General features: G+C 45.3%; 1 protein-coding gene and 2 pseudogenes across 1 annotated transcript; all 3 read right to left on the bottom strand.

The window, feature by feature from the left end:
• Positions 1-33,107: 33,107 nt before the first annotated feature.
• On the bottom strand, positions 33,108-34,960 carry LOC124660326 (galactoside 2-alpha-L-fucosyltransferase-like). The gene is made up of 2 exons (XM_047198136.1): positions 34,702-34,960; positions 33,108-34,579 (listed from the first exon to the last, which is right to left on the bottom strand). Exons 1-2 carry the CDS (start codon positions 34,958-34,960, stop codon positions 33,108-33,110), a joined length of 1,731 nt encoding a protein of 576 aa, XP_047054092.1.
• An 11,946-nt stretch (positions 34,961-46,906) lies between these two features.
• LOC124660316 lies at positions 46,907-47,988 on the bottom strand (annotated as a pseudogene).
• Positions 47,989-50,035: 2,047 nt separating this feature from the next.
• On the bottom strand, positions 50,036-59,781 carry LOC124660306 (annotated as a pseudogene).
• Between the last annotated feature and the right edge of the window lie 12,308 nt (positions 59,782-72,089).

The raw sequence follows: 72,089 nt of genomic DNA, 5'->3' as shown, positions 1-72,089 counted from the left end.
CAATGTTTCTGTTGGGACCGGCAAGAATATGGCTGAACAACTTGCCGGTAGGAAGCATAAACGGTTGGTTGGACTTTGAGGAAGCTTTTGTGAGCAACTTCATTAGCACCTACCGGAGGCCCAACAGGCCTCAGCAGCTCGCTTTGTGCGTGCAATCCCCGCAGGAAACAGACCGGGATTACCTGACCCGGTGGAACTCCATTAGAAACTCTTGTGATGGGGTGATAGAAGCGCAAGCCATAGCTTGGTTTTGCAATGGATGCCGCAGAGGTTCGCCGTTGTGGCAAAAGCTACAGCGGAACATGCCGGTAACTTTGGCAGAGATGATACATGTGGCGGATAACTACGCATTGGGAGACCCAATGCAACCGGCGGTGCAAGCCGAGCCGTAACAATCGAACCCGCCTCAGCAGCGCCAAGAGCAATACCGGGACAACCGGAACAACAAGAGGAGGGAGGATTTCCCGGATCGAAGGTACGGTCTGCAGCAAGTTGCTGTTGTACAAGAAAACTCTGATGCCAGCGGCAGCCAGAGGCAGAAAACCGGATCGCAGCCGTGGGCGGGTCCTAAGAAACAATGTGTCGAAAAGAAACCTTGGGGCCAGAAAAAGAATTGGCAGGAATTCGGTAAATACACCATGGAAGCCGCCATGGATCAACCTTGCCAGTGGCACACTCCAAATCCGGCTCACCCGTCAAACCATTTGACGAAGGACTGTTCTTGGACCAAGTACTTGATGCTCAAGGGAGCAAGTAAAGATGCGCGAGCACAAGGGTGCGCCACGATGCTACCACCATCTCAAGATATGCTACATCAGCATCAACTACCACCACCACCACCACTCACCGGAGCAAATGCTCTACCGGTACAGCCTCAGCCAAACAGCAAGCAAGCATCAGCAAGTCAATCAGTGGGGGAAGGCCACGGCCAACCGCCTCCACCTGGCACCTTTAGGCCGGAATGTTTATGAGGATCCGGATGTGTGCCGTGTTGTGTTCGTCAGCGCAGCCAACCGACAGTGCGAGCCTACGTCGCCGCTCCATGGAGGTGAACGTCGTGATGCCGTAGCAGTACCAAAATACATGCTCGTGGTCGATCAAGAGATCTCCTGGTCGTTCAAGGATCACCCTAAGATAATGCCTAATCCGGGTGGTTATGCTCTTGTGGTAGACCCAATCATGCATGGGCCAACTACTCGAGTCAAGTTCAGCAAGGTGCCGGTAGACAATGGGAGCAAGCATAAACATAATGTACCGAGCACACCATGAACACGCCGGGCATAACAGAAAACATGCTACGCCCAACGCGTACGACTTTACACGGGATCGTTCCGGCCTGTCCCGCGCGCCAGTAGGAAAAGTCCGGGTGGATGTGTCGTTTGGAGGACGTGACAATTGCCGGGTTGAGAACATTGAGTTTGAGGTGGTGCACTTAGATAGTCCTTACCATGCATTGCTGGGGAGACCGGCACTGGCAGCTTTCATGGCCTCAACTCACACGGCTTATCTCAAGATGAAGATGCCGACACCTCGTGGACCCTTGACTGTGGTGGGAAACTACAAGATCTCGCCGCAAACCGCCTCCGCCGGATCGAATCTGGCTGAGTCGCTGGTGATTGCAGAGGAAAAAAGGAGGATGCAAACTGCGGGTGCGCTGGCTCAGTCTTCACAGTTGAGCTTAGCGGCAATGAGTGCAAGCTTGAGCGCACCGGCATTTAAGCCGACAAAAGAAACAAAGGACATCGTGCTGGATCCGGCTTACCCTGAGCGCACCGTTCGTATCGGTGCCGGCCTTAGTGAGGCATAGGAAAGCGCGCTCGTCAGCTTCCTCCGTGAGAATCAGAATATCTTTGCCTGGTCTACAGAGGACTTGGTAGGTGTTCTGAGGGAGCTGGCTGAGCACTCTTTGAATGTCCGGAAAGATGTGAAGCCGGTGAGACAACCTTTACGCCGGTTTGCTGAGGATAGGAGAAAAATCATTGGAGAAGAAGTAACAAAGCTGTTGGTGGCACGTTTCATCGTGGAAGTGACGCATACCGAGTGGCTAGCCAATCCGGTGCTGGTTGAAAAGAAGAAAGAGGAGAATCTGGAGGCAAAAGCTCCAAAGGTGTGGCGCATGTGCATCGACTACACCAACCTGAACAAGGCTTGCCCAAAAGACCCTTTCCCTTACCCCGGATCGATCAGGTGATTGATTCCACTGCTGGGTGTGAGTTGTTGTCCTTCCTCGATGCTTACTCCGGTTTCCATCAAATCCCCCGAAAAGGAAGATCAAATAAAAACTGCGTTCATTACCCCGCACGGGCTTATTGCTATGTCACTATGCCTTTTGGTTTGCGCAACGCTCGGTGCAACGTACCAGCCGTATGCAAAAATGCTTGTTTGATCAAATTGGAAAAAATGTGCAAGTTTATGTGGATGATGTCGTGATAAAAACGAAGGTAAAAGATACCTTAATAGACGATATCTGGCAAACATTCAATAACTTAAGAAGGTTCCGGATGAAACTTAATCCGGCGAAATGCACTTTCGTGTCCCCGCCGGTAAGTTGCTTGGCTTCCTTGTATCAAGCCGGGGCATTGAGGTGAATCCGGTAAAGATCCGGGCAATAGAAAGAATGACCATACCGCATGATCTCAAGGACGTGCAAAAATTTACAGGAAGCTTGGCGTCGCTAAGCCGGTTCATAAGCTGCATTGGGAGAAAAAGCCTCTACCACTCTATGCTCTCATGAAAAAATCCGATACGTTTGTCCGGACCCCTCGTGCGTACGCGGCATTTAAGGAGCTAAAAACAATGTTAGCCACAAGCGCCAATACTCGGCTTCACCTTTGGAAAGAGAGCCCATGTTGTTGTACATAGCAAGCAACTAACCGGGTCGTAAGTGTTGTTGTGGTAGTAGAAAGAGAAGAGGAAGGAAAAACCGTCCGCAGGCCGGTATACTACCTGAGCGAGGTGCTCTCCCTCTCAAAGCAAAACTACCCGCACTTCCATAAAATGACCTATGGCGTGTTCATGGCCGCCACAAAGCTTAAGCACTACTTTGAGGAGCACCCCATGAAGGTGGTGAGTGAGGCACCCATCTCCGATATCATGTGCAACAAAGATGCTAGCGGTAGGATCGCCAAATGGGCAATCCAGATATCACCATATGTGCCAATGTACGAAAGGAGAGATGCCATAAAATCACAAGCTTTAGCTGATTTCTTGGTTGATTGGGCGGAGATGCAATACAAGCCGCTGATACGTCTCCAACGTATCTATAATTTCCGATGTTCCATGCTTGTTTTATGACAATACCAACATGTTTTGTTTACACTTTATATCATTTTTATGCTTTTTCCGGAACTAACCTATTAACAAGATGCCGAAGTGCCGCTCATGTTTTCTCGCTCGTTTTTGGTTTCGTAAATCCTAGTAACGAAATATTCTCGAATCGGACGAAATCAACGCCCAGGGTTCCTATTTTTCCCGAACCATCCGGAACACACGAGAACTGCCAGAGAAGGGGGACAGGGCCACCAAACCACATCCCGGCGCGCCGTGGGGGCGCCCCCCTATGGTTTGGGCAGCCCGTGGCCCCTCCGACTCCGACTCTTCGCCTATTTAAGCCGTCGTGACCTAAAAACATCGACAGAAACGAAAAACCACGATACGGAAAACCTTCCAGAGCCGCCGCCATCGCGAAGCCAAGATCTGGGGGACAGGAGTCTCTGTTCCGGCACCCTGCCGGAGCGAGGAAGTGCCCCCAGAAGGCTTCTCCATCTCCACCGCTGCCATCTCCACCGCCATCTTCATCACCGCCGCTGCTCCCATGAGGAGGGAGTAGTTCTCCATCGAGGCTCCTGGGCTGTACCTGTAGCTATGTGGTTCATCTCTCTCCTATGTGCTTCAATACAATAATCTCATGAGCTGCCTTACATGATTGAGATTCATATGATGATGCTTGTAATCTAGATGTCATTATGCTAGTCAAGTGAGTTTTACTTATGTGATCTCCTGGAGACTCCTTGTCCCACGTGTGTAAAGGTGACAGTGTGTGCACCGTGTGGGTCTCTTAGGCTAGATTTCACGAATACTTATTCACCGTTGAATGGCATAGTGAGGTGCTTATTTATATCTCTTTATGATTGCAATGTCTTTGTATCACAATTTATCTATGTGCTACTCTAGTGATGTGTTATTAAAGTAGTTTTATTCCTCCCGCACGTGTGCAAAGGTGACAGATGTGTGCACCGTGTTAGTACTTGGTTTATGCTATGATCATGATCTCTTGTAGATTGCGAAGTTAACTATTGCTATGATAATATTGATGTGATCTATTCCTCCTACATATGCATGAAGGTGACAAGTGTGCATGCTATGCTAGTACTTGGTTTAGTCTTTTGATCTATCTTACACTAAAGGTTACTAAAATATGAGCATTATTGTGGAGCTTGTTAACTCCGGCATTGAGGGTACGTGTAATCCTACGCAATGTGTTCATCATCCAACAAAAGTGTAGAGTATGCATTTATCTATTCTGTTATGTGATCAATGTTGAGAGTGTCCACTAGTGAAAGTCTAATCCCTAGGCCTTGTTCCTAAATATCGCTATCGCTGCTTGTTTACTCGTTTTATCGCGTTACTACTGCTGCGTTACTACCGCTGCGTTACTACTCGTTTGTTTACTCGTCCCGGGCAAAGCACTTTTCTCGGTGCCGTTGCTACTACTTATTCATACCACCCGTATTTCACTATCTCTTCGCCGAACTAGTGCACCTATTAGGTGTGTTGGGGACACAAGAGACTTCTTGCTTTGTGGTTGCGGTGGTTGCATGAGAGGGATATCTTTGACCTCTTCCTCCCCGAGTTCGATAAACCTTGGGTGATCCACTTAAGGGAAAACTTGCCGCCGTTCTACAAACCTCTCGCTCTTGGAGGCCCAACACTGTCTACAGAGAAAGGAGGGGGAACGTAGACATCAAGCTATTTTCTCGGCGCCGTTGTCGGGAGGAAAGGTAAAAAGGCACTCATACTCCGGTCTCGTGTAAACTATTTTTCTCGGCGCCGTTGTGTGTGTGCTCGAAGCTATTTCCTTTAGATCCCGCAATTGCATCTTTTTGTTTCTTGTTTACACTAGTTTGGCATAATGGACAACAATGAGCTTCTTATTCTATTTCCTGATTTAAAACATGGATTGTTTGATGCGAAAATTAAAAAACCTATGAAATCTTATTTGCATGTCGGTAGTAATATTAGTATGAACGCTTTGAACACCATTGTTGATAATAATATAGAAAGTTCTAAGCTTGGGGAAGCTGGTTTTCATGATCTTTTTAGTCCCCCAAGCATTGAGGAGAAAATTTTCTTTGATGATACTTTGCCTCCTAATTATGATAGTGGTCCTTTGATACAACCTACTATGGAGAGTAAATTTTATTGTGATTATACTATGCCTCCTACACATGATGAGAATAATAATGATAGCTACTTTGTTGAATTTGCTCCCACTACAACTAATAAATTTGATTATGCCTATGTGGAGAGTAATAATTTTATGCATGAGACTCATGATAAGAATGCTTTATGTGATAGTTATATTGTTGAGTTTGCTCATGATGCTACTAAAAGTTATTATGAGAGAGGAAAATATGGTTGTAGAAATTTTCATGTTACTAAAATGCCTCTCTATGTGCTGAAATTTTTGAAGCTACACTTGTTTTATCTTCCTATGCTTGTCACTTTGCTCTTCATGAACTTGTTTATTTACAAGATTCCTATGCATAGGAAGCATGTTAGACTTAAATATGTTTTGAATTTGCCTCTCGGATGCTCTCTTTTGCTTCACATACTATCTCTTGCGAGTGCATCATTAAAACTGCTTGAGCCCATCTTAACGGCTATAAAGAAAGAACTTCTTGGGAGATAACCCATGTGTTATTTTGCTACAGTACTTTGTTTTGTATTTGTGTCTTGGAAGTTGTTTACTACTGTAGCAACCTCTCCTTATCTTAGTTTTATGTTTTGTTGTGCCAAGTAAAGTCTTTGATAGTAAAGTAAATACTAGATTTGGATTATCGCGCAGCTTCAGCATTTCTTTGCTGTCACGAATTTGGGTCTAATTCTCCGTAGGTAACTCAGAAAATTATGCCAATTTACGTGAGTGATCCTCGATATGTACGCAACTTTCATTCAATTTGGGCATTTTCATTTGAGCAAGTCTGGTGCCCTTTTAAAATTCGTCTTTACGGACCGTTCCGTTTTGACAGATTCTGCCTTTTATTTCGCATTGCTTCTTTTGCCGTGTTGGGTGGATTTCTTTGTTCCATTACCTTCCAAAGTAGCTTTGAGCAATGTCCGAAGTGTTAAAAATGATTGTGTCACCTCTGAACATGTGAGTTTTTGATTATGCACTAACCCTCTAATGAGTTTGTTTCGAGTTTGGTGTGGAGGAAGTTTTCAAGGGTCAAGAGAGGAGGATGATATACTATGATCAAGGAGAGTGAAAGCTCTAAGCTTGGGGATGCCCCGGTGGTTCACCCCTGCATATATCAAGAAGACTCAAGCATCTAAGCTTGGGGATGCCCAAGGCATCCCCTTCTTCATCGATAAATTATCAGGTTCCTTCTCTTGAAACTATATTTTTATTCAATCACATCTTATGTACTTTACTTGGAGCATCTGTCTGTTTGCTTTTGTTTTTGTTTTTGTTTGAATAAATGCTTTTGTGGGAGAGAGACACGCTCCGCTGGCTCATATGAACACATGTGTTCTTAGCTCATAATATTCATGGCGAAGTTTCCTCTTCGTTAAATTGTTATACGGTTGGAATTGGAAAATGCTACATGTAGTAATTGCTATAATGTCTTGGGTAATGTGATACTTGGCAATTGTTGTGCTCATGTTTGAGCTCTTGCATCATATACTTTGTACCCATTAATGAAGAAATACATAGAGCTTGTTAAAATTTGGTTTGCATGAGTGGTTTCTCTAGAGTCTAGATATTTTCTAGTGAGGTGTTTGAACAACAAGGAAGACGATGTATAGCCTTATAATGCTTGTAATATGTCTTTTATGTGAGTTTTTTCTGTACTAGTTCGTGCTTGTATTTGCTTCAAACAACCTTGCTAACCTAAGCCCTGTATCGAGAGGGAATACTTCTCATGCATCCAAAATACTTGAGCCAACCACTATGCCATTTGTGTCCACCATACCTACCTACTACATGGTATTTTTCCGCCATTCCAAAGTAAATTGCTTGAGTGCTACCTTTAAAATTCCATCATTCGCCTTACAATGTATAGCTCATGGGACAAATAGCTTAAAAACTATTGTGGTATTGAATATGTAGTTATGCACTTTATCTCTTATTAAGTTGCTTGTTGTGCGATAACAATGTTTCTGGGGACGCCATCAACTACTCTTTGTTGAATTTCATGTGAGTTGCTATGCATGTTCGTCTTGTCTGAAGTAAGAGCGATCTACCACCTTATGGTTAAGCATGCATATTGTTAGAGAACAACATTGGGCCGCTAACTAAAGCCATGATCCATGGTGGAAGTTTCAGTTTTGGACATATATCCTCAATCTCAAATGAGAAAATTATTAATTGTTGTTACATGCTTATGCATAAAAGAGGAGTCCATTATCTGTTGTCTATGTTGTCCCGGTATGGATGTCTAAGTTGAAGAATAATCAATAGCGAGAAATCCAATGCGAGCTTTCTCCTTAGACCTTTGTACAAAGCGGCATAGAAGTACCCCATTGTGACACTTGGTTAAAACATGTGCATTGTGATGATCCGGTAGTCCAAGCTGATTAGGACAAGGTGCGGACACTATTAGTATACTATGCATGAGGCTTGCAACTTGTAAGATATAATTTACATGATACATATGCTTTATTACTACCGTTGACAAAATTGTTTCATGTTTTCAAAATAAAAGCACTAGCACAAATATAGCAATCGATGCTTTCCTCTTTGAAGGACCATTCTTTTACTTTTATGTCGAGTCAGTTCACCTATTTCTCTCCACCTCAAGAAGCAAACACTTGTGTGAACTTTGCATTGATTCTTACATATTTGCATATTGCATTTGTTATATTGCTTTGCATTGACAATTATCCATGAGATATACATGTTACGAGTTGAAAGTAACCGCTGAAACTTAATCTTCCATTATGTTGCTTCAATACCTTTTACTAAGAATTTATTGCTTTATGAGTAACTCTTATGCAAGACTTATTGATGCTTGTCTTGAAAGTACTATTCATGAAAAGTCTTTGCTATATGATTCAATTGTTTACTCATTGCATTTACATTGTTTCTAATCGCTGCATTCATCTCATATGCTTTACAATAGTATGATTAAGATTATGTTGGTAGCATGTCACCTCGTAAATTATCTTTTATCGTTTACCTACTCGAGGACGAGTAGGAACTAAGCTTGGGGATGCTGATACGTCTCCAACGTATATATAATTTCCGATGTTCCATGCTTGTTTTATGACAATACCAACATGTTTTGTTTACACTTTATATCATTTTTATGCATTTTCCGGAACTAACCTATTAACAAGATGCCGAAGTGCCAGTTCCTGTTTTCTGCTGTTTTTGGTTTCAGAAATCCTAGTAACGAAATATTCTCGGAATCGGACGAAATCAACGCCAGGGTTCCTATTTTTCCCGGAACCATCCAGAACACACGAGAACTGCCAGAGAAGGGGGACAGGGCCACCAAACCACACCCCGGCGCGGCCAGGGGGGGCGCCCCCCTATGGTTTGGGCAGCCCGTGGCCCCTCCGACTCCGACTCTTCGCCTATTTAAGCCGTCGTGACCTAAAAACATCGACAGAAACGAAAAACCACGATACGGAAAACCTTCCAGAGCCGCCGCCATCGCGAAGCCAAGATCTGGGGACAGGAGTCTCCGTTCCGCACCCTGCCGGAGCGGGGAAGTGCCCCCGGAAGGCTTCTCCATCGACACCGCTGCCATCTCCACCGCCATCTTCATCACCGCCGTCTGCTCCCATTAGGAGGGAGTAGTTCTCCATCGAGGCTCGGGGCTGCACCGGTAGCTATGTGGTTCATCTCTCTCCTATGTGCTTCAATACAATAATCTCATGAGCTGCCTTACATGATTGAGATTCATATGATGATGCTTGTAATCTAGATGTCATTATGCTAGTCAAGTGAGTTTTACTTATGTGATCTCCGGAGACTCCTTGTCCCACGTGTGTAAAGGTGACGAGTGTGTGCACCGTGTGGGTCTCTTAGGCTAGATTTCACAGAATACTTATTCACCGTTGAATGGCATAGTGAGGTGCTTATTTATATCTCTTTATGATTGCAATGTCTTTGTATCACAATTTATCTATGTGCTACTCTAGTGATGTGTTATTAAAGTAGTTTTATTCCTCCCGCACGTGTGCAAAGGTGACAGATGTGTGCACCGTGTTAGTACTTGGTTTATGATATGATCATGATCTCTTGTAGATTGCGAAGTTAACTATTGCTATGATAATATTGATGTGATCTATTCCTCCTACATATGCATGAAGGTGACAAAGTGTGCATGCTATGCTAGTACTTGGTTTAGTCTTTTGATCTATCTTACACTAAAGGTTACTAAAATATGAGCATTATTGTGGAGCTTGTTAACTCCGGCATTGAGGGTTCGTGTAATCCTACGCAATGTGTTCATCATCCAACAAAAGTGTAGAGTATGCATTTATCTATTCTCGTTATGTGATCAATGTTGAGAGTGTCCACTAGTGAAAGTCTAATCCCTAGGCCTTGTTCCTAAATATCGCTATCGCCGCTTGTTTATCGTTTTATCGCGTTACTATCGCTGCGTTACTACCGCTGCGTTACTACCGTTTGTTTACCGTCCCGGGCAAAGCACTTTTCCGGTGCCGTTGCTACTACTTATTCATACCACCCGTATTTCACTATCTCTTCGCCGAACTAGTGCACCTATTAGGTGTGTTGGGGACACAAGAGACTTCTTGCTTTGTGGTTGCAGTGGTTGCATGAGAGGGATATCTTTGACCTCTTCCTCCCTGAGTTCGATAAACCTTGGGTGATCCACTTAAGGGAAAACTTGCTGCTGTTCTACAAACCTCTGCTCTTGGAGGCCCAACACTGTCTACAGGAAAGGAGGGGGAACGTAGACATCAGCCGCCGGAGCACAAAATAGAGTACTGGAAGGTGCACTTTGATGAATCCAAACTTAAAGAGGGCCTAGGTGCCGGTGTGGTGCTTACCTCACCAAAGGGAGATCATCTCCGGTATGTTTTACAAGTACATTTCAGGGCATCGAACAATGTCGCTGAATACGAGGCTCTGATCCATGGGCTTAAGGTCGCAAAAGAAATCGGTGCACACCGGATCATTTGCTACGGAGATTCAGATCTTGTGGTACAACAATGTTCCGGAGATTGGGACGCAAAAGATGCCAACATGGCCTCATACAGGTTTCACGTGCAAAAGATTGCCGGATTTTTCGAAGGGTGTGAGTTTCACCATGTGCCGCGTGCGGAAAATGAAGCCGCGGATGCTTTATCCAAGCTGGGCTCATCTAGGCAAGAAATTCCTCCCGGAATAGCCTTGGCACACTTAAGAGTACCATCGATCAAACCAAGCCCGGAGTCGGAATCAATTTTCGTACCGGAATCACATGTTGTGCCAATGGATATCGATGAAGGAAACCCGGGGACCTGTTCCGGCAAACTCGGGGACTATGCCGGCAAACTCGGGACTAGCTGCGTCCGTACCGAAGGAAGCAATGCTGGTGGATAGCATGGACATAGACGTACCGGTGTTCCTAGTTCGGGAGGCACCATCTTGGGTTAAACCTATTAAGGAATTCCTGTTCAACGGCACCTTGCCGGTTGACGAAAATGAATCCAGAAGAATCGAGAGGAGGTCCAAGGCATACACCATCATCAACGGCGAAGTGTACAAGAGAAGTGTTACCGGTGTCCTTCAAAGGTGTGTGGAACCGGAAGAAGGGAAAGAAATGCTAGCGGAAATTCACCAAGGGGAGTGTGGGCACCACGCTTCGTCAAGAGCGCTGGTGGCAAAAGTGTTCCGGCACGGGTTCTATTGGCCCACTGCCTTGGAAAATGCTGAGGATTTGGTAAGAAAATGCAACGGGTGCCAGAGGTACGCCAAGAAAAATCATACCCCAGCCTCCGGCCTAAAGACCATACCACTAACTTGGCCATTTGCTGTTTGGTGCCTTGACATGGTCGGCCCATTCAAAACTGCAAGGAGAAGCATGACCCACATTCTAGTAATGGTGGACAAATTCACTAAGTGGCTTGAGGTGAAACCTATCGCAAAGTGTGATGGGCATACGGTTGTGAAGTTCCTAAAAGATGTCATCTTGCGGTATGGCTACCCGCATAGCATTATCACAGACAATGGCACAAACTTTGCTCAAGGTGAGTTCAAAAGATTTTGTGAGGACAACAATATCCGGTTGGATTTGTGCTCAGTAGCACACCCACAAGGCAATGACCAAGTTGAAAGAACAAATGCTTTGGTACTTTCCGGTATCAAACCAAGACTCATTGATGCGGTGGAAAAGTCACCGGGGTGTTGGCTCGATGAGCTACCATCAGTGCTGTGGAGCATAAGAACAACTCCAAACCGGTCTACCGGATACACTCCATTCTTTATGGTTTATGGAGCGAAGCGGTCATACCAACCGACATTCTCCATGATTCACCAAGGGTGCAACTCTATACCGAAGAGGAGGTAAAAGAGGCCCGAGAAAACGATGTGGACTTGCTAGAAGAAGCAAGAGAATTGGCATTGGCAAGAACAGCCATTTACCAGCAAAACCTCAGACGCTATCATAGCCGGAAGGTTAACCCGAGGGTGTTCCGGGAAGGAGATCTGGTGTTACGCCTGGTGCAACGCACTGAAGGCCGGCACAAGCTTTCACCCCCGTGGGAGGGACCTTTCATTGTGAGCAAGGCTCTCCACAATGATGCCTACTACCTAATTGATGCACAGGAATGGAGGAAAGGAAAGGCGGACAAATCCGGAGATGAGACCAAGCGACCATGGAACGTAGCACTGTTGCGTCCTTTCTACTCATGAAGTTGTGGTGTAAGAAGTCCCTTTTTGTACCTTATTTGCTATAAATAAAAGATGTCGGAACCTCGAATGAATCTCGGGGACTACCCCTATTGCATGCAATATGTTTATTTTTTTCAGTTTACCGGTTGCTTATTGAACGTTTTTTCTTTCCGGTTTAGTAGTGTGCTAAACCCTACCGGAGTCTTCGACTCTGCTGATGTCCGCAACCCGGCTTCATGGCAAGCAAGATAAACCGGTAGGGGACAAGCACATGAACTGCGAAGAGAGAGAGCGGGAAAGAACAATCCGGAAAAATTTAACTAACCCCGGTTGTACCGGCTTTTTGCAAAAATATCGAGTTATTTCTAAGTTCAAGAAAGTGCTTGCTTGGTAAAAAGAACTTTGTGCTCATACGCCAAAACGCCCAGAGAAGGTAGGCAGAGCCAAAGCAAAAGAGCCAAGTGTGCATCGAATTGGTTGCGGAAACAATTTCGGAATCGTTGCAGTGCAAGACAAAATCGGAATGATAAGCAAAATGCTAAGTTAACAAACCAACATAGCTTAATAAGTTACCGGTATGCAAGACACCGGCATAAAGTTGTACCACAACCAAAAGGATAAGTTTTATCTTACATCATAAACCCCGGCATACCGGGGTAGAATTTAATCAACATTGTTTTGAGACAGACAGGGGCAACCAAGCATATCATAGCAAGTGTTCAGGCAGCAGGAGCTTCGGGAGGCACAACATCAGCTTCTGGAGCTTTCGGAGGCTGCTCACCGGCACCGGCATCTTCCTCTCCCTCGTCCTCTTCTTCCTCTTCGTCACTGAGGTAGTCGCGGACGTCAGGAGGAGGGGGGATGAAGGTGCGGACTCGGGCGTACTCGAGCAAGCCGGTAGGCCCGATCCTGCCGCTTCGCGGTAAGGACCGGGTCCACATCAGTTGGAGCATTTTCGCGCACGCCGAGGAGCGCATCCAGATCCAAGTCTTCGTACCAGGAGCAGGCGACGTGCAGCGCCGTATCCGCTCCGGCACGAGCCGCAGAGCACTGCCACTCGCGGATCCTCCGCCCGGCATCTTTCAGCCGCTCGGAGGTGAGCGTCAGGGTGGCCGGCAGCGCTTCTCCAGGCCACAAAACCTTGTACAGCTGGATCGCCACGTCAGGCAGGTCGGAGAGATGCCGGTCCACAGCGCGCATATGCTGGACGCGGGCAGAAAGGGCAACCAAGTGATAAGGATCCCAAGGCGCGGCCAGATCCTGGAATTGCTGCGCAACCCGGCGATCGGAAACTTTCTTTTCCGCGTGCACCTAGGAGTCCGGAAACAGTTCTGCAAAATAGAGGAAAGATATAAGGGAAATGCTACCGGAACATATAAGCTTATAAGCAAACGCCGGAAAGGAAAGAAGAAACACTTACTGAAGGCGAGCGCGTCGGTTCGCGTGACCAGCTCATCGTACTCCTTCTGCTCCGCGGTTAAGCGGGCGACCTGGTCTTCGGCAGCCTTCCGAACTTGCCCATTTCCTCCAGCTCTGCCCTCAGCACCGCAGTGGAGTTGGCGGAATCATCCACAACCTCCGCCAGCCTGGCCTCGGCTGCTGCCTTGGCATCCTTCAGCTCTTGGTCATGCTGGAGCGCGACCTGGATAGCCTGTTCCTTGAGCTCCCTGGAGGCGGTCTTCTGGGCATCCAGGGCCTTCTGGTGATCCCGGATGAGCTGCTCCTTTTCAGCTATAATCCGGAAAAAAGGAAATTCAAACAAGAGTATAACCGGTAAAGCACGGAAAAAAGATGCAACCGGAGAAAAACAGTACCTTGAAGGTTGCTAAGCTGGGTCTTGAGGGCCCCAATGGAGGCCTCCGGAATGGCTGTTGTGCGAAAATCCGTAAGTTCTAAGAAGGAAAATCTGTGCATAAGAAAGAAGACAGATCCACAAAGGAAACAAACCTTGGCAGTGGCTGTGGGCTTCGGCAAGGTCCCGATGCTCCCAGAGAAGCTCCTCGAAGAGCTGCTTCCGAGCATCCGCCGTGCTCTGTTCAAAGGAGAACAATTGTGAGAAAGAAGTCGGTTTCTGCTTGCTTTTACCTAAGTTTCACGCTAAGATCTGCGTTCTTAACCCGAAACTCGGGGACTGGCTATACCGGTTTTTCAAGTTTTTGCTTAAGTTTCGCGCTAAGAGCTGCGCTCTCAACCCAAAACTCGGGGACTGGGAGGATATATATGAATCCGGAAAGAGCAAAACCGACATCTACAGAAAAGTTGCAAAAAAGATTGGTAAAACATACCACCACGTTGTTGGTGGCGTCGTGCCACGCGTTGTCGAAATCCTTCACTGCGCGCTTGAGCCGCATGAAGTGTTCCTCTGTGCACCGGGGTCCAGCGGGGTCTGGCGCCGGGAGCCGGTCCGTCCCCAGGCCGCGGGTGGATTCGGATATATCCGCATCGTTCCACTTCTGTGCGTAGGGGAGAAGGTGCCCCAGGTCGCGGCCTTCGCGCTTCAACTCAACGATCCGGCCCAAGAGGCCGGAAGGTTTTTCCCCAACGACAGCAGCAGCGGGGCTGACGTGCAGCGCCAAAGGCTGCGGGCCAGTGGCCGAGGTGCTGCCCTCCATAGCCTTTCCCCTGGAAGCCCCCGGCTTGAGGAACTTCGTGATCTTGAGGGTCTCGGGAGGCGGCGTCGGCTTGGCCGCGGAGGGCTTTTGGCTTAGCGGCGGCGTTGGGTTGGCCCCAGTAGGCTCAAGGATAGGAGTTTCTGGCGGCGGTGTAGAGGAGGCCGGCGTGGAAGTATCCGGCGCGGCCTTGGAGGGGGGAGAGCTAGTGTGCTTCTTCTTCTTTTTCTTCGGGGCGTGAGGAACCGGTGTTGCTGGCGCCGGTGTCTTGGTTTTTTGGAGGGGAGGTGAGATCCTCCTCCGCGCGGTGATCAGGAGGTGTAGGGGCCGCGCGCCCCGCACTTGTGGTGCCTCCCAGAGGGGAGGCAGAAAGGTCGCCGGTACCAGATGGTACCGGGCTTGACTGAGGAGGAGGAGTTGTGGTCCTGGCGGTTCCCTCGGAGGTTTCCGGCTTCGAGCCGCTGGCGCTCTTGGAGAGCTTGAGCGCAGGGCTGAACAAGAGAGAGAGAGAAAAGATCAAAAACGGCAAAAGAAACGAAAAGTGTGGAAAACGAAGCAAATATAAGAACAAAGATCTTACCCTGAAGAGACCGGCATCTGCTTGTTCTTGTAGCGCCTCTTGCCAGTCTCTTTCCCCCCAAGGACTTCCATCCGGAAGCGTTTGGCGGGGGGAGCTTGGCTGGAGCCAGCGTCAGGTGCAGGCGCCTTGTTCTTCCTGCTCTGAGGCACGAGCTTCTCCAGGAACTCGTGGCCGACCTCGGCCTGCAGGGGAGCCACGTGCTCGTGGACCTGTGGTTCGGGGCCAGCTGAGGGAGCGTCTACAGAAGGAAAGTAGCAACAGTATGTAAGAGACCGGAAGAGGAAACTACCTCAAGCATGGTGAGCTCATCGTCGGAACCGGAAGCCGCAGAAGAAAAGTTACCAGGGCGCTGAGTGGGGATGCGGCCCATCTTGAGATCGTGCCAAGGGACGAAGGGATCTGGATCAACCTTGTCCAAAGGACGCTTCCGGCAAGGGCCTCGCCGATCTGATTCGATGCGCGGGAAGCGGTCCTTGGCCTAAAAACAAAAAGAAAATCAGTTAGCCACAGCATAAAAGTTACCGGTAGAACAGCCCGGGTGGTGCAATCTCTTACTTCCTTGGTTGGAGGGTTGAGGGAGCTGAGAGGCAGAAAGCCCCACTCCCAGTCATCCGGCATGTCCGTTTGGCATATTTGATTAGCCTTGCGGACTACATCCGCTTTGCTTAAGGGAAGGCCGGTGATCTTGGTGGGATCGCCAGGACCGTACATCTCGCTTATCTTGTGCGCCCGGCGCTTAAGGGGAAGCACCCGGCGGCAGATGAAGGTGCGGATAATATCGTCGGAGCAGATGTTGGTCTCCTTCATCAGCTTCTCCATGAAGCGTACGACCCGGTTCGTCTCAATGTGATCCGTACCGGGGAAGTAGCCCCAGTTGACTTTGGTGGGCGGCGCCGGATTGAAAGCCGGCAGGTTAATGATATCCGCGGCGCCGTTGTTCTTCACGTAGAAGAATGTCGTCTGCCACAACCGGCAAGACTCGAGGCCGTTGAACTTAAAAAAGGGGCTCCCTTGACGGGAGCCGATGATACAAGACCCGCATGGAACGGGGGGTTTGGGCTTGGGAATATCCTTGCCCTGGACCGAATTGATCCGGAGAGAGAAAAAGCGAGCAAAGGTCTCGCGAGCGGGGCGGATGCCGATGTAGCCTTCCATGAAGGAAACAAAGCAAGAGAGATAGAAAACGGCGTTGCCGGGAAGGTGGTGAGGCTGGAGTCGATAAAAATCAAGAAATTGGCGGAAGAAGTCAGAGGCAGGAAGGCCGAAGCCACGCTCAAAGTGAGCAAGAAAGACAACGACCTCACCGGGTTCAAGCACCGGTTCGATCTCGTCGCCTGGAAGCCGGCAGGGGACTCCCTCCGGTATCCTCCGAGACCGGTAAAGCCAGTCAATCTCGTGTTGTGTCACATCGGAACCTCTCCAGGCTCCGCGTGTGATACCGGAAAGATCTTTTCCGGGGGCCCGGCTGGAGCTGCCGACCTCTTGGTCCTTGCCGGATTCAGTCTCCATCCGGGCAAGATCTGCGGTTAGCCCGTCGGAAGTCCTACTTCCTTGGCTACTAGAAGATGAGGCGAGAAGAGATTCTTCGCTAGACATGTGGATCTGGAGGACGCCGGTATCTACCCGCAAAACAGTTTTCCCAAAAACTACCCTCGCGCGAAGATCTACGAGTAAGAGGAAAAGCAAAATAAAAAGGAAGTAAATACTCTACCGGCCCAAGATCTGGAAAGCAAAGAGAAAAGAGGTAAATGCGTATTGAGCCTAACCTGAGGCGTCGGAGGCGCCTAGGAAGAAGTTCACCGGAGAAATGGCGAGCCCCTGGCCGTCGACGAAGGCTGGCGACGGAGAAGGGCGAAGTCCGCCGGAGGAAGCTCGAATCAGCGGCGAAGAGGGAACGCAGCAGGAACTCCGCGCGATGAAGAGCCTCAGCGCAGCGAGAGCAGCGTCGCAATGTCGACGGGAGCAGCGCTCTGGCAGCGACCGGCGGTGGCGAGGAAGCTGGGGGCGAAGGGCTCGAAGTACTCTGGAAATGGGGGCAAATGCGAAGAAGAAGATGAAGTGGAACCGCTCCGCCCTTATATAGAAAGGAAAGGAAGTGGGCCGAAAACTGCTGGGCCGCGGCGGTTCGCATCGTGAGCCACCACGTGGCGCGAAGATACACGCGCAGAAAACATAAATGCCACAGGGAGGCCACACGGATCCGGAACAGCTACGAGGATCCGGTGTGGCGTCATAAATGCTGGCGCAGAAGTCGAAGGGAAGTGACCCCTGACACTGGCGCGTCAGACACAGTGCGCATGTCACTGACAGGCACTGTACCCGAGAAATTCTCGACTTCGTCGAGGATAGAGTTAATGACAAAGATGCCGGGGAAAAAGATATCGGAGGCCCCTTGAAAAGAGAGAAAGAAGTAAGTCCGGCGAAGATGACGGAAGACCTAAGCTCACCACCGGAAAGATTAAACCGGTACCTTAAAGTATGAGAACCTGGCATGGTCCGTCGGATAGGATCCACCGGACTATACCAGCTTCGGGGACTAATGTTGGGGGGATGACCCCCGGTCTACCAAAGGCATGCCAAAACCGGATGGTTTAGGCCATCAAGATACCGGTTTAATGTTTATACCGGAGCACGAGGTTGAGAGTTTGGCTAAGTGAACTTAAGCCGGTATCCCCAGGAGGGGTATACCGGAACCGGATAGATAAAGACACCGGGCACCGGTAAGAAATGCACTGTAGCACGTCGGCAAGACTTGTCAAAGATTCTCTCCAGAGCTAGAAGACAAAGATGAGCTAAGCAAAGTAGCTTTAAACGAAGCCCTGACGATAAAGAAGAGGATGACGCTGAAAGAAGCCGGAGGACGTCAGCCTCCTTGATTAAAGAAGACCCCGGTGTCATCTATTATTAAAGTAACTTTGTAAAGTAGTTTGTCTAGTCAAAGATGCCATTAGGGTTTCTTCTCCTGTAAGCCACCTTCTCCCCTATATAAGGAGAAGGGGCAGCCCTCTTCACGGGCATGGATGCATGCATGTGCGTACGTACGCATGTGAGTCCTTGTATTCAGAAACCTGTAACCTTGTTGTTCATGGAATAGACAAGATCTAGAACGGGGTTCATCCTTGTGTCCTTCTTATTCTACCTCTGGCCTTGGCCAAGTTCTTGAGGAAAGCACCCGGAAGTTCATCCTACCTAATCACAAACCCTCCCCCGAATCCTCTAGCGTCCATTTGGCCCCAACTTAAGCCATCCTATGGCATCTGTCTGTTCACCACGACGACAATAAGCAACTTAATTTTGCAAATAGACACTCCTTCATGGTATGTGATTGTTGGAAGGCACCCGAGGATTCGGTTAGCCACGGCTTGAGAAAGCAAAGGTTGGGAGGAGTGTCATCTAAAAAAATAAAAAAATATAAACTAAACTAAAGTACATGTGTAAACAAAAGAGAAGAGGGATGATCTACCTTGCTGGTAGAGATAACGTCCTTCATGGGAGCCGCTCTTGAAAGTCCGGTTGATAAGGTAGTTAGAGTACCCGCTACCATTCGTTGACAACAACAAACACCTCTCAAAACTTTACTTTTATGCTCTCTATATGATTTCAAAACTTAAAAAGCTCTAGCACATGATTTAATCCCTGCTTCCTCTCGTGAAGGGCCTTTCTTTTACTTTATGTTGAGTCAGTTTACCCACTTCTTTCTATCTTAGAAGCAAACACTTGTGTCAACTGTGTGCATTGATTCTTACATGTTTACCTATTGCACTTGTTATATTGCTTTATGTTGACAACTATCCATGAGAAATACATGTTACAAGTTGAAAGCAATTGCTGAAACTTAATCATCCTTTGTGTTGCTTCAATGCCTTCTACTTTGAATCTATTGCTTTATGAGTAACTCTTATGCAAGTCTTATTGATGCTTGTCTTGAAAGTATTATTCATGAAAAGTCTTTGCTATATGATTCAGTTGTTTAGCCATCATCTTTACCATTGCTTTGAATCGCTGCATTCAAATCATATGCTTTACAATAATGTTGATCAAGATTATGTTGGTAGCATGTCACTTAAGAAATTATCATTGTTATCGTTTACCTACTCGAGGGCGAGTAGGAACTAAGCTTGGGGATGCTTGATACGTCTCCAACGTATCTATAATTTCTTATGTTCCATGCTAGTTTTATGACAATACCTACATGTTTTGTTCACACTTTATATCGTTTTGATGCGTTTTCCGGAACTAACCTATTGACGAGATGCCGAAGTGCCAGTTCCTGTTTTCTTCTGTTTTTGGTTTCAGAAATCCTAGTAAGGAAATATTCTCGGAATTGGACGAAATCAACGCCCAGCATCTTATAATTCCACGAAGCTTCCAGAACACCCGAGAGCCACCAGAGGAGAGCCACAAGGGGCCCACACATGGGGCTGGCGCGGCCAGGCTAGGGCCCGCGCCACCCTGTTGTGTGGCGGCTCCGTACCCCCTCCGACTCCGCCTCTTCTCCTATATAAAGGTCCCTGACCTAAATCTTCAATACGGAAAAACCACGGTACGAGAAACCTTCCAGAGCCGCCGCCAGCGCAAAGCCAAGATCTGGGGGACAGGAGTCTCTGTTCCGGCACGCTGCCGGGACGGGGAAGTGCCCCCGGAAGGCTTCTCCATCGACACCACCGCCACCTCCATCAACGCTGCTGTCTCCCATGAGGAGGGAGTAGTTCTCCCTCGAGGCTAAGGGCTGTACCGGTAGCTATGTGGTTAATCTCTCTCCTATGTACTTCAATACAATGATCTCATGAGCTGCCTTACATGATTGAGATTCATATGAGCTTTGTATCACTATTAGTCTATGTGCTACTCTTGTGATGTTATTAAAGTAGTCTATTCCTCCTTCACGGTGTAATGGTGACAGTGTGTGCATCGTGTAGTACTTGGCGTAGCTTATGATCATAATCTCTTGTAGGTTATGGAGTTAATTATTACTATGATAGTATTGATGTGATTTATTCCCCCTTCATAGTGTAAAGGTGACAGTGTGTATGCTATGTTAGTAATCGGTTTAAATTGCAAAGATCTATTATGCTCTAAGGTTACTTAAACATGAATACCGAATGTTGTGGAGCTTGTTAACTCCGGCATTGAGGTGCTCTTGTAGCCCTACACAACGAAAGGTGTTCATTATCAAACAAGAGTATATGTAGCACAAAGGAAGATAACTTATTTATTTATGTGATCAATGTTGAGAGTGTCCGCTAGTGAAAGTATGATCCCTAGGCCTTGTTTCCAAATACTGCAATCATCGCTTGTTTACTGTTTTATTGCATCTTTACTTCCTGCAATATTACTACCATCAACTGCACGCCAGCAAGCACTTTTCTGGCGCCGTTACTACTGCTCATATTCATTCATACCACTTGTATTTCACTATCTCTTCGCCGAACTAGTGCACCTGTACATCTGACAAGTGTATTAGGTGTGTTGGGGACACAAGAGACTTCTTGTATCGTGATTGCAGGGTTGCTTGAGAGGGATATCTTTGACCTCTTCCTCCCTGAGTTCGATAGACCTTGGGTGATCCACTTAAGGGAAACTTGCTGCTGTTCTACAAACCTCTGCTCTTGGAGGCCCAACACTGTCTACAAGAATAGAAGCACCCGTAGACATCATTTATCAGTAGCAACAGTTTTATAGCAGTAGCAGTAGTGAAATATAAGCAGAAGTGTAATAAGGACAACAGTAGTGATTATAGTAAACAGTAGGATTAAAATACTGTAGGCATAAAGATGGATGAACGGGCGATGCATGGATAAGATAACTCATGTAATAATCAAGACTAGGCATTTGCAAATAATAATAAAACAGTATCCAAGTACTAAACAACCATAGGCATGTGTTCCGTATATAGTCGTATGTGTTCGCAATAAGAAACTTGCACAACATCTTTTGTCCTACCAGCCGGTGGCAGCCGGGCCTCTAGGGAAACTACTGGTAATTAAGGTACTCCTTTTAATAGAGTACCGGAGCAAACCATTAACACTCCGTGAACACATGCGATCCTCATATCACAGCCTTCCCCTCCGGTTGTCCCAATTTCTGTCACTTTGGGGCCTCGGGTTCCGGACAGCAATATGTGTATACAACTTGCAGGTAAGATCATAAAACAATGAATATCATCATGAATCAATAACATGTTCAGATCTGAAATCATGGCACTCGGGCCCTAGTGACAAGCATTAAGCATAACAAGTTGCAACAATATCATAAAAGTACCAACAACGGATACTAGGCACTATGCCCTAACAATCTTATGGCTATTACATGAACAATCTCATCCAATCTCTACCATCCCCTTCAGCCTACAGCGGAGGATTTACTCACACGTGGATGGGGGAAGCATGGATGGTCGATGGAGAGGCATCGGTGGTGATGATGGCGATGATCTCCTCCAATTCCCCATCCCGGCAGGGTGCCAGAACGGAGTTTCTGATCCCGAGATTGGGTTTCGCGATGGTGGCGGAGTTCTGGATGTCTTCTGGAAAATTGGTCGAACCCCCGTGCATTTTTAGGTCAAGGGCTTTAAGTAGTCCATAGGGGGTGTCGGGGGCTGGCCGAGGCGGCCTCACCATATGGCGGCGCGGCCATGGGCCCACCGCGCTGCCACGTGGTGTGCGCACCTCGTTGCCCCCCTCCGTCACATCTTCTGGCTCCGTGTGTCTTCTGTAAAAATACGCCCATTGCAATTATTTCCGGGGATTTTCCTGAAAGTTGATTTTCTGCACAAAAATAAGACACCAGGGCAATTCTGCTGAAAACAGCGTTAGTCCGTGTTAGTTGTATCCAAAATACACAAATTAGAGGCAAAACAATAGCAAAAGTGTTCTGGAAAGTAGATACGTTTTGGACGTATCAACTCCCCCAAGCTTAGCTTATTACTTGTCCTCAAGCAATTCAGTTAACAACTGAGTGCGATAAAAGAACTTTCATGAACACATTTGCTCATATGATGTAAATATTCTCATTATATGGACGAATACTTAAGCAATTCATAATAAGATAAATGCAAATAAAGTCATCTAATAGTTGTGTCAATCATGAAAAAGATACCAACAAACTAATAATAAGCATCATGAAACATATCTATAAGAAGTATTTCAATGCTCATAAAAAGATATGATAAAGTGGTATCTCGCTTGGCCGTATTTGTACAGCAAAACATAAATGCCCAGGCACCTCTGAAGTTCATGGAGAGACTAGAAGTAAAGATTACCAAAGATAAAGCATCAAAATTATACCACAGTTAACCATATTCTGGGACAAACATATTACACTAAGAATGACAATTATGCTCTCAAGAAGGTGCTCAAAGAAAGGATGGTGACTCAACATAAAAGTAAAAGATTGACCCTTCGCAGAGGGAAGCAGGGATTAACATGTGCTAGAGCTTTTCATTTTTTAAACAGAAGTAAAATTGTTTTGAGAGGTGTTTGTTGTTGTCAATGAATGGTAGTGGGCACTCTAACTACCTTGTCAACCAGACTTTCAAGAGCGGTTCCCATGAAGGACGTTATCTCAACCAGCAAGGTAGATCATCCCTCTTCTCTTTTGTTTACACATGTATTTTAGTTTCATTATGGATGACACTCCCCCCAACCTTTGCTTACACAAGCCATGGCTAACCGAATCCTCGGGTTCCTTCCAACGTTCTCATACCATGGAGGAGTGTCTATTTACAAATTAAGTTGCTTACTGATAAATCAGGGCAAAACATGTGAAGAGAATTATTTATGAAAGTTGTAATTAATTGGGGCTGGGCACCCCGTTGCCAGCTCTTTTTACAAAATTATTGGATAAGCGGATGTATATGCCACTAGTCCATTGGTGAAAGTCTGACCGACAAGATTGAAAGATAAAACACCACATACTTCCTCATGAGCTATAAAACATTGACACAAATTGAGAAATACTTTGAAGGTTTTAAAGGTAGCACATGAAAATTTACTTGGAATGGTTTGAAATGCCATGCATACGTATTTATGGTGGACACTTTGGAATAACTTGGTTTTCAGGGATTTGGAAGCACGAGCAGCATTCCCGCTCAGTACAAGTGAAGGCTAGCAATAGACTGGGAAGCGACAATCAAGAGAGCAATAACTGTCATAATCATGCTTGCGACAGAATAAAATTAACGGAGGCATAAAAGTGATACAAGAACTCTGAAGCAAAGTAAATCATCGAGGCTTAATTGACTTTTTGTTTTTTCAGTCATATGCATGCGTGAGCATGTGCCAAGTCAATCCAAATGAATTATTCAGAGGAGGATACCACAATGTCATACCTATCTATGAATAAAACAATGCAAGCAGATATGTATGACATGCTACTCATAATAATAAATTGGAGCTAAACATGAGAGATCATGAACTACTAGACTTCCATTAAATGACATATACCTCACATGAACCAACTAAGCATGCTCACATGGATGAGTATATGTACAAAAATGAAAACAAATAGAGTTCATACCAGCCTCTCACCACAGTTGAGTTGTCGTAGATCGTCATTATTGCCTTTCACTTGTGTAGCTTGAATAATATGAAATGAAAACCAAGCTCCAACCACCGGAGACCGCTGAACTCCATAATAAACTTTACAAAACCGAAGAAGAACAACAAATATTTTTGGCGTTTTCGATATTAGAGTCACCGAACGAAAGTAAAATCTTTTTGGATTTTCTCATAGCAAACCAACGATAGTAAATAAAGCAAAATAGGAACAAGAAACCAAATAAACAAATGATAAAGAGAAAACAACAGAAATATTTTTGGTCTTTTTGTGTTTTAGAAAATAAACAAAGCAAAAACAAGAGAATGAAAACTAAAAGAATCACAGAAAAGCAAAGTGGCAGAAATCTGCCAAAACTTGACAGCAGATACAATAATTATTTTTTTCGAAAATCTTCTGCTGTTCAACTCGAAAAGTGCTCAACTAATGAAAGTTAGATAATAACCTGGGGAGCATGCACAAAAATTGGCAGCTCAAAATAACGTTCTGGCTACGCATAGGAATTTTTTCAGTATCAGTCCAGAATCTGTTTTTTAGACAGCACTTCCCCAAATATCATCTTCCTCATATTAGAGGCAACCATCGGCACACAAATGAAATAAAAAGTAAAAGTAGAGGTTACTACAGTAGTAACAACCTTCAAAAACTAAAAATAAAAGCCTATTGAAATAAAAATAACCAAAATAGAAACAACCAAAAGAGGTGAAACAAGTATATACAAATGACCGGCAATTGTAATATGCAATGAATGAGTAATGCCGGCGTACATCCCCCAAACTTAGGCTTTTGGCCTAAGTGGAGGTCAATCCCACGTTGCCCATGAGGTGGCGCCCCCGTAATATGATGAAGGAGGATCCTGTCCTTGGTACAAGCTGGAGGACGCACCAGGATACGTGACAGTGTACCCATCAGAGGGCTCGGCGTCCTCGGAGTCGTGCTGCTGGTGAAAGCCAAGTATCCTCAGCTGCTCATCCACCTCCTCCTTGGAGCGCGACCACGGCCTCCTGCGAACACTGAACAAATCGGCCTGCGGCAAAGAGATTTCCCTCTCATCCCCGTCAATAAACAACATTCTATAGACAATATTTTCTAAATTAGAGTCAGTTGTGACAAATTGGTGACTCTTCATAGCAGCAATATCAAGCTTAACAGGAGTTAATTTCTCATCATTAAGATCAACAGAAAGACCTAGATATGCAACAATACGTGAAGCAACAATTCCTCCATAAATGGGTCCCTTATTAGATAAGCGACGAGCAATGAGAGAACCAAGATGATAAGATGTACTTCCAGTCAGTGCAGCAACCAGAAAAGCAAGATGATAACTAGAAATGTTGCTAGTGTTCTCCTTACCAAGAATGCTAGTAGCAAGATAGTAAGTGAAATATCTAATGGCAGGGAGCTGAATGTTCCTTCTGTTGCCGCGCTGAATGGTACGGTCATCATCATTGGTAACTTCTCGATAGAGTTCCGTCAAAGCTTTGGGGCGGTTCTCGATCTTCTTCGCTGTACCTATAGGAGTAATGTCCAATGCAGCACTAAAATCACCCAATTTCATAGTAATAGGCATATCATAAATCTTAAATTTAACTGATGGTGTGAAAGGTGTGTTGTTGAATTTAAATCTTTCAACAAAGATTTTAGTTAGCATATAAAATTGATCAATTTCATCTTCCATATAGGTAGACAAGCCCACCCTATTAATGAGAAACAAGAAGTCATCAAGAAGCCCTGCATTACGCAAAAAATCAATGCACGGAAAGGATGAAGCATTAGGAATCCCATTATCCTCTTCAGCTTCAAAGCTAGGTGCAATGACATCCTCATCATAGGATCGCCTAACTCGAGTGGCTGCCCTTGAAGGCCTTGCCGCTCTTGGCGTATCCCTCTCAAACACTTCACCAAAGGTGTGGTTATGCATTTTCCTTTTCTGAAATTTTTCAACAAACATTATAAAAGTTGATCTTGAGACATATAAATGAGGGAGACTACTATAGGAACTTGATAGAGTACTAAACATGCATCAAAACTAATTTTTACAACTTGAATCAAGCATGCAAACTCACTTAACATGTCACCTACATCAGCAAATGACTCAACATATACTCAACTATACAAAATTATATTTGGATAATCGTAGGAGTCACATACCGGAGAACAAATGCTCCAAATCTCAGCAGCAAAGATGGGCTGAGCAAGGAGATCGAAAATTTCGAGAAAGAACAGCAAGACACTCGGGTTTGAACAATGGTGTCGTGTTTTCCCGTGGAAGAGAGTGGAGTGGTAGGTGGATGAGTGAGTGGAGGGCCAGGTGGGGCCCGCACCACAGGGCGGTGCGCCCCCCTTGCTGGCCGCGCTAGCACATGGGGTGCAGCCCTGGGGTGCCCCACTGGTCAGCCTCAGGCACTCCCAGGTTGCATTTTAAAAATAGGACTAGTGGTATAATTTTTATAAATTTTTGAAAACTTTGAAAAATGCACATTTCTGGGTGTTAAAATAACTGTTTCAGGGCAGAAAAAGATTTCCAAAATTTCAAACAACTAAAGCATCTTGCAAAACAAGTAGTACTACAGCAAGTAAAACAAGTGGAGAAAGAATGAAATGTTGTTTAGCTCTTCTATGCATTTAAAATGTACTTGTTAACAAGGTTGATCAAGTCTTGCCACCAAATAAATTTTACATGACATAAGAAGAAATAAACCTCAAATCAATCATGTTACCTTATATTGTATTGATATGGATCCAATCATAATATTTTGATATCATTCTTTAGGCTCATATATAGGACAATCAATAACTCCCACTTTGATAGACCTCAAATTAGAGATTGTATTAACTCCATATACTTTATCAATCTTCTTGGGAAAATAAACAGTATGCTCCTTGTCATCAACATTGAAAGTAACTTTTCCTTTATTGCAATCAATAACAGCCCCTGCAGTGTTAAGAAAAGGTCTTCCAAGAATAATAGACATATTATCATCTTCAGGCATTTCCAACACAACAAAATCAGTTAATATTAAGTAATTATTAGCAACTTGAACAGGAACATCCTCACATATACCAACAGGAACAACAATAGATTTATCAGCCATTTGCAAAGATATATCAGTTGGTATCAACTTATCTAAATAAAGTCTCTTGTAAAGAGAAAAAGGCATAACACTAACTCCTGCTCCCAAATCACATAGAGCAGTTCTAACATAATTATTCTTGATGGAACAAGGGATAGTCGGTACACCTGGGTCTCCCAGCTTCTTTGGAACCTTGCCATTGAAAGAGTAATTAGCAAGCATAGCGGAAATCTCCTCATTAGGAATTTTCCTTTTGTTAGAGACAATATCTTTCATATACTTTGAATAAGGAGGCAATTTAATAGAATCAGTCAAAGGGATTTGCAAAAACAAAGGTTTCATCCAATCACAAAATTTATTATAGTGTTCTTCCTGTTTTGATTTTAGTTTCTTAACAGGAAAAGGCATTTGCTTTTGAACCCAAGGTTCTCTTTCATTACCATGTTTCTTAGCAATAAAATCTTCTTTAGTGTACTTTTTATTAATTTTTAACATGCTTTTCAGGTTCATTTTCAATCTCTTCTTTATCAGAAACATCATGCTTATCATTATCTTTATCATGTTCATTACCACTTTCAGTTTCAGCATCAGAAATAGAAATACTATTAGGATCATTAACAGGTTCAGAAGATTCTACAACAGTTTTATGTATCTTCTTCTTTTTCTTAGAAGAGGCACTAGTTTCTTTAGTTCGTTGAGAATCTTGTTCAACTCTTTTGGGATGCCCCTCAAGATATAGAGGATCCTGAGTAGAAACACCTCCTCTAGTTGTTACTTCATAAGCATGTTTTTCTTTATGAGTATTTTTTGACAAGTCATTTTGCACTTTAGTGAGTTGATCAATTTGAAATTGAACCATATGAAAATGTTTAACAAGCATCTTAACATCATTGGAGATTCTCTCCACAATATCATGCAATTTACTAATAGCTTGAGAATTTTCCATTAGATGATTCTCTACTCTCAAATTAAAGTTGTCTTGCTTAACAACATAATTATCAAATTCATCTAAACATTGATCAGGAGGTTTTGAGTAAGGAATGTCTCCTTTATCAAAGCGTTGAAGAGAATGTACCTCAATCGTGGATGAAGGGGGAGTTATCTTACATAAATCTTCTATGGGAGGTAAATTCTTCGCATCTTCAGATTTAATACCTTTCTCTTTAAGAGATTTCTTGGCTTCCCTCATATCTTCATTATTTAATTCAATCATACCCCTCTTCTTCAATATTGGTGTTGGGGTTGGTTCAGGTGTAGTCCAATCATCATGATTTTGGCCTATTCTAGCCAATAATTCTTCGGCTTCGTCTAGAGTTCTTTTCCTGAAAACACAACCAAGCACAACTATCCAGGTATGCCCTAGACTCAATGGTTAGTCCACTATAAAATATATCAAGTAAGTCATGCTTTTCCAAATCATGTCCAGGCCAAGCTCTAAGAAGAGAGCAAAACCTTGTCCAAGCTTCAGGCAATTTCTCCCCATCTTCCTAGTCAAAATTATAAATTTTCTGCAAAGCAATATGTTGAGCACTAGCAGGAAAATATTTTCGAAAGAAAACATCAAGCAAACAACTTGGACTATCGATAGAATCAGGAGGCAAACTATTATACCAAATTTTAGCATCATCCTTTAATGAGAAAGGAAAAAATTTAGCAACAAAATAAGTACGCTTCTTAATATCATCAGAAAACAAGCTACTCAAAGTAGAAAGCTCATTCATGTGTTCTACAGCACTTTCTTTTTAGTACCACAAAAAGGTGTTCTCTCAACAATAGATATATGAGATAAATCAAGAGAAAAATCATAATCCTTATCCTTAATGTTTATAGGAGATGTGGCAAATTTAGGATCAGGAGACAGTTTATATCTAACAGCATGTTGTGCAAGAAGCTTTTAATGTTACTTACACTAGTAGTAGCATTATATTTATCAATAAAATCATCATCAAGTTTCACATAATCTTCATCAGGATTATCACTAGAGTGTTCAACAGACTCAGGTGAATTAACAGGTGTAACAGTATTTTCATTAGGAATTTCAGTATTTTCAATTTGTCTGGACCTAGCAATTGTAGCATCTAGAAAAGGACCTAATGAACCATTATCATCAAGCACAGTAGAAGCATCATCAAAATTATTAGAGGAATTTTCAGATTCAGCAGAAGTACCAAGACGTGAAGCTTGTGGTGGTGAAACAAGTTGACTTATCACAGATGGTGAATCAAGAGCAGCAGAGGTACTCAGAGTTGTACCTTTTCTTGTAGTGGATGGTAATATGGCGACTTTAGCATCGCGAGGTTTACCCATGATGGAGGATTTGCAGCGAACAATATCAATTCAGGTGAACTTGCAAATAAAGCTATGCTCCCCGGCAACGGCGCCAGAAAATAGTCTTGATGACCCACAAGTATAGGGGATCACAACAGTCTTCGAGGGAAGTAAAACCCAATTTATTGATTCGACACAAGGGGAGCCAAAAAATATTTGTAAGCCTTGACAACGGAGTTGTCAATTCAGCTGCACCTGGAAACAGACTTGCTCGCAATAGTTTATCAGTAGCAACAGTTTTATAGCAGTAGCAGTAGTGAAATATAAGCAGCAGTGTAATAAGGACAGCAGTAGTGATTATAGTAAACGGCAGGATTAAAATATTGTAGGCATAGGGATGGATGAACGGGCGCTGCATGGATAAGATAACTCATGTAATAATCAAGACTAGGCATTTGCAAATAATAATAAAACAGTATCCAAGTACTAAACAACCATAGGCATGTGTTCCGTATATAGTCGTACGTGCTCGCAATGAGAAACTTGCACAACATCTTTTGTCCTACCAGCCGGTGGCAGCCGGGCCTCTAGGGAAACTACTGGTAATTAAGGTACTCCTTTTAATAGAGTACCGGAGCAAAGCATTAACACTCCGTGAACACATGTGATCCTCATATCACAGCCTTCCCCTCCGGTTGTCCCAATTTCTGTCACTTTGGGGCCTCGGGTTCCGGACAACAATATATGTATACAACTTGCAGGTAAGATCATAAAACAATGAATATCATCATGAATCAATAACATGTTCAGATCTGAAATCATGGCACTCGGGCCCTAGTGACAAGCATTAAGCATAACAAGTTGCAACAATATCATAAAAGTACCAACAACGGATACTAGGCACTATGCCCTAACAATCTTATGGCTATTACATGAACAATCTCATCCAATCCCTACCATCCCCTTCAGCCTATAGCGGGAGATTTACTCAGACATGGATGGGGGAAGCATGGATGGTCGATGGAGAGGCGTCGGTGGTGATGATGGCGATGATCTCCTCCAATTCCCCGTCCCGACAGGGTGCTAGAATGGAGTTTCTGATACCGATATTGGGTTTCGGGATGGCGGCGGAGTTCTAGATGTCTTCTGGAAAATTGGTCGAACCCCCGTGCATTTTTAGGTCAAGGGCTTTAAGTAGTCCAGAGGGGAGCGTCGGGGGCTGGCCGAGGCGGCCTCACCATATGGCGGCGCGGCCATGGGCCCACCGCGCCGCCACGTGGTGTGCGCACCTCGTTGCCCCCCTCCGTCACATCTTCTGGCTCCGTGGGTCTTCTGTAAAAATAGGCCCATTGCAATTATTTCCGGGGATTTTCCTGAAAGTTGATTTTCTGCACAAAAATAAGACACCAGGGCAATTCTGCTGAAAACAGCGTTAGTCCGTGTTAGTTGTATCCAAAATACACAAATTAGAGGTAAAACAATAGCAAAAGTGTTCGGGAAAGTATCAAGTAGATAGACAATCTAAGGCTTTTATCCGGATTGGGGTTTCTGCTTTATGTTGGTCTATTTGGAGGGTCAAAAATGATATAGTTTTTAATAAAAAAAAGTCTATTTTCATTTCATGCAGGTTATCCATATGGTCTCCCATTGGGTCCAGCTTTGGGCCATACTCTCACCGGAGGGGCAACGGGGTGCCATGGCTTCTGGATGCACACGGCTCTTGATGGTCGCTCAGGATATATTGTGTCAGGCTGGTTGGCGACATACTAGAAGGCTATGTTGATGTGTAGTCATAGTATGTGTTGTTTTCGATGGTTGATTTTTTATCAATCCTCGGTGATGCGTGAGTTGTAAACGATATTATTTTGAACCATATTCTAATAAATGGCCGTGTGCATCGTCATGATGCATAAGCCGGGGTATACCCCCATTTCGAAAAGAAAAAAGACGCAGTTGGATTACGGTCTATGTATTATGTTGTAATGTCCATATCAAATCTGATAGTAATCATCTTGTCATATATTGGTCGATATTCTATCAAGTGCCCAGCTGTAATTTGTTCACCCAACATGCTATTTATTTTTATGGAGAGACACCTCTAGTGAACTGTGGACCCCGGTCCTATTTTCTTCACTGATAAATTCTACTGCAATCCGGTCCTATTTACTTTCTGCAAACATTTCTTTCCACTCGATACGTCTAATCCTTTGTGTTTAGCAAACCGGTGAGATTGACAACCTCACTGCAAGTTGGGGCAAAGTACTTTGGTTGTGTTGTGTGCAGGTTCCACGTTGCTGACGCTGGTAGTGCGTCCTGCCACTAGTGAGCCAGCAACACCTTCAGAAGTCACGCCTTCCTCCTACTAGTCGATTAAACCTTGGTTTCGTACTGAAGAAAAACTTGCTGCTGTGCTCATCACACCTTTCTCTTGGAATTTTTGAACCGCTTCCACAACAACTGCCAACAAGATTGTCTGGCGCCATCGCCGGAGCACAATCACAAGCTATCTATCATGGCCTCGACCTTTTGAAAAAAGGCTTACTATGGAGAGTAGTAAATGGTCAAAGAATCAGAATTTGGCGTGATGCGTGGATTCCGAGAGCTTACTCGTATCGTCCAGTTTCGGAGAAGAGGAGGCGTAGGTTGCGCTTCGTCTCGGAGATGATCGACCAGCATGGTAATTGGAACTTGGACCTCCTAACTCAATATTTTATGCCAGGGACATCACTGAAATCAAGAAAATAAAGCCATCAGTAGTGCATATGAACGACCAGCAAGCATGGGCTCCAACTAAACATGGGTTGTTCACTATGGAGGAGTCTTTGCGCCCCTCTCATTAGGCCAGCAGCTCTGTGCCGAATGGTACTCGCGCTATATGGGGTTTGGTGTGGAAATCGGATGTGCCGCCTAAAGTTCAACATTTTGCATGGAAACTTGCAAATGACTGTTTGCCGACATGGAGGAATAAACAAAAGAGAAATTTAGAAACTACTGATCAGTGTCCTATATGTGGAAGAGATTGGCTGCTAAATTTCCTAGCAAACCAAACGAAGGACATCGGAAATAAGGTCTTAATGATGTTATGGAGATCATGGCAGCATATTCGGAATGAGATAGTACATGATAAAAAACCACCACCGCTTGATGTATCAAAGAGATTTCTTATTAGCTACATGGAGTCCATACTAATGATCAAGTATCATACGACCGAGGATATATCTAAAGGAAAGTTTATATTGGGCTCTGGAGGAGCTGGGGAGAAGGACAAACAGGTAATCACCGGGCCTAGGTGGGTTCCTCCTCCGGATGGATGGGAGAAACTAAACACAGATGGATCATTTGGCCCTAATGGAGATGCTATAGCCGGAATACTGGTACGCGACCATCAAGGCGAGATTATTCTGTCCTCGTGTAGGAAATTATTAGCATGCAAAGACCCCTTAGGCGCTGAACTTTATGTGCTTATAGAGGGCATATCCTTGGTTTCACATTGGTGCAATAAACCCCTTATCATTGAAACGGATTGTTTGGAGATGGTTAATATGATTAAGAATAGTGATACTGATCGTTCAGCCCACGCCATGGTGATTGAAGAAATCAAAGCATTGTTGAAGGTTCGTCAAGCTTGTATTACTCATGTTAAGCGATGTCAGAATAATAGTAGTCATTACTTAGCAAATTATGCTAGAACTAGATGTAGAACGGCTGTATGGCTTGTCTCTAGCACAGAGGGTTTGTTGAGCATATGCCAAAGAGATGCAATATCTGATATTTGAGTAATACAAGTTGTATTCGCAAAATAAAATGGAAATACAAAGGCTTGCTAATGAAAAGAGCGTATGAGATTTATCCAAATTATTGTGACAAGTTAGTGATAGACAAACTCAGTTTCCTCTCCACTAGCTAGCTGCAAAACATTAGTAATCTAGGTGTACAAACCCAAATGTCGACTACGCCTCCTTGTAGGCCATGGGCTCAGTGAGTTTCACTCCCCAAGGTATGTCTTCGCAAGACTGAAGATGGGGCACCGTATTACCGGTGTGGAAGACTTTATGGTATTCTTTCCTGGTGCATTCGAAGTACGGCGGCCCATGATTGCACGGCTCCATGGACATGGACCGTACGCAGGGCGGGTTGGGCACAACCCGGTTCTTCGGCTTCATCATGATGTAGGGCGTGAGCCCGCCAAGCGCGGCGCCGACGTACCCGAACGTCGACCAGCCAGTGGTGACGATCTGGTCCGTCATGCTCAGCAGGTACATCTCGGCCAGTGCCTTCATGTCGTGCTTCACCTTGAAGAAGCGCTGGTGCTCCTCGCGGCTAGGCTGGTGCACGCTGACCACCTCGCCGCTAGCGGGTGGCGACCGCCGATACATCTCCCGGATGCTGTCGTGGTACCACCCGTCCAGGCCCGTGGTGAGGACGGCCTTCGATCGCCCACGCGCACCTGCATGCGTCGGAGGAGGCCGTGCTCGCGCTCCTCCGGCGCTCGCTGCCACCCCCGGCGCCGGCAGCAGATGCTCCTGCGCGGTGCATGCCAGGATCTGGTCCAAGATGTGCTGGAACGGCCTGTCGCCGTCCCAGACCCTGATCTGAATGCCCAGCCGCTCGTCAGCGTCCTTGAGGTAAGCGTCGTAGAACCGTGTGACCATGCGCCACACTCCGTTCGTCGGGTGGAGGAGGTAGCGAGAGAGGACGTAGAACACGGAGTCCTTGCGGGGGAACATCCGGTCCAGCTCCTTCTGGTGCACCGGGTTGAGGAAGAAGCTCGGCGCGATGTAGCTGTCCGTCCTCAGGAACACCCACTGCACCCGGTGGAGGAACTGCAGGTGGTCGTCGCAGTACACGAGCCTGTTCGCCGCTCTCGCGGCGTGGTCGAGGTGGATGTACACGAAGCGGTGCTCCGACGCCGGGCCGGTGTTGTTGCCCAGCATCACGTTCTCGTAGCTCTCCGCCGCCTCCTCGCCCAGGTCCTTGTAGCCCTTCAGCGGGAAGTCGAGCGGCAGCAGCCACGTCGTGCCTGGGAAAGGCTCGCAGAAGAGCTTGCCTAGGGCCTTCCCGCGGTCGACGAGCAGCACGCGGTCGGTGAGCATGGCGTAGAGGAATGCCGAGACTGTGGCGAGGATCCGGTTGCCGAGGCCCCGGTGAGACAGCAACACCAGGTAGCTGCAGCCGTCGACGGCGTCCACGTTTTTTTGCCCGGATCTCAGCCGTTGCGAGGCTCTCGTGTATGGTTCGGTGCCTGGGCCGCACCGCCGCTGCAGAATCTCCTGCTGCCGCAGCCGCATGATGAGATACGGCGTGGGTGAGCGCGTCATGTTCTTGCGGTAGTGCACTGACTGGTATCGGCTGTCGCAGGACTGGTCGTCCAATCCTGGAGGTAGCAGACCACCCAAAAGCTCGTATTTCTTTGGCTCTCCAACTGAAATGGAGCCCAACTTTAGGCACATAAAAAACTACTACATGCTAGTTCACCGACGTGAACCAAAAAACAGTAACCACATTATGTTCACAAAAAAAACATTGACCACAAATTGAAATTACCTCGTCGTCGAGCTCCTAAGCCGGCCACTGTGGATTGTATCCACACGGCCGGCTCATCGAGATCAAGGTGACCACTGTAGATGAAGAGGATGGGTGGCATTGTCACGGTCATGACCAAGGCCACCACCACGGCATTCCTCACCGAGTTCCATCGTCTGACCTTGGCACTGGATGCCTTCTTCATCCTATTACCTGTGAACGGCAAGGACTCCCTAATCCCCAACCAGTACGGGTCCTCCCTGCTACCACCGGTGTCCATCTCTGTACTTCACTTGTACTTGCTCCTAGCTATATATAGCCGTCTCTGGTTTATATAAACGTCTAATACCCGATCGAGTGTAGATAGGTCAGGATCTTTACTTGAGAATGCTGATGCTGCATTGACTTTGTCAAGGATACTACAAGCCATGCATTTGGCTCCTTGACTACTTTGGCGTCATCAACTCATGGTCACGAATTAAGCGCAACTAGCAAGATAGAAGAAACTGCAAGTTGCCATGTTCTTATGCTGGTTAAACCGTGCACTGCTAGCTGCTGCTGACTAGTTGGCCAATTGGGCCGATTGGGCTGGCTAATTTGTCTCCTCACTAAGTTGTACTGGATCAGTTGTTATATGGCCTGATCGATGGATGCGCACCAGCGACTTGAGTTGTTTACAAAAGCTCCCACAGCGAAGTCTGATGTTGATTGGTAATTGGATGCGACCGTAGATGCATTAATTACTGCATCGGAAAATGTACAGCGAATTTGCTTCGAAGGTGAGGGATACCGGGCCAACAGCCCTCCACCTCGAGAGGCACTAATGTTTTTTTTTTCAGTGAAGACCTGCGGTCAAGTCAGCTACTATTTGACTATTGCTTGCCAGGGCTCTCTGTCATCGTTGGTATCTTCATCAACTTCATATTCAGAATGCATTCTTCAATGGCTATTTAGACGGAGAGGTATATATGAGGCAACCTCTTGGTTTTGTTGATTCTGATAAACCTAGTCATCCTATATAACTAAGAAGTTCATCCCCACTAACTTATTTCTCTCAACATGCAGCTATGCCACCTCATCAACATGCCACATCAGCAAAGTCATGCAAGCCTCCCACATGCATCATAGTTTTGCTTATCTTCTGAAAAAAACCTCAAAGCTCTGGTTACACAACATACGACACTTCATTTTCTTATCTGTAAGAGTCTAAAATTCACCAGCGGACGTATCCTCTCCTCTACAGACTGCTCCATTACATTCTCAACCATTCATTTCCATCTCCTCTAGCATGGCACTAACGCAGCGGATGTAAAATTCATTGATGGACTCCATCTTTTCTCTTCATCTCCTGCATGGAAGACTAACCGATGGAGACATTATATCGGCTACTCTGGCCTTTATAGTGAGGCTGCTCGACTCCCGTCCTGACCATAGTTGGGTGGCTACTCCTATCTAAATCTCTCCTACCCTGGTCCCTGGCGATCTATCTGATTCTTCTTTTTTACAGTTTGTTTAAAATCTCTCTCCACCATGAGCTAATTTTGATTCATCAGCTTTGGCCTCAGGAAGCTAACATCCTAGAGATCAGTCCGTGTCAGTTTCTGCTCGACACCTCTCACGACTGATTGGTGGCGCAAGCCCATGTGGTCTTGGGGAGCGCTGCCGGCGGATCAGAGTGCATGTTCATGAATATGCTTCTTGGGCATGTAGACGCTGAGTTCCAGTTCTTCCTTGCTGAGAGAGTCTGAGCATGGAGCGGACACTGCCGCAGATCTATAGTCGTCACTTTTTTTTTGAAGCTGATCAGTGGGTTTCCCTACTGTGTTTATTTATTAAATTTTCAAAATGTATAGCAGTTACAACAAAAGAAGTTGCTAGAGATTAGCAACAAAAGCTATCTACAGGCCCTAGCCAATCGTCACATTATTCCCATGCGTGGCCGTGGTTTCTCTTGATGAGTTCTAATCAGAGATGTACCATGGTAGTTATTGTGTGCAATTGATGCTATTCCTTGCCACTATCGCCTGATAATGTTGTGATATTCAGTATACAACACTGTATATATTTTTAGCATATTAAGACTGTCCACTCTATGATTAATCCTGTTGTATTTCAGATGTTAGCAGTGTGGAGATGAATGTCAAAGATCCGTTGCTTCCTTGATTTATCCAAACGAATCTTTTATTGAAAAGAGGTAAGATTCTTACACTTTTGTTAGTTCCTAGATTCATAGGCAGCTGTAAGGTTTACTCTTGGTTCTTCATTATATAGTTTTCTTGCTTACTGAGTTATCCTGATCACTACACTACAACAATACCATGAGCATTTCTTATGGATTGTTTTGAATATATGAACAGGTGCACAAGTTGACATTTTTTTCCTTCAGTTTCAGTCTACAATCACCGAGATTGCATTGGTTGCTATGAGGCTCATACTTCATACTAGACTAGCGGTTGTTTCAGTTGGGGACCAAGAACGGATTCTACATAAAAGATTAAGAATGTAGTACCGGACAAATCTTGGCATGTTCATACTTCCATACTATCAAAACATCAAAGGTTCAGAAATTTTCAATCTTAAACTAGACTCTGATAATTATGGATTATTTCACTTCTTTTGACTGACCTTCCAAGGGAAAGAGGAACAAAAAAAAGATAAGTATTGTGGGCTAACATTTGTATATTTGCAGGGAGCTAATATGCGGATTGGTATTGAATACAGAAGCTTCCTTATTTGGCCAAATATTGGCATGCCTCATTGGTCATTGACCATTCCGATCATCCACACATAACATTTTACACTTATTTTGAGAGATAAAAATGGTATTGTTTCATATTCCAGTCAGTTTTCAGTTTTTGCAGACCGGTGACTAATTAAAATGATATTACTTGGGTACTTTCTTTTTCATAGCGTTTCAATGGTTTTTATCTAAATATGTGCAGTGAAGATCATCTCAAGTAATTTACAATTGTTTCTTTTTTGTTTAATGCATGTATTCTTATTAATTTATTGTTTTTTTCCTGCAGCAACGCGCGGGGTATCATCTAGTTACTTTAAACTTGTCACGTCACTTTATGGATCAAAAAATGCTCCTCGTACATGGCATGCCCGTCTTAGCTTAGTTCTTGGTGTTTTGGGATTCTCACCTTCTGTGGATGACACGAATTTTTTCATCCTTCGGCACCAGGATGTCACCATTTACTTGTTGGTATATGTTGATGACATTATTGTTCTCAATTCTACTGCCACAGGCCCACAGCTATTCCCAGGCTAACTAGTTAGCTTCGCTATGAGTTATCTATTAAGGATTTGGGTGCTCTCTCCATTATTTCTTGGGGATTGAGGTTTCATCACCTTCCTCTGGCAGCTTCTTCTTCGGCTTTTCTCTCCCCTCCCCTCCACCGTCACCGCTGGAGCTGGCTGCCGGGCAAAGCTCGTGCGGTTCCGGCGGCAGCGGACCAGCCTCTACTATACATGTGCCTGAGGCGCAGGGTGTCCCGTGCATGCGGCGGTGGGTCTAGGGCGGCGGAGGCTCGGCGGTGACCGGGAGGTGGCGGGGTAGCCGGGGTGCCGCGGGGCGGCGGAGGACAGCCGACGGTAGACGGCGGGGCGGCACGCAGCTCCAGCTTGAACCAAATATAAGCTTGTTTGCGCCCGATCTGGGTCTATGGCAGGGGGTCTGCCCCATTCCATTTTCTCTGCGGGTGGAGGTGAGGCGGCTTGTGGTGGGCCTTTCGGCGCTTGTAACAGCCCAGCTTTTGTAACCATGTTTAAATTAGAGTTTAGATTTACAAAAAATGAGAGCTAACAAAAACTTTTTGTGTTTAGTAGGTAAAGTAACTTTTCATATATTAGTGTTATGTTTGGTATGATACCTTGTATGAATTTGCTTGATTGATGAACCAATTTGTGAAACAACACAATCCTTGCACCCTTGTGACCATGTCCATAATAGTGCTACAAAATTATTTGCCAACCATCTGATCTTGGCAGCCTCTTTTATTCCAAGTGTTTTTAATCTCTCCAAAACAAATAGCCAAGATCCACTTTATAAAATGTTTTTCCCAAAAATAAGTATTTATAAAACCTATACGGATCTAAAAACACAAAGGAACCCAATATTTACAAAACACTGTTTTGCAAGCTTTGATAAGAGAATTTCAAACACCTTTGCAAAACTTTAAGAAAGGATATGTTTTCGTCTCTAATATATCCTTGGAAACCCCACAAAAGCTTTAGTTTTTTTTTTTGAAAGAATACTTTCAATCCTATCATGACATGATCATCTTTGAGCACTTGGTGAACAATTATTATTTGTATGCTTGAATAGTTGTTATTGATAAGCTTGTTTGATTAGTATATGACTTTATGTGACTTCTTGTGCGTGGTTTTAGTCTACTGGGCATATGGCCCAATCTACCAATACATCTTTGTGGGCTCTAAAAACAAATGAACCAAAGAGGATCTTCACCTTAATAAAAGTCAGAACAAAACTCACCTCAATATCTTCTACTCTGGAACTATAGGACCATAGCTCTACCAAAACTCTTTCGAGTAAATCTCAGTTAGACCCTGAAGTTTTCTCCCGACCAACAGCTATCTTCTTGGCATGATTGCACTAACCAAATCACCATGATCTTATGTACTTAAAAAAAAAAAGAAAAACCTTGCATGCCAAGTTTCCCACTCCAACTCTATTTTGAAATCCTCTTTCTGAAAAGAAGACCAAATGTCTCTGTGACCTATAAGGGTGTCAAGATAATATTTCTTCACTTATCCTCACAACTTCGTTTCTATCTTCCTATTTAAAATTTTGTTTCCTCCTCTTAATCACTTGAAACTATCTCTCTACTTGGTTATAAAACTTATTTAAAAAAATGGATTTTGGTTTATGATACCAAGAAAAGAGTATGAGGAACAAATGCCTCATTAGTTTTCAAAAAATAATTTTCATAAAAGTATATTTCTCTTATTTTACCTTTTCACTAAATGCTAGGAATGGTGGTTTTGTCATTTCATGCCCAAGAACCAGTCTGGTTATTTTTCAAAAGTATCAACTTTCCAACACTATTTTTCTCTCAACAAAATTTGAAAAAATCACATCAATTTGTTGGCCAATCTATTTCAAGAAAAACCTCCAATCTTGTGGACCTTTGCACCACACCTTGACATACGTAGAACACTAAGGGAAATACGTATTCAATTTTAAATCCTTATCAAGGCCACTTTTGGGCAAATTTTGGCATATTCTTTTCCAACCCAAAACCCTGCGCTTTAACCACACATCTACCTCACACCCTTCCCTCTAATCTAAACAATCTTTCACACCCTTGACACTTTGTTTTTGGCAAGAAAATTTAGAGGGAGAAGGAGATGAACATGCCAAGTTTTGAGCTAAAATTATCCTCGTATGCACCCTGCCCAGGCTCGTACCATCCTTACTCTCTTGACCTGAACCAGCACACACGCCCCACCCTGAACATATCTTCCGCGCCACCACACGCACCACATCACCTACTCACTCGTGCTCAGCTTGGACGCAGTCACCACAACCACATCGCGCCGCATGAGCCGAACAACCAAACGAGACCGTGCTAGCCCACCCATTCGACCTAGCTCCTCACGCACGACCCAGACCAACAGTAAAGCACGCACCCGCGCCCGAGAACGACCCAACCGTGCTCGACCAGAACCAAGACCCCATGGCCACGTCTCAGCAGTCAGCACGAGTCCAACGGCCCGTTCTAGGACGCTAGCAACCTCGCACGAACGTGCAGTGCCCCTCCATTGATGACGCCAGCCCCCGGACGTCAGCAGCTCGCTACCCGAAGCGCCCCAGCAACGTCAGCCTTGGCGTGCCATTTCTTCAAGCGCTCTCTGAGCGGTGTACCTCCCTCCTTCTCCCGCCCGTTTCCGCACATGGAATCCCTCCGAAACCTTAGCGCGCGTCTGCACACGCTCCTCCACCGCCCAGCTGGCCAATGGCGAAGCTCTGGACCCGTGCACCTCCGTGATTGTATACCCCTTTAGTTTTGAGTCATTGTCAGTTTAAGTAACGTTGCCTCACTTGGGCCTTTAGATCATGATCCAACGATTGTATAACCCTTTAGTTTTGAGTCTGACAATGACATCTGGGGCATGTAGTCAGGTTTTTAATATTTTTCCCTAGCACCTGGACACGCTGCTGGGCCGGCCCGCTCCTATTTCGGTCGGCCTTTTAAAGTTAGGCCCGCCTAGTTTTTATTTAGGAAAAGCTTTTATTCTTTCTTTGAATCAGAGAACTTCAAACTTGAATAACTCAAAATCTACACACCACAATGAGCTGAAACAAACTACAGTAGTTTATAATTTTAAATACCTTTCATATGCCACTGGTCCCATATTTTTTATGATTTTTCTAGAATTATTGGCTAATAAATATTGCTCTATGTCTAATCTGAAATCAAATTTTGTTTTAAACATCATAAGTTTGTCAAAAATCTGCCAAATGAAATTTGTTAGATCAGTTCAGTGGTACCCTTGTGTAGTATCCTTCTCTTATGGTTGTTGCTCACAGATAGTTGTCATGCAAAGTTATTTTGAATCCATGTATAGGATTGGTTTAAAAACCTATAACTTAAGTTTTAATTATTCCGATGTTGTGAAACCACTTTCTATAATTTTGCAAATCCAAAACCCAACTAACTGAAACCTTGTGTTTTTATTTGATTGTTTTATTGTGGTAAGTTTGTGTCGTAATTGTATTCCTTGAGTGTTCTATTTAATTCGTGGCGATAGATTCTAGCGTTGTTGAATTTGAAGGAGAGAAAAGTTTTGAAGAACTTTAAGAATACCAGGGATAAGTAGCCGCTCAAGGCAAGCCATCTTTTGATCTCATGTCTTCATCCTATTTGCTATGTGCGCTATTACACTTCTTTGACACTTGCATTACTTTTGAAGTTGCTTCTATTCATCATGTGCTATGTATACTTGGAAATTCCCAAGTATGAGCGACTCTTTTGATACCTAATTACCCTCTCCTTAGTTGTATGATGATTATCATTATGCCCTTATTGTAGAACTTATTCAAGAAAATAAATCCTTAGGTTGGGAACCCCTCGGAAATGTTTGGCAAATGTTTTGAAAACCTTGGGAGATTTTGGTCTTGCCCAAGTGTGATTTTATGAAAGTAAAAATCTTCATAAAAATGGATGTTCAAGGAAAGGGAAGGAAAAGGATGTTTCAAAAAAAAATGGCACCTAAGTATTCACCCAAACCAATTTAACCGCGCAACCACATTACCCTTAAGTGGGATGGGGCTTTACTCGGAATTTGTTCGCCTTAGTATGGGATGCCTCACAACTATATAAGGGTCCCGTCACCCCGAATCTGGATTGTCGTTGGTTTGGACAATAGTATAATGGGATGCCTTCGGGGCTACCCGTCCGGAAGACAACATGGGTCTCCCGTCGTGGCAATGGAGTCACGCTCAATGAGCTCAGCTGCCATGGTTCGCCGGGGAGGTACGCACTTCATGGGGAAGGATCCTATGCTAGGGAAAATAGGCAAAGAGTTATGTCCAAGTGTTTGTCATGGCACAGTTAATATACAGGGATGATGCCCACATGATAGAATCGCGGATCTTGTGGGAAAAGTGCGCAACCTCTGCAGAGTGTAATCTATTCGAATAGCCGCGTCCGCGGTCATGGACGGTTGGAATGGCCGTTGCTTAGCCTGATGGGTTTTGTTTTAGAAATGGTTTACCAAAGAAAAGACGAAGTTGTTTTCAGAGTACCGGAAGGGTACGTGAAAAGTTTTGGAGGTCATATGGAGATGACCGAGAAAGAAAAGATAGGATTACCCCATCCTAGTGGTTTTAAGTCTAAACTTCCTTTGAAGTATCTTCTTCAACAAAGTTATACAGATATATCCACAAGAGAAACAGTCTCTGTCACACATGCTATATCCACGAGAGAAACTATCTCTCACTTTGTTGCCTTAGAATAGTGCCTATTACCTTGCTACTGCCAAATATGCATCCGCTTAATCACGGCTTTGTCCTTGGCTATTTACTTGGCCAGACTATGGGAAGGATTATGAAGACGAAGGAGGTTACTATGACGACTATGCGACCTAGGACGTTCTCTCAGTCAGCTGCCTCTAGTGTTTAAGGCATGACTTGGGCCCGATGTCGTTGTTTTGTATCCGCTGATATGTATGTTCGAATTCAGCCCGATGTGACAATTTTTTTAAGACTTGGTCATGTGACCATGTTATAAACTTTAAATTCGGTACTGTAATGGATGATGTAACTTCGATATCACTTCGGTTATGTGTTCACGGCACACTGATCATGGGGCCGTGAGTTGATTACATAACAGGTATTTCAGACAGCTAGTTCGGGGTGCCCACAACGCTAGCGACCGACCTGTTGCAGCACGGAGGTGGTCTTTACGAGCCCGATCATGGCCTTGCCGGGCCTAACTTGGACTGGTAAAAGTGACGGCGGGTGCATCTGGTCGACTACCGCTTTGTCGTTGGAGGTAGTTCCCTCCTGCGCGGTCGTGGTACCGTTGGCCCCGTTTCAAGCTACCTTTCGCCTCTACCTTGCAAACCTCATGACGCCAACCGTGGTGAGACGATGATGGTGACTTCTTGACCACAATGGTGCATGTTCGTGGTCGGTGAGTTTGGTGGTGGCAGGACCGAGTCCTCGCAGAGCTTCGATGCGTCGTATCGCTCGGGGTTGTGGATAGGGATTTTACGGAGAAATCCTTGTCGGCTTGCCCGCCACCGGCGCGCTGCCACCAGAGGGTGGTAACATTCCTTTGTGGAGGGTGTCGTGGCTACCCTTCTTCCAATTCCCTCTGTGTGCCGGAGAAAACCCTAGAACCTTCTAGTTCGGGCAGCAATGGTCGCTTTCCTTCTTGAAGGTGCAGCTTGGTACATGACGATCCAGAGCTCGGAGCATGGTGGTACTTCTCCGAAGGGCGCAGTGGGTATGGGGTCTCCTTCGTTTAGTTGATATGCCTTTGTCTCCAATTTATATATTAATTTTCTTGTTTGGACGTGTGTTTGCTGCTGCCCCAACATTGTCTTTTATTTCAAGAATTTTTGTATGTGTGGTTGCTATATTAATATAGCGGGAGGAACGCTTGTTTCGAGGAGGTGAAAGCTATTGTGGTATGAGCCACTAGTTTGAAGGAAAAAGACGTCATTTGTGCAGCACGACATTCGTTGCCGAGAATTTTTCTGGTCTCATGTCTTCTTCTTCTTCTACCTCCGTTCGCCTGGTTCGTCTGTGAGCGAGAGAGAGCTAGCGCCAACAGTAAATAGATAAACACGTCTTCGTGTCAGAAAGGTTACAAGTAAACTGAGCATTCTTTAAGCTGTGGTTCCTGCCATCAGAGTCGAGAAGGGGGTGTGCTTCGGTGTCCCCCTTAGCTCCATGGTTATGAGAAGTTGGAGTTGCTCCAGCTTTTGGTACAATTTCGTGAAGTTGAATTCGTGAAATATAAAAATGCAGAGCACACCTCGTTATGTATGGAACGCACCGCGTGATCGCTTAAATCTTTGGCTGGAAGTCCATCTGGCCCATGGCGAAGTATATCCTGGCGGTGGAGTTGGCCTGGCCACAACGGTGAGGATGGCCATGGCGGCGGCGCTGAACCACCTGGCACTGCCGTGACGTTCCCAAACACCGGGTAATTAGAAATCTTGAACCAGTTTTCAGATCTATATTTAGATAATATTAGAGTTACAAATCCATTAGGCACCCAAGAGAGGAGACGGATTTGAAAAGTTAACTGCAAGCTGCTCTAGCTTTTGGTACACAAACATAAAAACACGGAGCGCCATAATTTACATCCAACTGCTACTGATTTGACTTCATCGCAACACGATTTACATTTGTCGCCGCTGAATCATGGACTCCAGCGAATGAGTCGACGTACCTTCAGCCGAAGTTAAACTTGTCAGATTCGTTCTCGCCGCCACGCAAATCGAGTTGTAGCTCGCTGCCGCCACCGCCAGGAGCTTGCTGTCGCCGCCACTACGTCTCACGCCGCCTCACCCATGACGAAGTTGGTTGAGGCGGTCACAACAAGTTTCTGGCGGCGACGGCGGCGGCAACAAGCTACAACTCGATTTGCACGACACCAAGAATGATTCAGACAAGTTTGACTCCGGTCGAAGGTAAGTTAATTCGTTTGCCGGTGGCCTCGATTCGGTAGCGGCAGGCGTGAATCACGCGGTGGTGAAGTTAAATCGAGGAAGAGTCTGGGCATCGGAAAACATGCCTAAGAGAGGAGTGGGAGAAAGATAAAATGTGCGTAACATTTTGGTCACTTATCGATGGCAATGGCACGTAAATAAACAACCAATCCATGTTTTTGTGTTCTGCGGAACCAACTCCACGTATCTTCTATCTCTAAATAGGAGACCCCCACTACCCCATTTTCCTGCAATTTCCTTGAGCCACGTCACCAGGTTTCAGGTTTCAGCAGGTTTCAGCTATTTCACGAGAAAGTCGAAATGTGCTCTGTATTTACATATTTTCCCCGCTTGACGAATCGGTTTCTCTTCCTTTCTTAGTGCGACTCCTCGGTTCTCCTTCGCTCTGTAACTGATGAAGTCAATGTTGCCCACTTGCCGTAAGCCTATTTTCTCTTTATTAGCACCCTCCCATGTCCTCCACTGATTCGGGCTTGCCCGCACAATCGCCTCCATCCTCCCGCACTCTACTTCCACCTGTCCCCAGCGTTCGCTTTATCCATGCACATGAAATCATCCCAACGCAGCCATCGCGAGCTGTGTGCTGCAGGACATAGGAACGGGCAAATCGGCGAGCATCCTTGCAAAGATTGATTCCTCAATCGAGGCGTGCGCCTTCTGAAGTGGATTTGAGCAAAGACTCTGTTGCTTCGGTCCCCATATCGCCTAGACTGTTTGAAGGCCCAGCTCTGCTCCTGTACAGGTGATCTTGCATCTGCATCTTTTGGTTAGAATCAAATTGATTATTGTGCTTTTTTATGCATTTGTTGTCCTCCAGTGAGACTCAAGGTTCAATCTGGATACATTGCAGGAGTTGTAGCCGCCCCTCAACTTCGTTGCTCCAATTCTGGTAATACAACTCTGTCATGGATATTGCCGGCCAGCACCACTGATCCATAATCAACTGCTTTTCAATCCTCCTTACCTTCAATGGCGCTTCCTCTCCCTGATCCGGGGAACCCCGAGGATTAAATTTCTAAATCCGATTCGGAAGCTAATGTTCTATGCTCTTCCGTAGAGAGAAAAGTGAAAGAGATGTGCATATATCAATTGCCGACAAGACATTGTAAGGTGTCTTCTCTAACTTCAATCTTACTTCTAGAACTGCATATCCACGTCTGGTCCCTGCTCTTGGCATGACCATCGGATACTAGCTTGCCACAACCAGTGTTTCATACAAAAAAAATCCTACAAATTAGCATGGATGGATCGCTCGTCACAATCGATCAGAATTGGGAGAATATGGTGAGATGGTACACTCCATCTTGATTGGCAATTAGAAGTTACAGTACCTTTGACCATGCCATACGTTCTGCAATGTATTTTCATATGTATTTCCATCTATATATATTGTTGTATTTTATCGCAAGTTCAAGGAACCAGAGTGAAGTTTCCAATAATAATAGCTTAGGTGATCGGGGCCTCATTATTTCTTCTAACATGTACCATTATGAATTCATATGATCCTGTTTGGTGCTATTTTTACGGCCTCTATCACGTGCCATATTTGTTTTTCAGCTTAAGAAAACAGTTTGCCAAAAGTAGTATATTTACACCAAAATAACAACATATTAATTAAAAAATCCCGCAGCAACGCGCGGGGCCTTCATCTAGTTTTACTAAAAGCTGGAGCAACTACATGTATTTGTACCAAAAGCTGGAGCAACTCCATAGATGAAAAAAAAGCTAAAGCTGCTTCATTTTTTAAATACCATGGAGCTAAGAAGACTTTCGCCTGTGGAAGCAGTGATCGAGGAAGTCTCCGCACGACGATACGCTGCTGACCAAATGTGCTTTGGATAACACCGAACTCGACAAAAAGGATTCAAGTAATACAAGCAAGCAAAACTCGTTGTCGCGTGTAGTTTTAGATGGAAATGAATTCTCTTTTCTAGAATGAGACGTGGGCATATGTTGCTACGAACAGCACACGAGACACACATTTCATACCATCAATTACTGACGGACATCTGCACTAGCTACGCTTTCTCCCACGGGCACATTTCAGAAGCTCGCGCAGCACCAAAGGGCAGCTTGCCTCCAGGTGCCTGTACCCCTCTGTCGCCATGACAGCATCAAGAGTGGCTGCAGTCCTCACAATGAACTCCAAGCACTTTGCCTTGAGCAGGGAACAGTTGTGCTGCTCTGCTAGGGCTAGAGTCGTCGCAGCCGTGCTGACGCTAATGCCACCGGCGAGCTTGCGTTCACAAATCAGCTTGAGCTTGTCCAGTCCATACCTATCAGCGGCTGCCAGGAGATGCTGAGCCATAACCACCAACGTCTCCGACAGAGTATCAGCAAGTACCGGCACAGTGTCAGTGTAGATGAAGTGCAGCATGGCCTTGAAGGCCGTCGCCTCCATGTTCTTGATCTCCACACATGGAGACCTCGTTTCCTTCATTTCCCCGAAGAATTCCGCCATGAGCACGGGGGACCTTGCGGCAAGTATGGCCTTATGCGCGGCAAAGGACTCACCAGAGACAACAAATGTGACGTCCGCTCCGGTCTCGTTCTTCAGGAGGTCGCCGAGGTGCTCGTGCAAGTTGGAGGATGGCACCACCACTTCTTTAGCTGAGATTGTCGCCAGATCAGGAATCTCCTTTAGCACGCTGATGGTGCACTGCACTGTGAACGAGTCGTCCATGATATAGCGCCAGCTTTCTAGATCAGATGTCTGAATGATCAGATGTCGAGACGAGCTATCCTGGGGATTCTTGAATGTTACGGTATGCCTCCTTTCTTCTGAAAATTCATTAAGCCTCGCTGTCGGAATCGGATCTACCAGGCGATAGCCTAGGGTCGCCTTCACGTTGCGCGCGCGGGCTTCGCTGAGGAAGACGAGCTCCACTGCTATCCACGAACTGTAGAAGCCACCGTGTGGCCAGGCAAACCTGCAGAATACAAGCGGATTTCCCAGTCATACCCATCGACATTCCACCTGGATTTTATGCAACCCTCCTCGCAGTCCATGGTCTTGGTCATGGAGTAGCCGTTGACCTTGAGCAGCTGCACCGAGCGCACGACGTCCGTGAGGTTGGTGCAGGTAGTTTTCTCCATGAAAGGCGTGGGACCGAGAGGGAATGCAGGGAGATGATACGAGGAACTGAGAAGGGTGTTTGCGAATGTGATTGTCGAAGGTAGTAGTGCGCGCAGTGCCATTTATGCACATGTCGAACATACGTACCCACGACTCCTCGTGCAAAGATACAAATTAATGGACATTGGAAGTTGGAAAGTTGGAAACGAATCGAACAAGTGATGAATCAACCATGCAGTATACCAGCGGTCACACCATGGTCATCATTGATCATGATGAGCCAAGCGGATTACGATAACAAATCAATTTGATATATTTTTCACGAAATACATTATAATGTACTACTATATACTCCCCATAAAATTTATCTTGTATGTAGATATATTTCTCTATAAATTGTGAGAAACTTAGAGAAAATTGTACACCCCATAAATTTTAGAACTAAAGGACTAAGGGAGTATATTGTAATAGTATATTATTTCTCCCGATAAGAAGGAAAACGGGTTTTCGCAAGGTGCCCGAGATTATTAATGATCACTAAAAACCTCGATTTTTTTCTCTTTTTTCTGTATATATGTCGCTAGCGTGAATCTCCTATCACCACTGAATGTGGGTTCACCTATCAAATGTGGTTTGTGACCTTGAATTTTTGTGATCCCAACATCAAGAAGTATTGGAGCATATGGCCAGAGATTGCCTCAATACGGTAAAGAGCACGATCTATGACAATACAATGTTTTGCTTCCCATTCGGTGTACATCATTACATAATACAGCTTCACTAAGATCCAAAATATGACAAAACTAAATAAGAAAGCATAGAAACCTTCTTGAGTAATTGTTTTTGTCTTGCTGAAATGTGAGGATATTGAAATCCCTTCCTACGAGAATAGGTTATGGATTATCTTTAGCAAGATTGACCAATTATCGAAGTAAAACAACCTTGTGCTCGCATTGGGTTGCATCATAGTACAAGGCAACTGAGCTACATGGAATATTGTCCGCTCTATTTTGGTTTTTGGAGTTGGAGTTTCATGTGAAACTCTACCATCCGAAAAATGCGAAAGATCCATCAAGCGATTTTAATACAAAATAAGATGCCATCTGACCAGCTGCCGCAGTAGACGGTGCCAAGTGAAGCCATAACAACCTGAAAGGCGATCAAAGGACAGGCCTCGGGGAATCATGTGTACAAAGTACAACTCATGTCCCGAATGCAATCAGTGATATGTGAATGTTTAACCAAGTCAAGGTTCGTTGGGTGTCCCTTTACATCGAAGAGAAACTTTACACGATCAAATTTCACATGCTTCAAATGCCTTGGCAAACACATGAATTTCGTCCTCGTCCTTTCCTAATTCTACACGTAATGTACCGATATTGGAAGAAAATTGTGGTGGAGCTAGGAAAAGATGGAAATTATATGCATAATGAATTAGTACATCAATGAAGTCAACGTAGCTTGAATCCTTTCAATACTCATGCTTTGCATACCACTTTCTCCTGATTTTATAATAGCTATCGTTTAATCAACTTAATGTTCTAAAAAAATATAGGTTTGGTATGTATTACCACCGTTTTGAAATATAAGCATTTTTAGAAAGCTAAAAAGGTTTTCTAGCTTTTTAAAAAAAAAAATCTTATGTTTTAGAACGGAGATATTACTTATTATTAAAAAAATATTACGAAACATCATAATTTTATTGTGTATCATGAAATTACTGTTGAGGAAAAAAATACATTCCATTTCCAAACATCTAATTTATTTTTAAAGACACTGGACCGAGTAGTTAAAGTTCTAAAAGTTCGACTTTTTTTTATAACTTTCTGAGAACCACGAATAAGAGTGAAAAATCAGAAGGCAATGTTTTGCTCTCCAATTCTCCATATCTCTCCATCACAGCCCAAAACATAAAGGAGAAGTGTGAACAAACAAATATAGTACCCCTTCGATCCATATACGAGTCGACTCATGCAATTAAGTTTTTTTCCGGGGAACGACAGAAGACACAAGTTACTATAGACCACACTGACAGCAATCAAACCATGGAGGCTTGGACCCTGTAAACTAGCTACGCTTCCTCGCACGTGCAGACTTGAGAAGCTCGCGCAGAACCGACGGGTAGCTTGCTTCTAGTTGCTTATACCCCTCGGTCGCCATGACGACATCGAGGATCGCGAGAGTACTGACGATAAACTCTAAACACTTATCCTTGAGCAAGGAACAGTTATGTTGCTCCGCTAGAGCCAGAGTCATCTCGCAGCCGTGTCGACGGTGATTTGACCGGAGAGCTTGTGTTCACATATCAGCTTGAGCCTATCCAAGCTATACCTATCAGCAGCAGCAAGCAGATGCTGAGCCATGACAATCGTCGTCTCCAGCGGTTCATCGAGTTCAGGTGCCGTGTCCGTATAGATGAAATGCAGCATTGCCTCGAAGGCCTCTGCCTCCATGTCCTTCACCTCGACGCGCCTGCAGCTTTTCTCCTTCATCTTCCCAAAAAGCTCTGCCATGAACACGGGGGACCTTGCAGCGAGTATGGCCTTGTGCGCCGCGAATAACACTACTACACGGTAGGGATTTAGGGGCACTTTGTCCTAGGGCACTTTCCAAAGTGCCCCTAAATACCTCCCTTTAGAGGCACTTTGCCTAAAATGCCTCTAATGCTCTACCTATTGGGGCAGTTTGGAGAAGTACCCCAATTACTATATACCTATTGGGGCAGTTCCGAGAAGTGCCCCAATTGCTATACACCTATTGGGGCACTTTGGAGAAGTGCCCCAATTGGTATACACCTATTGGGGCAGTTTGGAGAAGTGCCCCAATTGGTATACACCTATTGGGGCAGTTTGACAAGTGCCCCAATTGGTATACACCTATTGGGGCAGTTTGACAAGTGCCCCAATCAGTGCATATGAAATGACCGAGCGGAGCAGCGGAAAAGGCAACGCTTGTCGTTCAGAATAGAAGAAACTATAAGGACTAGAATGAAAACTGCCTTGAAAGATAGATCTCTCGTCTGTCTCGCGTTGTAAAAAAAAATCAAGCAATCGAGAGGTCCCCTCTCGCGCCCGCGATGCCGCCGCCACGGCGCCACCGTCTGCCGTCGTCCCCGCCAACGCCGGCCGCATACGACGCCGGCACTCACTGGCGAAGCTGCGCCTTGGTCCGCTCCCACCGGATCCCCATCCGCGCCCCTTCGTTCCGACCCCGAGTGCGACGAGGCGGCTAACCCTAGCCGGAGGGTTCGGCTCGGTCGCCGTCGCGGTTCCAGCACCACCGCGCCTCCCGCTGCTCCCCTCTCCTCGACGCCCCGTGCTCCTCCTCGACGCCCCGTGCTCCTGCTCCTCCGCCTCTTTTGCGTGCGGCTTGGCGTGACCGCGCAGTGGCGCCGCCCGGTGGCAGTGTTGCTGCTATTGCCGCTCTCGCCTCCTCTTCAAGGCTCTGCTCCTTCAACCGTTAGTGTATCTCAACAAGCTCTGCCACCTCTCTCTCATCTCTCACTGGTTTATTTCGAATGGTATTACAGCTTGCCTACCATGTGTTTGTGAAAATGCTTCTTAGGCATGGGCAATTTATGCCTGTCTCTTTTGTGCCGTTTACTTCTCGTGTTCGTTAGCACGTAGGTTTGGTGGTGTATTATAGTGTAGAATTAACATGCGTTCTGCCACTTATTGAGTTGATAAATAAAAGTTGTGATCCCCATCCATTCTTCATGTACTCTGCGAGTAGGTTTATCAACCAATGGACGACGATATGATAATTTGTTCCAGAATGAAAACCCTACCTCTAGGTGCCTTTTGTAGTCTTCCAATTCGCCAAAGTTGTGTCCGGTCAATTCCTCATCTAACCGTTAACAGAGATCTCATTTAGATTTTAGTGATTTAACAAAATTCAGTCCCGTTTCTGATGCTCTTTTCTTGCTACCAACAAAAGTAGATTATCACTCATGCTATCAGTAATTGTTTCCATTCATTGACCCAAATTTAACGAACCGTATTGCAGGAACTGCAATCGTTTTGTCGTCCCCAATCGTCATCTCTTTAGAACATTCTTGCAGGAACCTGAGGCTATCCAGGCCTCATGTCCTCCGCTCCGTCCGATCGATATTGCCCCTGACTCAGCAAAGTAAGATGTTTTGTTATATCTCTTAACATTTTCTGGAAAAAATACTAGTGCTTTCTTTCCTGAGAAAACACAAAAGCTGTGCGTTTTGATTCATTGATAAATAGATGTTGTTTACAAGCCCAGAGGGGCCACACCCGAGATAACAACGCGCTGCCCTACAAACTAGGTCGGAGAAAATTTCTAAGTGCTTGAAATGACAGGTGAACTACAACCATCGTGTGTGAACAAATAAAATGGAACAAGAAGTATAATAAGATGATGTTGCATTTAGTATCTGAAAATGAGTATCGTGTGCTAATGTAAAAGTTAAGTGCGTGGCACAATCATATCAAAAGGCTGTAATATGTGATGTTGGCTAAAATAGTGAAGGATCTTTTTTAGTTTTAAGAAAGTCCGGAAGCCCCATGCGGTTCCGTAAAGAGAAGTTCATTAAAACTGATTTCATTTTTTTCCCGGGGATTACCTCGCTTAGCTTACGTGTAGTGGGGCTCAAAAGTGTTGAATGTGTTCGTCTACCGACATTACATCATAATGCCTTCCCTGTAAGTTGTTGTTGGAGTAGTTTTGAACTTTTGGTTCATATGCGGTCAATTTCATATTTACACACCAATTCTTTGGCCACTCAGAGTTGACACCAATGTTGGCCCGGATATGTGTAAGGCTGGGATGGGTGCCCATTCAACCTCTTCCCGAATCTCTACAATTACATCTCCTCGAGCTGTAAGCGTCCCGATTGTATAAACATTTATTTCATCATGTATTTTCAGTTACATTTTTCTTATATCGATTTTTTTGCTTGTCAAAGGTATCCTGTTTTGGAGACTATATATATACAAAAGTACCTCTATCCTCGTCTGTGTAAACTTAATCAAGGGACACCGAGTTAAAACACTATTATCAGCTTCAATGGATTCTATGATAATTTCTTCAAAAATCGTTGAACATTTGTTTTACCGTGCTTCAAGTTTTGTGGCTACCAGTTCTCGATCTCCGTTTACTGGTCATACTGCTTAAGCTCACTGACAATAAGACATGGTCTCAACAACAATATGTGCTTCTAAAATGAAGACTTGAACCGAACTATGTTGAATTTTGGTTTAACTAGTGTACAGTTTGCCACTGGATGATAGAGCAACATTTTTGGAATTTCTAAGTAGGATTTTTTAAAAAGAAACTAGTCAACTATACTTCTTTTGCTTCACAATATATTTTGTCATAAATTTCCCCTATGCTTGCTGCAAGATTCAGTATGCATGTACAATTATCTGGAAGCTTAAAACTGATACTTAAAGGTCACTTTGTCTAAGATGCAGAGAGGGCTAAAGAGTTGGATAAGATGGGCCGGTCTATTTGTATTCCAGTAAAGGCCGAACCAACATGAACACATTCAGAGTTTTGCTCCCCGTGTAAATTTCTCCTTTGGAAATGATGTGATTATCTCCCCCATTATCTTGTTGACTATCTTCATCAGCAACCAGTAATATCTCTGAGGTATCATCTCGGAAAAAAAGACATCAAGGACCTGGGTCTGTTTTCACGATGGAGCAGATCTCGCGTATCCCAGCAGTCTGTCTCCTTCGTCGAAACAATGAATTTAAAGTTCTTAAAATTTGGCTAAAAGGTTTTCAGACGGTAAACTGTAGTGTTTTATACCTTCATCATCTTTTTCACCCTCTCTGATTAGTTATGCAAAACCTGACAGTCTCTGGTTGTTATGTTGATAGTGTGCTTTTTGGCTCGCAGTTGCATAGTAAAAAGGAATGTCTGTGTACCATTCTCTATTAGTGCTTACTTCCTTAGCTTAGATAGTGGTGAACAACACGAACAAGTAAAAGGGCTTAAGCAATATTTTTTCCTATGCCTTTTCATTCACGCAACAAACATGTACCATGACAAAATGACTCAAGTCAAGTATAATTCGAATTTTGTAAACTAGAATGTATAGATAAATACTTAATTTATTTAGGAGGTCCTCAATACACATCTGAACATGACCAGACTATTCTGCCTTTTACAAGTCACAGTGCAACTCACGAAACCAAGAAAATTAAGTATAGACTGCTATCGATAGGCATCCTCACAGGAAATTCTATTGCCCTGCATATATCTAAAGTTCTAAACATATTTACCATGATTGATGTCCATCGAGTACTGAATATTCCTCTGCCGCCATTCCATGTTTCAGGATTCTCAGAAATTCTCACGATTCCAATTCTTTTCGAATCTTCGCTCTCTGCATGCTTCAGAACCTCTCATTAGTAGGACACATCAGAATATAGTAGAGCTTATACTTTAGTTTTTTCCCTCAAAAAAATATATTATACTTTAGTTTTAGCTACTTTCCTTAATTTTTTTCGGAATTCTTTTGGTAAATATCATATTGTTATTTGTAGGCATTAGTGGTCAGTATTTCTGGTGTATAATGTCTCACCCTTCTACTGGACAAGAGTGAAGCATTGTCGGTTTTTTCTTATTCTACAACCATGTCATAGGAAGAGCACACTTGCTCCATTAGTTACTTAGTGCACTAGGTTATGAAATAAATTCAGTAAGTAGATACCAAGGTGATGCTCGCATTACTCATTCTTCCCCGATAATCTGCATAGATTGTAAAATTATTGAGATACACATTACCCTGATTAGTTTGTCGATTCATGCTTCTGTATTTATGAAAGATGCTTCGAGCCAAGCTGACTTAATTGGTAAAATGATGCATTGTTGAAATAAAGCTAGGTAATAAAATAGATAACAAGGGCGTTCTCTGATATTCATACATGGACATTTACTTCGGACCACGTCTTTGGAAACCTCTCATTTTCCTAAATTTTTTGTTATAAGAATTTATCTTGTAAGATGCCTAAAGTATTGTTGTATTGCCAGTTTGACACCATCCGTATCTGCAAGTTGAGCACAAATGATTTCAACAACACTAGGTTATCTGCTGGTAGCACTTCATGTTGTAGCAGATAGTTTGCATTGTCATTAGGCTGTTTTGAACAGGCCTGTGAGGATAGAGGCTGATTCAGTAAGGTCTGATGGTAGATATTTTTTTTTCTTCACTAAAGCTTACAACTCAAATCATTTTAGTATTTGGTTAACGTGATTAAAAAACCAAGCGCATATAGATCAAGGAATTGATTATGTATTTATGTGTCACTTTCACTGATCTCATTACAGTCTAGAATATATTGTTGAGAACTATCATTAACCATAACTTAACAAGTAATATATTTGCTGGTTTTTAGTTTGCTCGAACTAAGTGACAATGGACATACCTACCTTGAGAACGGTTTTTGGAGGTAAATTTGGTCTGTTCTTAGCATGTTTCCTCTTGAAATAGTGAATTTAAGTGATCATAAAAGCAACGACTACAGTATAATTTATGCATTTCCTTTAATATTTGCAGGAGATAGAACACTCGGATCTTGGAATATGGTTAGCTTCCCTATTTGTGACTTGCATGTACTCGAACATTTCGTACCACAGCAGTTGCACATACTGAACATTTCTTATTTCAAACTTTGAACTAATCGGCACTACTTCTCTAGCAGTAGCACTATCATCGAGCACCAAAGACAAAAACCCCGACATACCCATAAAAATCTGTTGTACTCGTCCGCTCGAAGAAATGCCAAATGCACCAGAAGATACCAAAGCTTCGAGAACCACGCCGACTCGCACGACGGCTGCCTCGAATGAAGAAGTAAGTAAAGATTACAGAGTTATTACTCGGATTAAATAGGAATAAAGTTTGCCCAAGCATACAATTTCTGCATAGACACGTCTACTAAACAACAATTTCTTCTCGAAGGATGCCAATCGCACGACGAAAAAAAAGAAGATGAAGGCCAAGGCATCGCCTACTACACCAACCAAGAAATACATCGACAAAAGAACTCTTCGTACACAAATAAAGAAGTTATTGCGAGGTAAACACTAAATTTAACCACAAGTTGAACACATCATTGCAAAACATGCTAGCTTTACCTTTTGGTTTATTCTCGCAGCAACGAGCGGAGATCTGAAACAGATCAATTCAGCTTGAGAACCTAAAGCAAAAATATAGTACCGTGAGCGTACCTACCGTCCTAAATAGCGAGTGCTTTCCACGCACCGTTTGCTAGAGTTGACCACTCGGCTCTTATGTATAGTAATATTTTGAACCTAATTATTGTTTCAGCTAGAAAGAGACTTCGGCATGTCCCAAAACTGGCATCCGATGCTTACTAATCTACAATATCCCCTCTGCTTGTGAGTCGCCCTGCGTATCGGAGGTAAACATTATAGACTCGACAAAAAAAAATGCTCTACCACACGTCTGAAGCATTATTCTTCAAATACATCGCTTTGTAGACTATCAAAAGCACTCTCCATACTAGATAGCACTAACAGTTTATAACAATGTGGCTTTGGTAATAATATGATCATCTGGACATCAAGTGACGTTGTGCAACCTGGCTGGCTGGTGAAGTACCTATGAGGTATCAATGCCAAAATAGTTAGGGAAATGCAATGTAATCTTATTAAGGTTTTTTGTTTACTTGAAACTTATCTCACATTAGGTTTTCTAGGAAGACCCAGTATTTTTGACTATTTCTTACTCATGATGCATTTATAGTACTCAAGGCATTTTATCTATTGAAGTCGTGCTTAGCCCCCTTGGGCCGAAGACCTTACATGGAGAATGGTAGTTCCGTCATTCTTCTAGGCATCCGCGTGTGGCGTGCTTGTGTTTTTGTGAGTTCTAGGGCCGATATAGTCACGGTTCCTTACATACATTTAATTGTTTTTGCTTTGTTCTATAAAATTATATGCTTCATCATAATTCTCTGTTATTCGAGATGATTACACTTCGCATCCAATCTCATACGGAGTATTTATTATTGACATTGGACTGCTCTTGTGCGAAATTTTATTTCGATCGGTTATATCCCATAAGGGCGCGTAATTAGAAACCCGAAAAATCCTTCCATATTTTTCTGCGGATGAGTGCCAAGCAGCTATTTTTTTAAATGTCTGTAGTTCCTGATTGAGTTGAAAGTATGTCAAGGCATCGTGTGAGTCTTTTGGTTATGTTTAACATATGATATAGAAGAGTGTGGTAGTTCAGTTATCACCATACTCTCTTCCATTGTACCATCATAATTAGTTATGATATAGAAGAAAGTGTGGTAGTGTCCCAAACTTAGTTACAATTTAATTTCCTCCACAATCTGTAGGTATCACACAATTTGTATGAAAATAGGCCGATTTATATGGACCCTTTCTGTAACTCACTATCAGGTTTACTTTATATTTCTTGGAAAGAATACATGTTTCCCTTCATCATATGGAGTTGCCAACTATTGGTACTGTGAATTATATTAAGATAATTTGCATGCTTTAACATCTTAATCTTCTCTTCAGCGAGATGGTGAGCTCTTCCCTATTTCCCAGTGGTGCTGCCGATAAGTGAGATGTACGTTTTGTTTCTTGGATATGCCTGGTGAGTTAATCCCTGTTTTGCTCTTTAACGCTTTGGTTACATATGCTTGACCTAATCTTCTCTAAAATGTGATCATGATTTTGGTGATACCGTGACTTGCGTGCTATGAAAATTAAGGTTATTAAGATGAATGACGTTTGTATAAGGCTAGGCATATTTCAAAATTATTGATGAAATCCTTGAGGGAGTTTTATTGTTGTATTGTACTGCGAGTTTACTACCATATTAAAAGAAGGATTTGAGTGTGGAGCACTACATGTCAATCACGGATTAAAATGAACTTCGGATACAGTTGTAGTTGGAAGTGGACAGAATATATTTGAATAAAAAGACCTAAAGATCAGTAGGTTGTTGTGAAACTTAGTTGCTACTAGAATTGAGGCATGGGTCATGTATTATTTGAACGAGTATTGATTTGTATCTCGCTAACTCGTGTGAAGTGAAGTTGTAAAATAACTATTCTTTGAAATCTGTTTTGACCACTCACAAGTTTGTTTTTTTGTAAAATATATTCTTATAATATGCAAGTCATGTATTTGCCACTAAAAATTAGGATTTACTAAATTTTGAGTGAACTACTGATATGTTGTTTCTTTTCTAGTTCAAATGTTCTTCCCGTCGTCGTCGTGGCACATACTCTGGAAGCAATTCAGTTCGCTCTAGGCCTTACCGATGGCATTGTTTATGTCATGATTGGACGGTTGCAGTTTTGACTTAAACTTTTAGTTGAAACCTGATATTTAGAATGCTGTGAAGTTACATGTATTACAGATTTGTTATGATGTGTTATATAGAGTTCTGGATTATGTATATGTATTAAAGAGTTGGATACTTTTCTGGTACATTTGTATATTTGGATTATGTGCATACATTGCTGTTTATATTTGCCTCTATTGTTATATTGAAGCATTTTCCTAAATTTGCCTCTAATTATGTTTTGGGGCATTTCTTAGAGTTGCCGTTAATTGTGTTTTAGGGAGATCTCAAAGTGCCCCTAAAAGCTTTTTGGGGTAGTTCTCAAACTGCCCCTAAAAACGTTTAGAGGCACATCGCAAACTGCCCATATAAGCCTTTAGAGGCACATCTCAAAGTGCCTCTAAATCTATTTAGAGGCATATTCGGAAGTGTCCCTAAATACATTTAGAGGCATATCTTAAAGTGCCCCTAAAAGCTTTTTGAGGCACGTCTGGAAGTGCCTCTAAATACATTTAGGGGCACATCTCAAAGTGCCCCTAAAAACCTTTAGAGGCAGATCTCAAAGTGCCCCTATTTTAATTAGGGACACAAGCATCCGGGGCACTTTTCATAGTGCCCCTAAAAGTAATTAGGGGCACTTTGGCTACCTATTGAGGCACTTTGAAATGCCCCTAAATCTATACCGTACAGTAGTGTAACCCGCTGGAGACGACAAACGTGACATCGGCTCCGGTCTCGCGCCGCAGGAGCTCACCGAGATGCTGGTGCAAGCCAGAGGACGGGGCATCCCCTTCATCATCTGAGCTCGTTACCACGTCAGGTATTTCCTTGAGCACGGTCAGAGAACACTCAACTGTAAAAGAATCATCTTTGAGATAGCCCGACTTTTCAAGAGCATCCAATTGAATCACGAACACTGCGCCAGAGCTATCTTGGGAACGGTTGAATGTTCCTGCTTCGATCTTCGGGCTATTTGATAAAATGCCTCACTTTACTTTGGCATTTGCCCCAAAGGGCACATTTACTTTGGCATAGATGAAATGCCCCATTTTACTTTGCTTATTTGCTAAAATGCCCTATCTGGGTGATTTACTGCTAATTAGACTAATCTACTCCAGTAATCTCTACTTAATCAATCTAATCTCCAACCGTAGTTGCCCTTTTGGCCGCTGAGTGGATTGATCGTAAAATCTTGGTAGATAGACCTGTATAACTCGATCGCTCGTGTCTCTTCCTCCCATACGAACGAGGCACGCGACGCCGGCGACAATGGTACCGAGATTTTGTGGCGCCGACCCTTCAGCTGCCGCACTACTACTTTCCGACGCCGACCGCCATGGCTGACTACCTGTCGTCCCTCCTGCCGCTGGTTATCCCTGTGTACTCCGCGCACCGCAGCCTCAGCAAAGGACCACGACGCCACACCCATGGTGGGCAGGAGGCCGGACGGCACGTCCAGCTGAGTCCGCGGGTAACGGCGACGAGGGGTAGCCGCTGCGGCCATCCGTGGTCGCCATAGGAAGCACATGGACGCGGAGAGAGAGGGACAGAGAGAGATGGGGGCGAAGAGGGAGGTGGCAGCGGAGAGAGAGAGAGAGAGAGAGAGAGCGGCGCTGGGCTTGGTCGCGGCGGCCAGTCATCGCCGGCGTTGCTTGTACAGAGTTCTGTCGTCTCCGACGGGAGCGTGGTTAGAGATTAGATTGGATTGTTAATATTGGTAGCTGAAAATAAATCATCAAACGGGGCATTTTAGCAAATGAGTAAAGTAAAATGGGGCATTTTATCCATGTCAAAGTAAATGTGCCTTTTGGGGCAAATGCCAAAGTAAAGTGGGGCATTTTATCAAATAGCCCTCGATCTTCTCTTCGGATGGTTTGAGCTTTCCACTAGTGGAAAACAGGCCTTTTGATCCGGGTGGTTAGGGCCTTTTGTCGCGGGCGGCCAGCCGCGACAAGCAAGGCGCGATAAAAGGGAGGCCTTTTATCCCGGGTCACTTACGACCCGCGACATAAGGTCCACCACGTGGCAGCCGCCTGACGCGCAGGGCACGAGCCCTTTTGTCGCGGGCGGTATTACCACCCGCGACAAAAGGCCTCTCTACGTGGCGCGCGCACAACGCTTCTGCTTTAGGGTTTGAGGGTGCAGCACCCCTCCCCCCGCCACCGACCGCCTGTTATATCATTTTTTTCGTTCGAAAATAAAAGTTGCATATATTTGTACGCTACTAGAAATTGTACACGTTCATTCAATATATATATATATAGATCGATCAAACAAATGTTGGAAGCAAAAGTCGATTCCTCTTTACATGTAGCCCTTACATATATATATACATTTAGCTCACGATCGACAAGCGGTACTAACGACCGTCTATTTGGAGGTAGAGCATCTATTTGGACTAAACAAGCCTTTGTTGTTTAGTACATCTTTAATCAAAAGTCCCGCCAGCTTCCTCCGCGATTCCTAGTGCGTGTTCCTTTGGTTGGAGTCTGTCCCGCATGAAGTCGACCTATATACGAAAATGAGATGAGTATGACTATATCAGTCTTGATAACGAAATATTGATGATAATAAATAAAGTTGTGAACTTACGTTGAATTTATTATTGTTCTGCTTCTCAGTGGTTAACATGCGAATGGACTCGCAAACGTAGTATCCACATAGATTCGTCCCTTGTGGCTGCTGGGGGCACGGTACAGGAGTAAATGTTAGCTTCTGCTGCCAGGTTTCGTTCTTACGATGTCTCTTGAAAGCGGTCCAAGCCCTGCCAGGCAAAAGAATGATTGAATGAGTGGATAATTAATTGATATCTCACGAATGATAAAGCGCGGCGATGAAGGAAATTACACTTGGAGCAACTTCTGCAAGTCCCGGAACCTGTCCACGCCTCTACTCGGTGGGTCTTTTACCTCAACTATTCCCTTATCGAGGTTGAATGTCTAGTAGAATCCAGTGGAAGCTGCACATGTTATGCATATACGTCAGGAATTACACTTAACATCGAGTAAGAAAAATTGAATGTGCATAAAGATCATTAAGACTCTCACTCGTAGTTGTAAGGAAACAATATTGAATCACAGAAATATTGCTCCCCCAAAAACCTTAGTAGGTTTCCCCCGTTTCTTGGGCATTAAACTTTACCGTTTGAACATGTACTTTATCCGGGTCAATAAACCCAATATTGATAATATTATTACTTTTGCATTCACCGATCTTCGGTCCGCATAAGAGAACACATAAGATATAATGAGTATATATATGCAATGAAAACGAACATGAACTGAATGAAAATGAACTTATATGTAGTTAACAACTTACAAGCAATAGCAACTCATGAGAGATTTGTCGAGGGCATCTAGATTGAATAACCGCCGGAGTTCATTCATCTCAATATGGATCTCCTCCTTTCGGTAGTAATATTCCCATGGTATACTCGCCACGATGAACCTTATGTTCTCCTTGCATGCATCAAGGTACCACTGATGCAAATTCCGCATATGTGTTGGCAGTTTAAGCAGCTGCTCTGTGCTGACCAAGTCGGCCCCGTAGACAAATTTAGGAGCTATATCAGCAGTGGGTACTGCAGCATCTGCTGCATACATCAATTCCTCCACGGTAACGTCACAGGCAGCCGCTAGCTTTGCAGCTTCTTCCATATTGAAACCACCATGTTCCCGGTACAGCCTTGGGAACATTAAGCACTTTGAGTGGTGGGATCGATTGTTTGGGCTGAGCACCGAGGAGGGGAACTTCCTTTCTCTTTTTGCCTTTTGTCGTTTGCTTGGCCTTGAGGGGTGCACTTGTTGAAGTTGACTTATTCTCGGTTGCACTTCTAGCTGATGATTTGCTCGTGCCAGCAATGTCCTTCTCCTTAGCCTTTTCAAGCATTCTTTGTGTCAATTACCTTCGCAAGAGTGCGTGTATAGTCATCCTTCTTCTCGTGTAAGTCATACTGCGATGGTGTGTTCGGAAAACTAGTAGCATATGCTATTTGCTTCTCTCGTGTATGGCTCGCGGCTGGAGGTTTTGGCTTATGAAAAAAATCATAATTGATTTTCTTAACAATGGCATCATTTTCCTCCGGGTACGATCGTAAGGACGGGGGGAGGAACCTTTGGTACTTTTGGGAGGGGCGACCTCTTGGGGACAGGACTCTTGAAACGCTTCCAGCTGGGTGCATTCCGAGTCTTTTTGGGCGGAGGCGGCGGCGCTGGAGATGGAGATGGACTACCGATGTCGTGGTCGACGCCGTACCCACGGGGTGATGGTGGCGACATGTGATCAGTAGGAGGAGGTGATGGTGGCCTGCGATCACCTGGAGGAGGTGATGGTGACCCGTCGGGACGACCGGTACTAGGTGCTACCCAGCTCGGCAGCTTGATATTCTTCTTTTCCCGAGAGAATGATTTCTCCCGAAGCACCTCTCTCGAGTGTAAGCCCCCCATCACCTCCAGGGATATCGAGCTCCAATGTCCCCCACGACGGGACAACCGAATCCACCCCGACACGAGCATAGCCAGCCTGGAATCGGATTGCCATGCCATGTTGCCGGCTCACCTTCGAGGTCCAAATGCCGGTAAGACATAGCCGACCGCCACCTTAACAGAAACCTTCCTGAACACCTCATGGAGATCACAAGGTGTTTGCTCCTTGATTCCATCGAAGGGGTCGCCAGGACCGGCATCTATCATCATCCGTGTAGGAGGGGCCTCCGAGTCGGCCACGCTCGCTGTCTCGTCGCCGAGATATTTCAGCGGTATTATCTCGGCGGGCGCCGTCCTTTTAGTTCATTTATCTCCCGCCGCTGCTCGCTGAAGCTCCCGCCGCTGCTGGTCAAGTCGGCGTTGGAACTCGGCCATCCGGTCATTCCCGCACCTCCAGCTGGCGTTGTTTAGCTCTCGCTCGGCTTCTATAAGTCTCCGCGTCGGCCGGAAACCCAAGCGACCACGGAACACTAGGGCCGAAGCCTCTTGTTCGTCCTCCCTTCTCAGGATTACCGAGGACAAGCGTCAGCAAGTCTTTCTCTCTATCGGGAGCAAACTTTAGTTTTCCCGCCTTTATATCTGTCGTCACTTCAATCCATTTTTTCCTGGGTACCCTAACCCTGGTGTCACTTTCAACAATGTTCCCTGTCTTCATGTCATACTCACAGCCATGCGCGAGGAACCAATTTCGAGCCCTTGTGTCCCATCCTTCTCGCGTGGGTTCCGGAGTGATCCCGTTCAGCTCCATCTCAGCCTCTTGTGCATCCCACTTAGGCATGGCTCTTCCGTAGCCCCTCGCCCCGTATGATGGTGATACTTCTTCTCGCTTGCATTCTTCTTGTTTTTCGCTGACGAGTTCACAGCCTCCTCCGATTCTTTGTACCTCACAAATTCTTCCCAGCTATGCTCCGCTTCGCTAGGTAGTTCTCGAATAATGGAGGCTTCTTGTCTTTCTTATAATTTTTCCATAACCGGTTCTTATACGCCCGGAAAAGTTCCCCCATCTTCTTAAGAGCCCATTTCTTCACTAGCTCTCGCTGCTTAGCATTCTCAGACTCCGATCCCAAATCCGGCAAAGTGAAATGTGCCATCAGTGTCTCCGAAAAGTGTGTCTTTGTACCTATCGGCAACCTGATTTTCTGGACACATTCTTCGTCTTGTTCCATTCTCTGACAGTGATCGGGACACGATCTCTAACCACAACTCCGCACTGATTTTTGAACTTCACTCCGACATTCTCGGGTACCACCGGTTGGCCTTCCGGTGATATAGCTTCAATTGTGAAGTGGTCTTTCTTGGTCAACTTCTTTGCCGGGCCTCGTTTCTCTATCTTATCTTCGGAGGCCTAAGAGAATACATATATATAGAATTGCATTAATGCCTCTATACTAATGTCTCAATACATATGTACATATAGAATTCCATTAATACCTCGTCATGATCGGAGCCGTCGGCTTCTCCGTCACCGGAGCCGCCGTCGGCTTCTCCGTCACCGGAGCCGTCGGCTTCTCCATGACCGGAGCCGTCGGCTTCTCCATGACCGGAGCCGCGGGCCTCTCCATCACCGGAGCCGCGGTCTTCTCGGTCGGCTTCGTACCATCGCGGATTATGTCCGCGAACATGTCTTCCTGTTCCAAGTCCCGTTCGAATGGATCCATTGTTTCGCAAAAGAATTAAATCGATAAGTACATGTTCTAACCCTAACCCTAATCAAACACAAACCAAACCCTAACCCTAATCAAACACAAACCAAACCCTAACCCTAATCGGCGACACGTGTTAGCGAGAGGGAGAGGGTGTCGGCGACGCGTGTTTGCGAGAGGGAGAGTAGTGTCGGCGACGCGTGTTTGCGAGAGGGAGAGGGTGTCGGCGACGCGTGTTTGCGAGAGGGAGAGTAGTGTCGGCGACGCGTGTTTGCGATAGGGAGATGAGTGTCGGCGACGCGTGTTTGCGAGAGAGAGAGGGTGTCGGCGACGCGTGTTTGCGAGAGAGGGAGAGAGGGTGTCGGCGACGCGTGTTTGCGAGAGAGAGGGTGTCGGCGACGCTAGCTAGTTTGCGAGAGAGGGTGTCGGTGGAGGAGGGAACGCCGGCGAACAAAATACATATACTAACTAAGTACATACATATACTAAATTACAAACTAAATTACAAACTAAATCCATACATATACTAACTAACTAAATACATAAAAATAAGAATTAACTAAACTAACTAACTAACTTAATACATATAGTAACTAACACTATAACTAATTAAAACTATACTAACTAAACCTAAAACTAATTAACTCAACCTAAAACTAATTAAAACTAAACCTAAAACTAAACCTAAAACTAATTAACTAAACCTAAAACTAATTAAAACTAAACCTAAAACTAAACCTAAAACTAAACCTAAAACTAATTAACTAAACCTAAAACTAACTAAAATTACATAAAACAAATTAACTAAAAACTAAAAACTTAAAAAAATGGAGGCCAATGGCACGGCGGCGGCATCTGCAGGCCAATGGCACGGCGGCGGCGGCGGCGTGGCGCGGCGGTGTGCTACCTGAGGAGGAGGTCGACGCGGCGCGGCGGCGGCGGCGGAGCGGCGCGGTGGCGTCGGAGGAGGTCGAGGCGGCGCGGCGGCGCGGCAGAGGAGGAGGTCGAGGCGGCGCACAGCAGAGGAGGAGCGCGGCGGCGCGGCAGAGGAGGTCGAGGCGGCGCGTCGGAGGACGAGGGAACGGCGGCGAACGGCGGCGGCGGCGAATTTGGGCAGCCTGGCGGCGCAAATTCGGCTAAGTGTTGGCCTCCAGGAGTCGCGGGTGGCGGCTCCGCCCGCGGCTCCGCGTCTTATACCCACCCCCTTTGTCGCGGGTGGGGCTTGACCCGCGACAAAAGACCCCTCTTTGTCGCGGGTCAAGCCCCCACCCGCGACAAAAGGGTAGGTCTTTTGTCGCGGGTCAAGCCCCCACCCGCGACAAAGGCCTTTGGGGATGATCCGCGGCACAGCCCATCCAACGGCTCGGCCATTTGAATCCAATGGCCTAGAGCCGTTGGATGGGCTGTGCCACGGATCAGCCCATCCAGAGGCCTTTGAACCCTTTATTTTTTGTATTTTAAATTAAAAAAACTAATATTTCAATAACTTTTGAATGGTAACTCAAATACAAATGTTTTATATATGAATATTGATCGGAAAAAGGTAATGAACATGAATATGACATCCATATACCTATTTGCATCTCGCGTCATATGAAACGTTGATAGTCGGGTATGTTTCACCCCGTGCACCGCCGCCGTGCCACACGTGTCGCGTCCCGTGCCACTCGTGTCGCGGTCCCCGTGCCACGTGTCGCCACCTCTTCCACGTGCCTCGCCCCGCCGACGCCGGCGTGCGACGTGTAGCCACCGCCGACACGTGCCTCGCCCCGCCGAGCCGGCGTGCGACGTGTAGCCACCGCCGACACGTGCCTCACCCCGCCGACGCACGGCGTGCGACGTGTAGCCACCGCCGACACGTGCCATGCCCCGCGTGCACTATATAGAGCGACGAGTGCGGGCGCAACCACACGTCGCCACCGCCTCCGCTCATTCATCTCCGGGATGCCTCCATGTCGTCGAGGGGCGTCCGGTTTCCGTGGCGTTCGAGTGCATCCGAGCGGTAGGTTCACCGCCGAGATACGCGCCGGCGGGCTTCCGCCTCACCCTCGGCACGTACAACACGCCGGAAGAGGCGGCGCGCGCTTACGACGCGGCGGCGTGGCGCTTTCGGCGGCCAGGGCACGACATGAACTTCCCGGATGTTGAATCGCTAGAGGAGGCGGAGTTCCTTGCGCCACTGCCGTGCCTCGTCACCGACGAGGACCGTCGCCGGCATCGCCGTGTGCAGCGCAGGATCGCCATCGCCGAGCGCGGCGAGCGGTTGATGCGCCGGTGGAGGGCGCGGTCCCCCGACGCGTTCTTTGCTAACCTTAGGGCACAACGCAGGTCCAACAAGCGGCACCGTCGGGCCGTCGCCGCCTTCGAGCTCGAGAACTCGAATACAACTTGGACCGAAAACGACCCTCGGTGGGATGACCTTTGGACGGAGACAACCTCCGACGACGAGTAGAGACTAGACTAGTAATTTATCTATTTTATTGTAATTTCAATAAAGTCGTTGTCGGTTCTATTAGTTTAAATTTAGTTTATAAAGTCGTTGTTCGGTTGTTTTTGTTCAATAAAGTGGTTGAAACGAAATTTATTACGATTGAACTGAAATTAAAGTACGAGCTCAACCGAAAAATAAGATACATGCCCAGATTCGAATGTTGGAGCCATTCAATCATAGTCGTGCCTAGTCCTATACACGTCGCCACCGTAGTCATCAAAGTCGCCGACGTCATCGTCGCTAGCATCGGGGTCGCGGTTGTCGAACCTCGGCGGATGACCACGCGTGGGCTGGGATTGAGGGTAGCGCAGCGGGGGCCACGATAGGCCAGGACGCTCTGGAGAGTCCGGCCGCGCCACCACATCCGACGGCCGGCCTCGTTGAAGTTCGAAGGAGGAGGGCCGTCCTCCTCGTACCTGGCAACCGCCCTCTCACGCCGATTGATGAAGAAGCTGTCCCAAGTCGGGCTGTAGTCGGGATGCCACTGGGGATTCCTCCGCTGCTCAGGCGTGAGCTCTAAATAGTAGTGGTTCGTGATGGCCATCTCGCGTGGCACACCTACAGGGATAGGAGGGACCGGTATGCCTCCGACGCTCGGCGAACCAGCCGGTCGGGACGCGGTAGCCGGGCGGGCAGGGGTAGTTCGAGGCGCAAGCGCCTCCGCCTCCCGGGGTGTTAGACATACGATGGAAGCCATGGGAGAGAGTGATGAGGTTTGCGGATATGAGAGTCCAAGCCTACATATATATAGTGGAAAAATGGCGGGAATGCGGGAAGAAAATAGGCGGGAACGAAGTGGCGCGCGAAACTTTCATCCCGGGTGGAGGCTCAAACCGCGACAAAAGACTGGGGGAGGCTTATCTAGGAGGGCCTTTTGTCACGGTTGGTGGCTGCAACCGCGACTAAAGATGTCGGCAGGATAATACTGTGTCGGTAACCTTTTGTCACGGTTGGTGGCTGCAACCGCGACTAAAGGTGTCGGCAGGATAAGGACGCGTGGGTGGACGCACTGCTCGATGAGATAAAGCATGTAGCGCACGACGGCCTGTCGAAGGAATAAGACAAAGTACAAGCGGTGCCGTGCCTATAAAAGGAGCATCGATACGCCTTGCCAAGCGGATCAACAAGCCAAGCACGCTTTAATCTTCATTATTACATAAATGTAGAGATTGTCTTGGGAACTATATATGAAGAATACATTATTACATCGCCATCTAGTGTTGTGATCTTCTACGCCGTAGCCATGGAGAATCTTCATCATTTAGCAAGATGCTTGGGTCAATTTTCACCGTGAAGGGCGGAATTTCTTTAAACTTATTATAATCTTCCGACATGTCTGTCTTGTCATCCACTCCCACGATGTTTCTTTTCCCCGAAAGAACTATGTGGCGCTTTGGCTCCTCGATTGATGTATTCTTTTGTTGATTTCTTTTTCTTGATTTGCTAGACATGTCCTTCACGTAGAAAACTTGAGCCACCTCGCCGGCTAGGACAAAAGGCTCGTCCGGTACGCAAGATTGTTGGGATCCACCGTTATCATACCGTACTTATCGTCAATATGTATAGCGCCGAGCTTCACCCATTTGCACCGAAACAAAGGGACCTTAAAAGTGGGACCATAGTCAAGTTCCCATATCTCCTCTATGTATCCATAATATGTGGTGGTCTTCCCATTCTCGTCTCGTTGCATCGAAGCGGACACCGCTGTTTTGGTTGGTGCTCTTTTTATCTTGGTCGATCGTGTAAAATGTATTCCCATTTATCTCGTACCCTTGGAATGTACATATGTTTGAAGATGGTAACCTGGCCAACAAGTACAAGCTGCTCCACCGCAGATGGGTCATTAATGAGATGTCTTTGCAACCAACCGCCGAAGGTATTCATGTGTTGACGTGTAATCAAGGACTCGGGCTGGCCCGGGTTTATTTCTCGTAAAACATTCTTATGTTTCTCGATGTACGGAGCCACCAAGCTGGAATTGTATAGAACTGTGTAGTGCGCTTGATTGAAAGAAATCTTGTCCCTCCACACCGTTGTTTTCCTTCCTAGTGTGCCTTTTCCAGTCAGCCTCCCCTCATACCGAGATTCAAGAACACCAATCGGCTTAAGGTCAGGAAGAAAGTCAACACAAAACTCAATGACCTCCTCGGTTCCGTAGCCCTTTGAGATACTTCCTTCCGGCCTAGCTCGGTTATGAACATATTTCTTTAAGACTCCCATGAACCTCTCGAAGGGGAACATATTGTGTAGAAATACAGGACCGAGAATTCTAATCTCTTCAACTAGGTGAACGAGGAGGTGCGTCATAATATTGAAGAAGGATGGTGGGAACAACAACTCGAAGCTGACAAGACATTGGACCACATCTTCCTGTAATCCTGACAAAGTTTCTGGATCCATTACCTTCTGAGAAATTGCATTCAGGAATGCACATATTTTCACAATGGCTAGTCGAACATTTTCTGGTAGAAGTCCCCTCAATGCAATCGGAAGCAATTGTGTCATAAGCACGTGACTGATCATGGGACTTCGAGGTCCTGGAATTTTTCTCCTTCATATTTACTATCCCCTTTATATTCGACGAGAAACCAGACGGAACCTTGATACTGAATAGGGCTTCAAAAAGATCTCCTTCTCTTGTTTGGTAAGAGCATAGGCTGGCAGGCCCTACAAACTGCCCTGGATGATTGCCGTTTCGTCCTTTATGAAGTTCCTGGTCCTCCCGTGCTTCTGTTGTATCTTTTGTCTTTCCATACACGCCCAGAAAACCTAGAATATTCACACAAAGATTCTTGGTCAGGTGCATCACGTCGATTGCGAGCGGACTTCCAGGACTTTCCAATATTCTAGCTCCCAGAAAATAGATTTCTTCTTCCACATGGGCGCGTGTCCGTCATCGTCTTTCGGAACAGGTCGACTGCCTGGACCCTTTCCAAAGATAACATTTAAATCCTTGACCATGTCAAATATATCAGCACCACTACGGGGGACAGGCTTCGGACGGCGGTCTGCCTCGCCATCGAAATGCTTGCCTTTTTTCCTTAAGGGATGCTTGCGCGGAAGGAAACGACGATTGAACGGGTACACAACTTTTTCTGCTTTTTCCCAAATATTTACTTTCAGTCTCATCTAAACGAGTGTGTGCATGCATTGTATCCTTTGTTCGTGCTGTCCCGAAATGTTACGCGAGAGCAGGCCAATCATTGATGGTTACGAATAGCAACGCTCGTAGGTCAAATTCTTGCTCCGTGTGCTCATCCCACACACGTACACCTGGTTTGGCCCACAACTCCAAAAGTTCATCGACTAATGGTCTTAGGTACACATCAATGTCGTTGCCCGGTTGCTTTGGGCCTTGGATAAGCACTGGCATCATAATGAACTTCCGCTTCATGCACAACCAAGGAGGAAGGTTGTAGATACATAGAGTCACGGGCCAGGTCTTTGTGACTGCAGCTCTGCTCCCCAAAAGGATTCATGCCATACTGTACTTAGACCAAAGTATAAGTTCCTTGCCTCACCTGCAAAATCCGGAAACTCTCTCCCGATGTTTCTCCACTCTGCCGACCATCAGCGGGGTGCCTCAACATCGCGTCTTTCTTACGTTCTTCCATGTGCCATCGCAACAACTTGGCATGCTCTTTGTTTCGAACAAACGTTTCAACCGTGGTATTATTGGAGCATACCACATCACCTTCGCAGGAACCCTCTTCTGGGTGGCTCGCCCTCAACATCACCGAGGGTCATCTTTTCCGATCTTATACCGCAATGCACCACATATCGGGCATTTATTCAAATTCTCGTACTTCTCACCACGGTAGAGGATACGGTCATTAATGCATGCATGTATCTTCTGCACATCTAATCCTAGAGGGCAGACAAGCTTCTTTGCTTCATATGTACTGACGGGCAATTCATTATTTCTTGGAAACAGCTTCTTTAATATTATCATCAATTTCTCAAATCCCGAGTCGGTCACACCGACCTCTGCCTTCCATTTCAGCAATTCCAATATGCTACCCAGCTTTCTATGCCCATCTTCACAACCTGGGTACAACAATTTGTGGTGGTCCTCTAACATCTTGTCAAGCCGCAACCTCTCCTTATCCGTGCCACGGTCTCTTCTTGCATCGAAATGGCCCGACGAAGATCATCATCAACAGGATCATCAGATGCCTGTTCTTCACCTCCTTCTTCTTCATTGTCGTCCATTGCGGTATCAAAGCATTCAGAGAACATAGATCGGTACTGGTCATCATTATCTTCTTCCTCATCGCCGTCTTCCATCATAACCCCTTCTTCTCCGTGCTTGGTCCAAACATTATAGCTGGACATGAATCCAAACCGAAGCAGGTGGCTCTTAATGTCTCTTGAGCAAGAGTAATCCTTCTCGTTCTTACATTTTAGACATGGACAGCACATAAAACCTTGCTTCGACTTGTTGGCCTCGGCCACAAGCGGGAAAGAATTCACGCCCTCTGCGAAAGCGGGGGCACATCGGTTACCGTACATCCATGGATGACTCATCCGCATCATAAGTACAATTATATATGTATCAGATGCAATCACCTTGCTAAAATTAGTATTGTACGGACTATGCATATATATATAGTCGAGAAAATAGTTGCTAACCTTTTAGGATCAAAAAAAGGAGAAATCTTATCAAATAAAACCAAGTGGCATCCCTCTCACAAGCATTCCATCAAACACCTCTTGTGCACTTGTAGAAAAAATGAGCTAGCATACACCTCCACCTTCACCACCAAGGAAAAAATGAGGTGGGGGAGGGGGGGGTGGCTGGCTGCTTCTATATATATAGGGGGGGGACATTTTGTCGCGGGCCGTATTACGACCCGCGACAAAAGGGGTGGCCACGTCGCTCCTAACCCTTTTGTCGCGGGTCGTAATACGGCCCGCGACAAAAGGCCGCGACAAAAGCCTCCGCGCGCTCCACATGGTTTCGGGGCGACGTGGCCAGGTCATTTGTCGCGGGTGCCGGCGCGCCCGCGACAAAAGGCTCCCACGGAAGCCCTGATTTCCACTAGTGTTCCCCTTGGATCTACCATACGGCAGGCTAGACTCGCCCTCACGCTTCTTGTTCGGGTTTTGCCAACATATATAAGCTTCAGAGCTAAACAAGAACGAGAAAACCGACTGGGAGATGGTGCCAACCCTGCGGGATACAAGTGGACTT

The sequence above is a fragment of the Lolium rigidum genome, chromosome 1, assembly GCF_022539505.1.
Source record: "Lolium rigidum isolate FL_2022 chromosome 1, APGP_CSIRO_Lrig_0.1, whole genome shotgun sequence".
Taxonomy (NCBI): Eukaryota; Viridiplantae; Streptophyta; class Magnoliopsida; order Poales; family Poaceae; genus Lolium; species Lolium rigidum.
The sequence above is the reverse complement of the archived record's forward strand: the minus strand, read 5'-3'. Positions and strand labels throughout refer to the sequence as shown.

Bases quoted from the DNA above. Each gene is read 5' to 3' on its own strand.
- LOC124660326 (XM_047198136.1), bottom strand. From the start codon at position 34,960: ATGGACACCGGTGGTAGCAGGGAGGACCCGTACTGGTTGGGGATTAGG. The intron at 34,580-34,701 runs GTAATTTCAATT...GCTCCATTTCAG, and splicing joins CTTAGGAGCTCGACGACGAG to TTGGAGAGCCAAAGAAATAC.